The sequence below is a fragment of the Podarcis melisellensis genome (assembly GCF_964234715.1).
Source record: "Podarcis melisellensis genome assembly, chromosome: 2".
Lineage (NCBI taxonomy): Eukaryota > Metazoa > Chordata > Lepidosauria > Squamata > Lacertidae > Podarcis > Podarcis melisellensis.
Window position 1 is genome coordinate 30,421,662 of NC_138529.1, and position 57,478 is coordinate 30,479,139.

Sequence of the window (57,478 nt, forward strand, 5' to 3'; positions counted from 1 at the left end):
CCGGCCGCACCAGGCACAACATTTAGGGGGGGCGCTCCCACTCGAAGCTCTCTGCCCCTACTAAAATCCATGGGTTAGGGGGCGCAAATTACTTGCCTTACCCCGGGTGCTGACAACCCACGCTACGCCACTGTCTGCTGTACTCCTGATTCTCTTCTCGTTGCAGTTGTTATTTTTGATCAAATAAAAATACGAATTTAACAAGTTTAAAAAGCAGGGGGAGAGATAGGAGATCCAGGGCCTAGTGCAAAAGACCAGAACTTGGGCCATACCTAAGAATGCCAGTGAGAGACAGTGACTGGTCCAGGGCCACATAGTTGAACGGCTCTGTGCTATGCTGCAAGTCAAGCACTGGAGAAATAACTGAATGTTGAATTTGAGAGAAATGCTGTTAACATAAAACTTCACCTGGTTTGCAAATGAGATGCCACTAATTGGCATCTAGCTTTGCAGGGCGAAATGAACCCTTAGGCTGTAAGCTAACCAGGCGTGCAAGATTCCTGCGTCACCATTGTGCAGTGCAAATAGATGCACTTCAGTCAGTTTTTCATTCTCCTTTATTTAACGGTATTAGTACTCCTTTGAAAAAAAGGAGGGGGGAGTGAGGGGAAGCAGTTCCCTTCTACCTATATAAACAGCAGTTTCCATTGTGATGCAAATGTATATGCGTTGGAAAGGAGGCCAAGAAGTTTCAAAAGTAAAATGCCACAAGAGTCCTGAGCTAGTGGGCGCCTTGAAATCAGTAGAGCAGAAGCTGCTTCGCGTCATCGCGTTTCTTTGGCGAGAGGTAATTTGCCGCCGCTTGAATACCAACGCTGTTCTTCAGCGGCCTCTGGCGGCTACCTAGGAAACAACAGTGTTTATACAAAGACTGGCGTGACTTTTACTGTCCTGTTGCTAGTAAGGAGAACCAAACGGACTGTGTTTGTCGTAGGGCTTTTAAGGAGTAGCAACTGGCCTAGGATTTAGCATGTAAGTTTGATCTTCTCATCCACAACCACTACACACATACTAGAACACTGCTACAAACTTGGTTCATTAGCATCTGTGAACAAAATTGTTCTATGGAGAAGCACTGAATAATTAAATCGTGATGTAGTCCTTTGCTTCTCCTTTCAAGCATAAATATATGGTTATATGAGCTAAGTCCTTGCTGCTGCCCCGATACAGTCAAGGAGCACAAGTCTCAGGCTTTCCTACATTTAAAATGACTGTGTGATACTGAATGTTCATATATACACCTTGCCCCCACTCACTGCAACATTAGCTCAATTCCTATCAAAGAATTTCACATGCAGCAAGATTGATCAAGGGGACAAGGCTGCTCCATGGAAAAGGGAATACGGTATATAGCAGAAAACCAATTGAAAATGATTAGATGACCAGGCTATCAAATCAGTCTGGGCACTTCTGTGACTGTTAGGAAGCTGAGGCGTGTTAGTCCAAGACACCACAACTTTTTGGTTGGTGTTGAAACACACCAGAATACAGAGAACTTAAAAATACAAACATAAAAAAGAGTACAGATGATTCCATCATGAGACAAGGTAAAGAGAAAACATTATATTTGGGAAAATAACGTTCAGGTATGGAAAAGGAAAAAAGTAAAATAAGTTTTTAAAAGGCTCAGTTTGGAGCAAAAGTGACAAATGTTTGAGTGAAAACAAAAAACTGTTGTATTATTGTCATAATGGTGTCAAAATGGAACTGTATTTTGATGGAATGCGCCAGCTATGCGATTGTCCTGCCACATGTCAGAAACAGCCACTAAACAGCAGCAAAATCCTGCAGGTCAGTGTCACCCCAGTAACGCACAAATGATGGGTTAATTGTTCAGAAATGGTGATACATAAAACCTTTTGGAACAAACTATCCCAATAAAAAGTAGAAACATTCTTCCATCTTGGGATATAACCAAGTGGACAGCAACCAAGAAACAAACCACCAAGAGTTTACAAGTAATATAAGTGTTTTTGTTAACAAATGTTTACAAAAGAATAGCTTTGGATCTAGTGACACCTCTCATCCCATCATGAGGCCTATTTCCCTTATAGACATAGTGGCATTTCCACCACATGTGCCAGTAAGTCCTCTTTTGGATACTGCCATGCCCATAAAAGAGTGGTGATTGCTTGTGTTATGCAGGCCAGGCCAGACAGACTGGGATCAAAACATACTGGTGGACCTCTTTCTGAGTTTTCTCGTAACACAAAAGGTCTGAAGGACACAAAATTGGCACCATTCGAAAAGATTCACTTTTTGTCTTTAAGAACTGACTCCAACCCATTTCAAATTTTCAAAGGGGCAAATCAGAGTCAAGAAATAAAGTATGCATTACTAAGACTAGGTCTCTGGCGTTACCCAGGGATGCCTATTTTCTCTTCCAAGAGAACTGCTGTGTGTTCTAAACCTAGAGAGTTCTCTCCTGCATTGTTTCTTTGTTCTTCCACCTGTCAATTGGATGATTCATCAAAGAACACTATGGACCTGTTTAATCAGCAAGAGTTGAGAGCAAATACACTATGTGCATTACAACATGGGAACAGAACTTGAGCAGTGGGCTTGCTATCTGTAGGCAACTCTACCTGGCTGCTTCCACAGGATCGTGAAGTCAAGTACTGATCGAGGTTCCAGTAAACAGGGTCCCTGCTGGGCCAGACCAAGTGACCACCCATTGCACCATCTTGATTCCAAGAAATTGGTAATGTAGGAACCCATATTATACAATTAGGAAACTGACCCAACTAGCTCAGTATTTTCTACGTTGGTAGTATACCCAGCCAGATGGGTGGGGTATCAACATCATAATCTCTCCAGGATTTCAGATGGGAATCTTTCCCATGGCTACCTGGAGATTCCAGGGCTTTGAACCTGGCACTTTCTGCATGTGACGGAGATGCTCTCCCACTAAACCACATTCATTCCCCTAATGCTAGACATAGGAAGCTGTGTTATACAGAGTGGCCCATCTAGCTCATACAGACGGACTTTCAGATGTCTCTGAGAAAACTGCAAGCAGGGAATGTTGGAAACCTGTTTTCCTCAGTGTGTCCAGCACCTGGCATTCATGGAAGACAAATGTCCACAGGCACCACAGGTCAGGTTCAGAGGCAGTAAAACAGCTGCTAGGAGGCAAAAAGCAGGGTAGTCCGCTCCATTAATGGCCTACTTGTAGACTTCTGCAGAGACAGCAACTTCTGGGTAAGGCTCAGTGGAGCTTCAGTCTGATCAAGAATTCATTTGTGAGCGCCCAATAATGGCAATGCCTCCAGCACCACCCTTACTTTTTAGTCCCCTTGTGTTGTACAGAGACAGCATTTGTGTTTACATATTCCAGCTTTCTCTTAAAGGTTGCTGCTTTGCCTGAACTGACCCCTTTCCCCATCCATACACCAGCTCCAGGACTTGAAAACAGTCTCCACATCGCAGCCATGAAGTGAACAACAGATCAGGCTACCTTCTTTAGGCTGAAAGGCTACATTCACTCGCAGTCCACCCTCCAGGTCCTGCATGCCAGCAGTGGCTATGGCCACCCCACATGCACAACACACAGCCACCCACCCACTGGATTTGAGAAGTTTGGATTTGATATCCCGTCTTTCACTCCCTTTAAGGAGTCTCAAAGCGGCTAACATTCTCCTTTCCCTTCCTCCCCCACAACAAACACTCTGTGAGGTGAGTGGGGCTGAGAGACTTCACAGAAGTGTGACTGGCCCAAGGTTACCCAGCAGCTGCATGTGGAGGAGCGGAGACGCGAACCCGGTTCCCCAGATTAGGAGTCTACCGCTCTTAACCACTACACCACACTGGCTCACATACACTACACTGGCTCACCATTTGGCCATTTGCATCATTACACGGTAGCAAAACTCAGCAGAGACCCCCTGTATGGCATGGAAAATCAGCAGCTTCTACACTAGCAGCAAAAGGGATGCGGGTGGCGCTGTGGGTTAAGCCAGAGAGCCTAGGACTTGCCGATCAGAAGGTCGGCGGTTCGAATCCCTGCAACGAGGTGAGCTCCCATTGTTTGGTCCCTGCTCCTGCCAACCTAGCAGTTTGAAAGTGCTAGTAGATAAATAGGTACCGCTCCGGCGGGAAAGTAAACGGCATTTCCGTGCACTGCTCTGGTTCGCCAGAAGCGGCTTAGTCATGCTGGCCACATGACCCGGAAGCTGTACGCCGGCCAATAAAGCGATATGAGCTCCGCAACCCCAGAGTCGGTTACGACTGGACCTAATGTTCAGGGGTCCAGTAGGGGTCCTTACACTAGCAGCAGGTATTCCTGGCATCAGATGGTGATGGCATGAATGCTCACAGGTCAAGCTGCAAGGAGCTGTTCCAATCAGTCTCCTTACAGATGGTTCTAACAGCGATCCTCAGTCTCAAAAAGTGTCAAGGGTGGGAATCAGAGAGAAATCCCTTTGGCATATAAGGTATTCATCCATGGATTGTTGGGAAAGAGTCCCAAGTGAAATGTAGATTCCCAAGACATTTCCCCATCACACGTTTGAGAATGTGCTATCAATAAATGGTATCACTGCAAAAGCTGAATTTCCTAAGCCACCACTTGGCAATTCTTCCCTGTTGAGTCGGGGACAGGATGCTAGCGGCCCTTAAATGTTGTTGAACTCCCTGCTCCCATCAGTCCAGCCAGCATTAAGCAAGGGTCAGGGACGGATGGGTGTTGTAGTCCAGCAACATCTGGAGGCCTTGGATGTTTGAGCCCCATTTCCCCCTCCCACACACCCACTGCTCACAGCAAGCTTGGAAGAACTTCGATGAGGAGGCAAAAACCATGTCAGTTCCAAGATTTTATTTTACCGTCAGAAAAGGGGAAGCTGATGATTCCAAATCTGTTACTCCAGATCTTTAGATTTACAGACAAAAACGCATCAAATCAATTTAACCCAAAAAAAAAAAAATTCCTGCAAGGGACGGAGTGGGGAAGAGGAGTCGGGGGCAGAGACGTAGCTATGAAAGAGAACCGTGCACACACACGCTTGGTCCCAGTTCTAACACAAGTTTGGGACTCGCAATAGCCCCGCTGAGTTGGGCTGCTGAGCTGGAACATGCCCACCTGACAAAACAGAGAGCAGGCCCTGCGAGGCCTCCTCTTTCCACGCCAGTGGGGTTTCTACTGGGGGGGGGCAGGGCTGTCCGGGCATCATGAAGGAGAAGCATCTAATCAAGGCAATAATAAATACTGACAGGCCAGGCACATGATTTCAAAGGCAGAACAGATACATAAGGCATTCACTGCTCTCAAATATTTGTCCATAGCAAGCTCTTTTGTTCGGATCAGGTGAGGAGCAGCTGAGCTGGGCCAATCCTTCTTCCAGCCCTGAAACCCAGGGACTGCCCTGGGACTGCAGGGCTTTGCAGCCAGTTTAGGTGTGGCAGAACTAAGATGGAGATGACAGTGGCACTCGTAACTTCCACGCCCACCAACAGGCCCCACCTCCCTAGCTGGAAGCAAGCGCTTCTCTGGCCACAGGGAGCCTGTAAGGGGTAGCAGCTTAAGCCCTTGAGACATCAGCCTCAGCAGGGGGATGGTCTGGCCAGGAGATGCAAAATCAGGAGGAGGGATGGGTATGTGTTGGGGGACAGGAGCACATATAAAAAGTGTAACAAGGTCGGGGGGGGGCCTCCCTGGAGGATGTATGTTACACACATTAAGGCATCATGGTTACAGGAAACCATCACAAATGGAAAGCCGACCCATGTCTCCGGAGGAGAAGGGGCAGGCCATGAACATGATTGAGCCTGGAAACAATTGGGGAGGGACGGGGGGGCAGCAGGCAGTTCCCAGCTCTGCATGGAATCGATTCCTCAGCACCTTGCCCATCACCCAGAGACAGGAGTGCCTCCGAATCCTCTCCCCTGCAGGCAGGAATATTGCTTCCCCTTCAGCACCTGCCTGAAATGTATTCAAAGTGGGTCAGAAGCAGCAGACCTCGTAATCGGGAGGCCAGAGAAAGGAGAGGGAGCACTTCCACCTCTGCGCTTGGGCCAGACACTGCAGGTTTGGTCAATTTCTTTCAGTGATTCTTGGGAGGAAATATGTGGGACGCTGAGCCAAAAGGTCTTCCTGATGAGCTTAAGAATGGGGAAGGGGGAAGGGTATCCAATGCCAGCACTTTGGTACAGGGTGGGGGGGTTTTCTACTGTAGCCGCTGTCTGAGCAACTCTCAGGATTTGGCTAGGGAAGGGCTAATCCTTCCACTCCTTCTTGATGTTCAGGTTCCACTCCCAGGAAAGGTGGTCTGTCTTGTCGTCGTCTGTAAATTTGGATCGGATGTTGTAGCTGCCCCGAGCCAGCATGCCCTTGGGGGCTTCCTCCATGGGGGTCAGGAACTCGTAGTCCTCGGCACGTGGCCCGTAGCTCCCAACCATGTAGTCAGTCTTGTCAACTAGAAGGAGAAAAAACACAGACACAATACGTGAACCGGAATATCTGAAATACGCCCATGACTCTCCAAAGAGTTTTTATGGGGAGAGGGAAGAGCCAGCTTTCCAAAGCCATTGGAATCACTCGCTGCTGCCGTCTGCATGGTTGGCATTTAAGCGGAAGCAACACATCCCCTGTATCAGCTCAAACACCAAGTTCCAGTTTTATTGAGGTAAATGTTTCAAACTAAAAGTTGACAGAACGCTTCTGAAAAACCATTGTGAACCCCCCCCCCTTTTTTTTGCTCCGTAAAAAGCAAGTGAAAGGTATGGGATCCACTGCACATGACCCCGCCCCACGCCTTGACACTTACTTTTTACTCCTTTCCTGAATGTGTGCTGAATATACTTCAACCCCGAAACAATCTCTTTGTGCACCTAAATAGACAGAGAATTCCATCAGCCAACATGCACTTTTCTCTGACACACAAAATCCTAAAGGCCAGAGCAATGTGCTTAGCGAACCGAAGGCTGACCAATAGGACAAAAGACCTCACCCGAAAGGAGATTTTTAGCTGGTATTCAACACCTTCCTTCAGCACAAAGCACTGCTTCTTGAAACTCTCCAAGTCACCTGAACAGCAAGGAGAAGGCAGGAATCAAAGACAGGCAAACTTTCCACTGAGAGTTTTAAAGCAAAGAGCAGCAGATTGATTTCTATGTACTATTAGCATATAAAGCCCTTAACAACTTGGGACCAGTTTACCTACGAGATCCTTTTCCTCCACATGTGTCCATTTGATTACTTAGGATTGGCACCAGTTCTGCAAACTGCACTCTCTCCTAGCCAAAGTCTGGCAGACCTTTCCCAGAATGCAAAGGTGCAGATGTGAAATGAGGCATGTGCCTTTGCTGGGAGACTGCTCTACCACTGGACCGGTAGGCTGTCTGAACAGCGAAATATGAATTTGGCTGCTCTGAAACTAAGACTTAGTCTATCTCATGGATCAATGCTGAGCCCTAAGATGACTTTAACACAAGCCTATTCTGTAATAGGCAAGACGAGCCTTAAACCACATCACAGCAGCAACTGTGCAGGGAAAACTCTCTTCAAATGGCTCTCAGATCTGGCAATGACCTCTTCTCTACAAAACTGGGTGCAAAGCAAATGCTATAGGGCGAAACTCTGTGTAGTAGTAGATGTTTGTATAGGGCTGGCTATCTGCAGTGAGAATGCAATGTATTGAGATTGAAAGATCCTATGGTGAGCCAGACTAGCCTAGCTGTACAGGACTGATCATATATTCTGACCTAACCCACTCACCTGTGAGGTCCAACTCCAAGGGTCCAGGAGCAGTAGCGCAGACCAAAGTCAGTTTTGTTACCACCACGTTTGGAGTGCTGGGATCTGAAAGAGAAGTTGAGGCATAAATACCAGAGGGTAAGCAGACCTGCCCTTAAGTATCTCATTTGATAGCTGCAGGCATGGGCTGCAGAGCAGAGAAGCAAAAAAGCATGGCAAGTATGGATCCACCAATGTACTGCGCAGCAGTCAACAAACCTGCAACCTGGTGAGCCTTTGGGTTGTATCCAATTCAATTCTCCCATTAAGGACCTCTGCCTGTGCAATTGGGCTTGTTCTCCCTCCTTTCTCCCCATCCACCTCCATTCTGGGTTTTCCACCACCACCACCTCTGCTGAGCAAATTTGGGGAGAGTGAAGGGAAGTCTTATCGTGCAGGCCAAAGTCCTTGTGCTAACAGGTCAACTTCATTGGATACAACCCTTTATGTCTTCACTTTAAGATAAGTTTACTTAATGTTCTCTTCACAATTGGACTGTACTGAAAGCCACAAGTGGATCCCAAAACTGAGATTAAGAGGAAAGCTTTGTGCCTTTAACTCTTCCGGTTCCCTGGTCCTTATAGTTTCTCACCCCCTACTCACCTACCAGTACTTATTCCCCATCATCTCAGGTGCTCCCAAAAAAGTAATTAGCAGTGTGTGTGTTAGAGAGAGAGACAGACAGAGAGAGAGAGAGACAAGAGAAGGCTTACACAAGTTTACTCCTGACTTAGTTCTGCTTACAAACCTGTAGAGTTTATTCAAAGTCTAAAGTTCCAGTTTGCAGAGACAATTCCCCCCTCCAAGACCATGGATTTCAGAACTGGGCAACTCCCAAGCTTCTTTCCTCAGGACCTCAGCTCTTGGCTTAAACCAGATGGTTTCCACACCACATCCAAATGGAAGAGGGCCAAATACTTTTGGAGAAGCATGCATGTGTGAGAAAACAGGGCAGGTTTCAGAAGGCCTGCTTCCCTCACACAGTAGGCCCAAGTACGTCCTCCAGGGACTCACCGACAGCGATGGCAACATTTCCCAACAGGGCCTCCTTGTACTTGCGTAAACTCTCATCATCCTTGTCCAGTTCCTGAATCTCCTGGATGCTCTTCTGGGCAGGGGGCTTGTAGTTGACAGAGTGCTCGTCCTCCTCATTTTCAGCTGCAATCTGGGCCAGCTGTTCGGGGGTAGGCTCTTGTTCGGCCATTTCTGCAACTATGACCTATGGGGGTGGGGGAGAGGAGAGAAGGAAGGGACACAAACAAGCACATTAGCTACGGCAACTTGGCTGGAAACGGCAATGTCTGCAAGGGGAAAACCCTTGCCAAAGCTCAAGGAAATTCCCCAGGTGCTGTAATCCTTTAACTTTCTGAGATTTTTGTCTTTGTGCACAGAATTCCTGAAGGAATTAAAGGAGCAGAGACTGAGGTTCCTAGCTGATATGCTCCCCTCCTCCTCCTCCTCAAAAGAGGCACCACAGGATGTGAACCTTTGCACTTTGCCCCCTGCTGCTGAAGTTAAAGAGCTTCATTGCCAGATAGATGTTCTGTTCCACCTCACTCAGGAGCTGGAAGGAAGGGAATCAACCGAGTGACAAGCTTGCTGCTCCACCCTAGTCTTTATCACTGCATGCTAGCTCCATTAGCCAAATTCTGCCCCATATAAGCCAATGGCCCCCCCAACTCACACAGCAGGCAGGCTAGGGTTGGCCGCACCTGCTGCCCGTCTGAAAGAGAAATGAATGCTAAACAAAGCCCGCGAAGGTGGCTGCTGCTATTGGCTGTGGTGGGCAGGCAGAGGGAGCAGTCATGGAGTGAGGTGGGGTAAGCTTTCTCCAGGCTCTCTCAGGACAGCGAATAGGAAGCTATTACGGTAACCATGGTTAAAGGAGCCTGCTCTCATTATAAAACCCGGTTCAGACACTCCCAACTCCTCCGCAGGCTACAAAAAGCCCTTTGAAGTTGCAACTCATCCCAGGGGGCTCCCTGGAAAGGTTAGAAATGATCTGAGGTGGTGTTCTCAAGCAACAGGGTTTCAAAGGCCTTGGAATTTTCCTTTTGTGCTGTTGGCAACCAGCAAGCTCGGGCCGCTTGTCTTTTTTAAATTAAAAAAAATAAATGGTGGTTCAGGGGAAGTAGCTGCTCCGCTGCCACCAATTTTCTTCCTCTTGTGCCTCTCCTCTCCTCGGATTCACTTTGCATAAATATGCAGAGGTCAGAACAAGGGCTAAAATCACGCCAACAGCCACTACGCAGATGCTAAAAGGACCCAATGAGGGGAAAGTGGAGCGCACTTGAAACCTGGAACAAACTCCACACTAAACTGATTAGTTGTGGACAGCCTGTTGCTTCCAAAGTACAATCTCATTTGAATAGCGTGAAGGGGGAGCAAGACCAGGCTCTGAGGAGCTGTGACAAACAATAAGTTGAAGTGCGGCCAGGTCTTTTGTCTCAAAGCATCACAAACGGGAAAAGAGCATCAGGATGCCAGATGAATCCTGCTAAACACTTAAAAAAAACAAAAAAACTTTGGCACTTTATTATGAAATCTTATTGGGTAACAAGGCAGAAAACAATATACTCCCCCTCCCCAAACCAGTGAGCTTTCAAAGGTCTTCTCTGCTCATAAAAAGCTGCCTTATAATGCAGCGGACACTGGGCCTATCTAGTTCAGGGCAGCCTACACTGACTGGAAGCAGCTCTGCAGGGTTTTTAAGCCTGCGGTCTTCCCCAGCTCTGCTATGGAGATGTGTCAGGGACTTTTTGCATGTTCTCCACCACTGAGATATGGCTCTCGAGTCTAGCCCAGCCCCCAACTGTGCTCTGGGGTCTAAAGTTTGTGTACCTCCAAATTTCAGGACCACTAAAAGACCAGACACCTGGCTGTAGGAACTGCCTCAACAACAGCAGCTTTTGCTACTTAGTCCTCTTTGAGTCATTGCCTTACTTAGTCCTTGCCCGCACCTGCAGGGCTTGGATGAAGCAGCAAATCTCAAACTGGGCAAAAGTATGCCAAAGTCAATCAAAACTGTACAGTCATACCTTGGATCCCAAACGCTTTGGTACTCGGACGTTTTGGCTCCCGAACACCACAAACCCAAAGGGAGTGTTCCGGTTTGCGAACGTTCTTTGGAACCCAAACGTCCAGTACAGCTTCCTGCAGCCAAACAGAAGCCACGCTTTGGTTCCCAACGTTTTTGAAATCAACTTCCAGAACAGATTTTGTTCAACTTCCAAGGTACGACTGTATTTCAATTTTCAGGAAGCTTTCTCTGCCCTTGTATTTGATGGAGAACAAATGAAAACGGGGACAGAAATGTTTTGTCACTAATTATTCAATCAGGTAACGGACAGCAGTTCTGGAAGGGATTTGTTCATGTGGCTTACAATGTATCTGATGTTTTATGATGTCATAATACGATGTCATATTTTTTCTAAACTTGGCACAAGCAGTGTTAGAAACTAAAATATATAAGCCAGGTGCCATACGGCTCCTTAAACCAAGGTTACAGTTGCCAAAACGGAATGTCTAGTTGACATTTTGGGGGCAAGACAGCTCTAAAGTCTTATTTTTCAAACGACAGACTGACTGTGATTGATTATTAGTTAAACATCTGGCTAGTTCGGATTACATTCTTGAGCTAGGTTAGGAGCTTTGTGAACTTACAAGAAGAAAAACACTTTATTTAGAGACAGTCCAGATATATATTGGCGTAATCCTACCTCTTTTTCTTAATGGTGACATGGACCATTCATAACATATGAACATTATTCACAACTGTGAGCAGGGTAAGTGAAGACAATCTATAACAAATTAACTATAATGTCGTTCACTGCTCCTGTTCACGTTGTAGAGAAAACATTTCGGTTCCTGAAATTCATTCTGATTCTGCAGATAAAATATAACCAATAGAATTGTACAGGATGGGGTATTAGTATGTGAAAACAGTCAGGATCCAAGGATCCCCAGGCGTGCACCTCCAGATGGTGATGTCAAGCGCCATCCTGTCACTCAGGCATCTTCACTTGGTTGCAAGTGGCCGACAATCAGATGCAAAATGCACCTGGCAAATTTTGTACAATAGCCACAAGTCTCCTTGCTTATCCTGCTGAAACAGATATTAACACAGCTGCCTCTCTAGTCTAGAAAATGAAGCTTATGGGTTGTTGTTGTTTTTAACAATTAAGAGTAGAAATGCCAGGATTTCAATCAACTAACAAGGACTCAGCACAGCTGGAACAACTTTTTATTGGAAGGAAGAACTCCACAAAGATGGCTCAATGTGCAAAACTGTATCCTCTATCAACTGGGAAAGTACAACACATCACATAGGATGATCTGTGGCTTCCATCCGCAAGCATGCACAACTCTCAAAGGGAAAGGCAGACGTGGAAGGAACACTCCAAAGGGCAAACTGCATCCATCAGAAAACTCCAACTATGTTTGTAACATAGGCCACTTCTGCACCAGACATATAAAGTATGATTACACCACCTTAACATTTGGTCCTTCCTACAAAGGGCTCTGGGAACTGCAGTTTGTTTAGGATGCTAAGAGCTGCTTTCCTCCTTTGCAGAGGTATAATACTCACAACTTCCTGAGAAGAGGGACTGGCTGTTAAACCACTCTGGGAATTGTAACTCTGGTTCCCAGGATTCTTTGGAAGAAGCCACATAAAAGAGGTTTAGTATGGTGCAGATGTGGCCTCCGTGACTATCTCTATGTCTTCAGTATAAAGAAACGCTTGCTTCTCCATAGCAAGTCTCCTCGATTTAAGCTTCTTTCAAAGAGACTGATGTGGTTGTTCTACCTGAGTCCTTGAAAAGGCGCAAGTACTGATTTAGGGAGGCTAGGTATTACATGGACACAAACAAGTGCTCCAGACTTCTCATAAACACTGACATTTGCTGAGGTACATGTGTTGTGAAAGGGCAGGGCTTCAATCTTTTTACTAGAGCAGTCTTTACTACTACGATTTAAAGTTGACTGAACAAACACACTGTCCCCTCACCTTTCACAGGGGAGAGAGAGAGTCAAAAGGCAGAGATTTCCAAGATACCAGGCAGCCAATACAAACAGCCTTCTTCATAAATATTCAGCAGCAAGGCATCGGCCAGCATGTTCCTAAGCCAAGACAACTATGTTGAAATGAGCAACTAAGCACCCCCCACTTCAGAAGCTGTGTTAGAAATTCAGATATATAAGCTAGGCACCAAATGGCTCCTTAATCCAAGGTTGCTAAATTCACCCGGAGCCTGTCTAATTTTGAACACTGTTCACAAAACCAAGGATAAGGAATGGGAAATGACCTGGGGCAGTTACCTTCCAGAGGAGGAACACCAACCCAAATTGCCCCTGTCCCTCCTTGCATCATAGAACTGCAAAACATACTTCAGCACTCTTCAAAAAAATTCCAGGAACTGAGGGAGACCTTCCTTGGAATAAAAGGTGTAGGAAAAACTACAGTGGTACCTCAGGTTACATATGCTTCAGGTTACATACGCTTCAGGTTACAGACTCCACTAACCCAGAAATATTACCTCGGGTTAAGAACTTTGCTTCAGGATGAGAACAGAAATCGTGCTCCAGCGGCGTGGCGGCAGCAGGAGGCCCCATTAGCTAAAGTGGTGCTTCAGGTTAAGAACAGTTTCAGTTTAAGAACGGACCTCCAAAACGAATTAAGTTCTTAACCTGAGGTACCACTGTATACCGGGGAAGGGGAGTTGTGTGTAATCTGAAGGCTACACAGAAAAAAGCAATTGTCTGCCCCCACCTTGGGAGTTGTTTTCTTGTGTGCACACAGGGTCCTCAAGGGGGGAAGCTGTTGGCGAGAAGCATTTTCCTCGCTCCAGCTGGAGTGCCCCTTTAAGGCACAGCGGCTGTCTGTCAGGACTGGAAGTATAAAATGATGAAGCCCTGCCCCACCACTGGAAAGCAGAAATGCCCCTCCCCTTCCAATCAGGAAGCTGGCACGCTCCCCAAGGGTGTGACCACATGCCTTAGACGTTACTGAAGAGCTGCTGCCACTGGCACAGCTCAGCTGCTTTCCTATGTGGGTTAGGCCCACTTACAGGCTTCTGCCTACATCCCACTTCTTTTCCCCTAAAGGCAGCCAAGAAGCAATTTATTTGGGGGGGGGGGAGAGAGAGACTATCAGAAGTACCTATTATACCACCCACGCTAGCATCATGCAGTCCCAAGTTGTGCTGCTAGGCTCACTGTTGTCCCTGCTTCCACCCCAACCCCGTTAAAAGCAGCTAGTAGGATTCATGTGCTGTCTCATGAAAAATTCCCTGCCATACACAAACACAGCCACACACCACCTCCAATCCTGGAACCGACATCCACATTACAAGTATTGCTGCAGAGCGAGAACCTTGCCATCTTTTATGCACCCCAGAAAACTAAGTGAGGTACACAGCAATAGCAGTAATTATGAAATACAGGGATCGGGGCAATACACACTGAAGTAACCTTGTTAATAAACCCACAAGCCTACAAAAAATGTTAATAGCGTGTGGGTGTCTTTCCTCCTCTGGTAGTCCAAGGGGCTTTTGTGATGGGCACAGAAGAGGGGATGTTGTGACTCTCCCATTCACTTGCCTGCATGCAATTCCTTGTTGCCTATGACTACCCAATTAATGCAAGGCTGCACTACAGAAAAGAGTCAGGCAGACAATGGGTCCACTTGGAGAGAGACACCATCGAAAACATCCCCACAACAGCATACCCATTTCTCCAAAACAAACTGAAGAAAATCCCCACAACACAGGTTCACACAGAAGAAAAAAGTAGGCAAACTATCCCAGTCCCCCTTAACCCCCCCGGCCCATCACCCACATATTACAACACGCAGCACAAAACCTCCAGATAAAATAATAATAATAATAATAATAATAATAATTTATTATTTGTACCCCGCCCATCTGGCTGGGTTTCCCCAGCCACTCTGGGCGGCTTCCAACAGAAATGAAAAATACACTAAAATGTCACATGTTAAAAACTTCCCTGAACAGGGCTGCCTTCAGATGTCTTCTGAATGTCAGATAAAAACCTGGCACTGTCTAAAAGACTTCTATGAAAATGACAAATCCATACCAAAACAAGAAATACAAGCCAAACTAGGGGATACAGAAATACCTTGGCTACCACACCATCAACTACATGCCTTCTTAAACAATCCAGCAGTAAAATCAGCAGCGACTAGGCCCTTGATCACCTTCGAAAACCTTCTCCTGGCAGCAGAGGGACATGGCAAAGGGATGGTATCCACAATATACAAAATACTGCTCCAAAATCCCACAAACTCCCTTAACGCTTAACAGAGCTTATATCTGAACCTACTCTCAGCAGCCAGAAGCCTCATAGCCAGACACTGGAGAGACCTGTCTGGAGTAAACATGGACCAATGGTATCAAATTGTATGAGAAAAGGCCTTCCTAGAAAAGCTAACCCAAAAACTGAAACTGACACAGGGACAAATAGAAGAGGATGCCTTCACCCCAGTATGGCTCCCCTTTATCACATACACAGCCCAACAAGACAAGAAGAACCCACTGACAGAATGCGAATCAGTCTGCCTTACCTGACTCAACAAGCCCTCTCCCCACCTCACAAATGCAAACAAACCCCACTGCAGCCAACCATAGCCACTAACCACACCCTGCCCCCCAATACCTCTCACTAACAAGGAAATGTAATAAACTAATAGAAAAAGAACCTACCCAGTTGATTCTGACACAAAACCCCACACATACACTGTATAAAAGAATATAAGCCTCACCACCCCACCCCTCTTCTTCTCCAACCTTATACTGTACTCAACGCAATTGTCTCACAACAAATGTAACTGATTTGTAAGAAAGGCAAATCTTTAATAAAAATAAATTTAAATGGAAAGGGGGAGAGAAAAGAGTCAGACAGGAGCTGTCAGAACTGGACTGCATGATTCACCATTCACAAAGCAGTGCAAGCCCAGCAGCGGCACAGAATATGACAATACTTTGCCACCCCTGTCTCCCCGCCCCAGGCCAGAATGTTAATCCTCTAAAGACTTCTGTCCATATGAGGCTGGAAAGCCATTTCAACTGCCAGGACTTCCAGGGAAGGCAGACACCACAGCCTGGCCCCACCACACACAAGGGACTATGCAGTCCTAGAAAGCAGACTTCGCTACCAGTACATGCAGATTTGCTGCAGGCGAAGGGGCCATGCAATTGTAATATAACAGAGAAGGCTTTGAGGGGGGAGGGCAAGCTCATAGGCCCTTGCCAGGGTGCAGCTTCCCTTCACATCAGGTCACAAAATCCCTGCCTGCATTAAGAGGAGCAGCTTCCAATCAAAGAGGAAGGCCACTTTCTAACCAGCCTCTTAAGCCCCTTCCTTGGAGGAAGGGAGCAGTTTTCTAAGGGTCAGCAGGATAAAGACCGCCTAGAGGGAACAAAGGCCCTTTATCGCCATTTCCAGGTGGCAGTCAAAGCAACACCAGCAGATTTGCTTTTAATCATGCTCTCAGGCCCTCTGCTCATGAAATCTGCCGCAATGGCTGTGCCCAATACCAGAAATAGCCATTCAAGTTAGACTTTCCAGTTTTTCCAAGCACAGCAGAGGGGGAAAAGTGGCACAAACTCTTGCAAGATTGGCGCCACAGTATCTTAAGCAGCAGAGAGAACGAATTTTGGGTGGGTGGGGGAGACTCCCATGGAAATCACGCAGCGTTGTTCAAAGTCACAGTAAAGTAACTTGTGCTCCAAAGGACTGCCAGGCTTAGGCTGGTACAGCAAGGCCAAGAGTTTTGTACCATTCTAAAGCAGGACTAGGGAACCTGTGGTCCTCAAGACATTGGTGGACAACAACTCCCATCACGTTTAACCACTGAGCATGTTGCCTGGGGCTAATGGGTGTTGGCATCCTACAAGACTTGAAGGACCATCAATTCCTCACTACTGCTTTATGGTGCCATGACGCCTTTTGATTCCAGCAAATAGCTAGGTGCAAGTCACATGAGCGAAAAGCCACATACATAAACTGAAATGCGAGCATCTATGTTTAACTACAGCAAGCTTTGTTTAGCTTCCCCTGTATTCACCCTGTCTATACTACTAGATCTTTCCATTATCAAACCACAGAATCATATGCAACAAGCTTAGTATTAGAACCTTTTGTACAACCTTAAATCTTCTACAGCAGAGAGCATGGGCAGGGCGATGCCTGTAAGCTTGCAGATACATGCAAATCATGGAATTTGGCATGAAAGCAAAAGCCAAAATGAATTCATTAGTGTTTAAAGCACCAAAAGGTTTTGCTTTTGCTTAAACACAGATTAAACAAACTCAGTTACCCCTCTTGTTGGGCATTCCATTGTTTTAACAGTCATATCAGCACATTAAAAATGTTAAGGATCACCAACAGACCACAATAATATTTAGATACATTGGAGCAATTTGTTCATACATGCATGCATAGCCTACATTAGACCATGTAGTGCTAACAGAGTTTAGGTCAAAGTTATGAGTGCATCATTTCAAAATTAGTTCATGTTTTCCACATGAACTACATACACTTATTTTTGGAAAATTATTCTATGCCATCTAGAAGGAACAGGAAATTAAAGATGAAAAGAGCAAAAAAAAGAAGAAGAAGAAGGGGGGGTTATTTTAACGCTATATTTGTGTCCTATCTGAACTGGAAAGTGTGCAAACCTAGGAAGAGAAGATGGGTCAGGAAAACGGGAATTAACTAGCACTGCAGCTTCAAGGACTATTTAGAGCACTTCCCGTACTAATATAGAACTGACAAATTATCTAGGAACTGGAGCACCTCTAGACCTAAATATAGCTCTAGAGCAAGCTGGCATCCTCAAGCACCTGAATTTGAGAGCCACTATCATGTTGACATGATTAACTCAGAGGGGTATAATAATCTGAGCCAATTTTGCATCTGAAGATTTCAGGCAACACCTAAAAGTATCTGAGATTAAAAACAGCCAATTAGTAACACAGAAAAGCTTGCCTGCCCTCAAGTGATTAGGGTACTTAACTACATCCGTACGGTCCAATTCCCAATTGCTCTCACAGCAAATGGCTCTAGATATTCTCTGCAGCATTAAAATGACCATCTCATTCCTTGGTCAGCACAGACTGACCAATACAACACTGGCTATATCAGTCTGTTACATGCCACCCACTGGTCAGACAATGGGTCAATACAATGGTTCAGGGAGGGGAAACCTGCTTCACACACACTTTCATTCATGGGATAAATCACTATACTGTACAGAGGAAAGTAAATGTGTAAGCAATCTTTAGTATGAAAGGGTCAAAACTAATGCATTGGGCTCTATTATACAGCTAACATCTTTCAGGAGCAGCAGGGCAGCTTGTTTGCAACTGCCCAGCCGTACTGCTTGCCGGCACTGCTCCCAGTTTCTTTTACTGACAGACCCTCACTACTCATCCAGCCTTTTCACCCTTTGGAGGTTTCTAAAGGGAAGAAGGGGGGGCCCAGAGAAGCAAAGACTCAAGGTCTTCCAAGAAAGCACAATCCACATCATTAATCAGGCTGCCAGACAGACAGAGGAACATTCAGCACTGCAGGGAAGACACAGGGTTTTGCCACCAGGGAAATTTGCTGCTGATGAGAGGCAAGAACAGAAGCTCCTCACACGAATGGTCCCCAAGGCTGAGCCACTAATTCACTTTGGCAGAAGGTTCCATCTGAACGAACTGGAGATCCCATTAGCCTTAGAGCTAATGCACTCTGCTGCAGTGAGGGAGAAAGGGATCAGTGGGGAGTTTGGATTTATCCTTTTTACATGCACAATTGAGCCAGGGGATGCAGGAAGCCATTGATTGCCAGATCATGTAACTCTTGCTGGTTTTGACCACATCTGTTAACATTTTGTACAGAATTGAAAAGACTTTGTTGCTAAAACATTCGCAGCCTTTAAATCCTGATACAGAACTCTTTCACAAACTAGCATTTCATAACCTCCAAGCATTGGTGAGCTTTGCTTGAGTGCTCTGAAGTCCTCATACTGGTGGAGAATTAGGCACATTTACCCGCTGTGCAACGTTCATTTGCCGCGATGTGTTAGCTGATAGTACAAGTTTGCTAAGCTGCAGCATACACAAGCACTCACCATGGAAACAGAGCAGCAAATATTGACCAGAGTAAAGGCATGACAGGAGTCCTGGCTTTTACTGGTACTGCTACAGTGCCAACCTAAAACATTTGGAAGCCCAAAGCCAGTAGATCACTGGTGCTGAAAGGTCAGAGTTGTGTGTTAGCTGAGCTCTGAGTGCTGGAACTGAGAAAGTGAATACCAAGCTAGCAGGACCCCTTACTGAATAGCGCCACAAGATTTGCAAAGCAGCTGAAGCAATCCAGAATAAAGTAAGTAGATAGACTGGATAACCTGTAGCACACTGGCAGCTAGATCACTTATCAAAGATCCATTAATCACTGCTTGACTGTAGTCACTGACATCCTTAATTACAATTCCTTTATTTCACCCACAGCCTGCCAATGGGGGGGGGGGGAAGGTACCTTCCCTAAAGCAGAAGAGAGTCATCTTCCTTGCTGAGTTTTTTCATACAGAATGGCTACATCAAGGATAATGCTTCCAGTATATTCCTGATGTGATTCACTGAGCATCAAGACTGACCAGATTTCAGTCCCCCGGGACCCTCTGACCCAGGGGCCAATCTTGGCATTCTGGACTTCCCCATTTGGACAGTGAGGCCACCTTGGGCAAGGCACTCTTATCTACCTTACCCCACATGAGTAGGGACAGGGCTTAGCCAAAAGGGAGAGGTCTTGTCATAGCCTGCTTAAGCAGCTTCCGAAGTGCCCAACAACCAGCTGGTTGTCAGGAATTGGAACCCCTGCACAAAGCAGGATCATCTTCCAAAATTGGTTTGCGGTGAAATAAGCTGCTGAAATGAAGTAGGAAGGGAACCTTGCTCTTAGCATCACCTTGCTGCCTGCTAGTTCTTCGGACATCATTTGTGACTGTGAAATGTGGCCTGTAGAGCCAAAAAGGTCCCCACCCTAAACCAAATCTTGGCTGATTAGTTGCAGCCTATAAGAGGAAGCCTACTGTGCAACCAGGCTGATTCAGGAAATGTAGCTCAGATTTAGTGCACTCTCAGAAAGGATGCAGACAAAATACATGTTGCATCTAAGCCATTACAGACATAGAATTACTGTTAGAAGGAATATTGTTTTATAGCCTTTTTTGTAATTTATATTCTTATAACTGTTTGCAGGACTGAGAAGTTGGCACTAGATTTACACACACACCTTACAGATAAGGTATGACTAACTTGTGCAGATAACATTGTGTCTCCCGCTCTCAACACTTCTGTTACTAGTGGACGCTTAGACAACAGAACACTCCGTAACAACAGAGTCCAGGTCTGTGGGTGCCCACCCAGCATCTCTAGGTCTTTCCAAAAGACTGCTAGAAGAATAGATCAGCCATTTTACCCCGAAAACATTTTATCAGTGTCATTAATCCAATGCCAAAAAAGTGCTACAGCCCTACCTATGGCAACAAAGCCCCACAAATGTATAGTGGTCAAATTAATCCTCTGCATCCAGTGAGTTTTAGCCACAAATATGATCATGCTGCCATAAATATGTACCCTATTATCAATCACATTTTGCTATGGAATTAACATTAGCTGCATAGCATGCTGTTGGTCCATAGGATAGGTATTTCATCCACATCTCAATTTGCAGGCAATTAGTCCCAATGTTTCAATCCAACCCTTTGTAAGGTTCTATAATCAGAGCCAACATGAAGCATATACCGTGGAGAGAACAGGCCCAAATAAAGGTTTTGTTAATAAAACAGTTTGAGTAGTGACCTTCTTTAGTGATTGCAGTATGAATGATCACCCACACCAGGGCTTAATATAAAAAGGAGAGATGCTCTTCAAGCCTGTAGAGTGTTCACATTAAGACTGCTGAGCTAGAACTCCCATCAGCCCTAAGCAGAATGGTCAGGGATGACAGGAGTCCAACAACACCTGGATAGCACCACACTGGCTTCCTCTGTGCTAAACCTAGAAACAGAAATATATCAACTCAGTCATGGATGAAATGGTACTCTCTGTACAACACTGAGCCCCCCTTACTCCAGGGGGGAAACCAGTGTCAAAATGCCAAGTTTTAGCTCAAATAAAGCCTTGAGCCATACTCAAGCTCAACCATACTCTCTCATACAGCAACTTTCTCAAAGGCCTTGTGTGAAATTTCATGTCATGATACACTGAGCAGGCACTTAGAAAAATAACATTAACACACACTTGCTGCAGGCTTGACTTGAAGGAAATTGCTGAGGAAAAAATAAGAGCTCCTATGGGGGAAAGACCAGGAAGTTGTGAAGGCCAGCAACGCCTACCCAAGCAGCTATAGAGCAGGTAGAGATACACTTTACGCCTATTCCAAGAAAACAGTCAAAGAAACAAAAGCAGTTTATAATGGGAACTGGTCACTTATTATAAAGGAAGGCAGGAACAAGAAATCTGGGTATGAACAGAGTAAAAAAAGATCCAGGATTAGCAATCAGAAAGGGAGGTTTATTCCCTCCCGCACCCTATGCCAGCAGGTGCCTTCATGGCAGCACTAACAGGCACGGGAGACTATTAAGCGATGGAAATAAATTTAACTTGATCTAAGTGATAGCAGAATAAGGAGGAGAGGAAGTCAGCTGCAGAGCTCAATGGACGGCACGCCAACCGAGATATTAACGGGAGCGCGCAGAGGTCGCCCATTCATAACGCAAACCGGCCCTGAGGGGTGCGACTCCCACTAGGGCGGAAGGGAAACCATAAAACCGCCCCGGAGAGGCGACGGCGAGCAGAAACGGCGGGCAACCATCATCGCCAAAGCGAAAGGAGGGTGGGATGAAGAAGCCGGATGGGGCGGGGGGGGAATTCGGGAGAAAAGGAGGCTCCCATGCACTGCAGCAGCAGCCCGTCAACAACCCCAGAGGTCCCGACCTCAGCCGCAGCCCCCTTGCCCAGTGCCGGCCTCTACCTTGCGCCGGTGCCGCTGCTCCTGCTATTTCTGCCGCCACCGGTGACAAACGCCGCCCGCCACCGCCCAGATCCACCCCGCGCGCGCGCCCCCGCCCCCACACTTCCGCGATGCTCCCTTGGCGTCACTTCCTTCCACCGGCAGGCAGGCTATCCCGACTGCCACCCGCCCTCCGCGGAGACGTCACGTCCGGTGAGCGGGCCTCGCATTGGTTCTAAAGCGGAGGCGGGAAAAGGGAGCCGAGCCCGATCATAGAGAGTGCGCCCCAACTCCTAGAGTATCTACCTATAAAAAGATAGGGAGACGGGAAAAGAGGGCGGGGGGAAATTCCCCTTTTCCCCGCCCCGCGGCCATCTTGGGGTGGGAATGGCAGACTTTTGTCTCCTGTGCGCCGGGCGGGTGTCGCTCTTCCATTGTGTGGAGAGAAGGAAGTAGAGGCTCTAGGGTCTGAGTCCTTTTCTTCTAGCGCTGGAGGAAGGCAGAGGAGGAACGGGTCGGTGGCGAGGGGACTATGAGCGGAAGGCTCCCTCCTCTTCACTGCCATCAGGTTTTTGCAGCAGCGGCAAACGTTGAGAGTTCCCTCATCCGCACCACGTTAAGTGACCATGGCACCCTTCCATTGTTCCTCCTATACATTTTCAGCTAACAGGAATTGTTTTTGCTACCACCCCACAGCCTGGCTTTTAAATATTGCCCCCACCCCATTGCTTCCCCCGTCCTTGTTTCGCGAGCCTCGTTTCCTCATAAACGTAAGTATACTTAGGATTTTAGCGGTAAACACAGGTCATCACAGGCAGCAGAGGATTACTTCTCACCGCCATCAAATAAAAACTTTTTTAAAAATTAATGCCGAATTGACGTGCAAGAATACGAGACACACATTTGGAAACGCCGTTCAGCTTTTTGGGTAAACACATAAGAGCGAACCACTGAACAGTTAGGAACTATTAGGCGTAAGCAACTCCTAACGCTTTCTTAAATACAGCCTGCATTTATGAAGGCATGATCCATCCCAGCGAGTGCTGGACACACATAGAGAACACTGAGAACTGCTGCCTGATTAAACTATGCCAATAGATTTTTATTAATTTGCACTACATGAACTGTGTGCCCACTCATGAACAAGTCCATATCAAGCAATAGCCCACCACCTCATAAAATTTGTTTTTCAAGGAACAACAAACTGAATCCCTATGGTATTTAAAATACTGTAACCCTAACAAACAAAATGCAGTTCTTGCAACTACTAAAACGTAGTGTAGCACAGTGGTGTTTTATAGATGTTTAGCTGCAACTTTAAAATGTACCTGGAAAGGGCAGTAACTCTTTGCTAAGTATGCACATGTGTAGCATGTATTAAAACAACTGTTAAGTACCGTATATTCCCTATTAATTTGGTAGTGTGGGGCTTTCCTCCATTGCCCTTTAGTAGCTCAGCATATTGCTAAACAGAACCAAAATGGAGTTAAGGGTTAAGAATCTCAAAAAAGCTGGTACTATTCTGAAATGAGAAACTAGTCTTTTATAAAATGACTATCATTTTAAGCAAACATTCTACTATACACACACAACAGTCCTCATTAAATGGGATGCAGGGAACTGATGTATACAAAGTTTTTTGTATATAAAGTTCTTTTTTAAAAAAAATAGCCTCGTTGCAATTGAGCATTAATGTTCTAGGCAGGGTATAATTTCAACTCGCTATGAATACAAAACATAATGCACCCAAGTATCTGGAAATAAGTTGAAAATTTGTTCTTAAAAATATAATTACAGTAACACAACCTTCTATGACTATCTTAATTTTGTACAGAAAAGTTATTTTTTCCTCATTACCTTAAATCAGGAAAGGCTAACTATGACTACTAGTCATGTTGGTTCTGGTTAGATAAGGAGCTGAGAGTTCAAAATCGGGAAGGTTACTAGTCTTCCCCCCCCCCCTTCCAGTCATATTTTCTACACCAGTGGAGTTAACACATCCATCATCACTGCATGCCTTAACTTAGCCAATGTCAGGTTTTCCCAACTGAAATTTTTACCCAGTATTTATTATCATAATAGGTATTTATGGAGATTTGTTTGATCTTGACAATTTGTCGCACATAATTAATGACAGATCACAATGTCTAGCAAGTATCTACACTTCTTGCATGCAAAGCTTTCCCCCTTTTGGTTTTGTTAAACGTTTTTCCTAGAAATGCAAAGATCAAAGATACTTATGTAATTTTAGTACCATTTCAGATTGATGCATTCCTACTCTCACCTTCAGCATTAGGAAGCTGTGGTGCTGAAGTGAATGTGTGCCAAAAACCATGAAGACACCAATTCTTTCATATCCGAAGCTGATAACTGGTGGGGAGAGAGAAACCTGTATCCTTGGGTGGTGGTACTGGCACAATGTCTCTATGAATGGCTTGAAGTTAATGCCCACCAAACATAGAAGATAAAGATCCCCTTCACCCCACCACAATATTACAGTATGTACTCTGCCTTCCGATCTCGCAAGACCTGGAAATGACTACAGTATATTATAGCCCACTATATCAGTAGTGAAAAAAGACCATAATAAATGCCACCAAACAGATGTACTTGAAATAAAAATTCAATAGGGAATTGCAAGTTGAAAGACTAAATCTTTACTTGGCATGTTGGAGTCACTGAGTTTTCACAGCAACTTATTTTACAGTAAAAATACTGAGGTGGGACCAGCACTGAACTTTGGAATCAAGTGTTAAATACAAAAACGACTTTAACAAGAAATTTACTCCCTCTCATGACCACTAAGGGTGGAGCTTTTTCACTGGAGACCACCATCCTCTCCTTGCGAAAGCAGTCACACCAGTTGGCTTTAGCACAGACGAAGAGTCAGCACACAGGAGATGGGGAATATACAGTTTACAAGCCCATACGGGGGCAGAGGGTAGGAGAGAGACCTGAGAGAACAGAATCCCTCCCCTTAGGAAGGGCAATCAGCACCAACTCTTTTGCTAGGAGCCTGCAGCCAGACACCTGCTCCTCTACCTGTCTTGGCTTCTGCAGCCCCAAGACTAGGTTCCAGCTGCAACAGGAAGCAGACATTTACAGCTCTAGACACATTTCTATTTTATTACTGCCAAGGTGAAAAAGCCATCTTGGCCCAACAGGCAACCAGTAAAATTTTTCCCAAAAATAACTCGGTACAAAACAGATCTGTCTCAGAATTTTAAAAAAAAGAGAGAAAGAAAACTTTACATGAGTTTGAAACCTATTCCAGAACATAAAAGTAAAACAAATTCCATTCTTGATATTAGTAGCCACTGCCGCCATCCACCCTTCTTCTCCCACTGGGGAACATGGAATGAGATGTCTGCAGTCCTTCCCATGCACAAGATGCGCCAACAGCTTTAACTGGTGTCCATCTAAGAGAAAGAAAACAGTTTTAGTTGGCTGCCACCAGCTAAGTACCAAGACAAGAAATCCAGATAGTCACGGGCACTTCCCCAAGCAGCACAGTACAACCAGAACCTGTGCAGTACCTGTTTAACCATAACAAAATGCTTTTAGATAGCTTTTCGCTGCATCATTTATTTCTGTGCATGTAGGCAAAGTTATTTAGCCAAGAAAGCAATCTGCACTTTCCCCAATATATCTCATACCTTTATAATGTCATACATCTTTATACCTCAGTGCTGAGGAAAATAATTCTCGTAACACATTTTCACTAACAGCAGAAAGTGAATAGAGTTCACAAGAGCCTTTCCCAACTGGTTCCCTCCAGATGTTTTGGACTACAACTACCAGCAGCCCCAGCCAACAATCAAGGATGATGAGACACTTAGTCCAGCAACATGTTTAGTGCAGCAGTTTGGGAAAGGCTCCAAACATGGCAGGTTACATAAATCTCCACTCAAAACTGCAAGCAGTTACAGAATACTAGAGAAAGCTTAAAATCTGCATCCAAGTTGTATTTTGTACTCAGGAAACAGATGGCAGAATCACAATTAGCTGGCCTCTTCTATTAACTAGCATGTACTTTACAGTCCTGCATATTTAAATTTAGGTTTGGTTCTTGGATTTCAGTTCCAAGTAATGACTCATGAAGGTCGCAGGAAGATGGTATGCAGCAAAGTCTACCCAGATTGACTTCTTTACAGGGCAGACGTGTTAATAAAGAACACCATCCATCGCTGAGTTGAATCAGAGTAGCTGTGATAATAGGATTGTGCAGCATGACTATGAAACATGCCTAGAGCATGACAGCTGATATAGCACAGCAGAACGTGATACACTCCACAACCACAGGCTGTGTTCTATCAAAGATACCAAATCTAGTGAGTCACCAAATTCACCAGACTGAGTAGCACTCCACAAGAATCATAGTTTGCTACACTGTAGGAACTGACTCCACAGTTACGCAGCTAATTATTGCGCACACAGTAGGGAACACATGGAAATCACTTGGAAACTAAACAAAAAAACTACAGACTGCTCTGCTTTAGTGCTGTGCTATCTCCAAATGTCTTACTTTATGTGATGTTGCACTTTTTCTCACAGATGACTAATGCATGTATGCCAGGCTCTGCCACCAGGCTCACCTCCCTTTCCCCACCGCCATCCACCATCCCTCAACTATTACTTACCCTGGCATTGTAAGCATCCAACTGTGCATCCAATTCTTCTGCAGAGAGCTGCTGTTTGGAACTCCTGCCAGCACCTCTACCTCTGCCCCTGTTGCCACGGCTGCCTCGTCTGCTGCCACCGCCAAAGCCACCCGAACCACCACGGTTTCTGGTCATGCCTCCTCTATTTACACTAAAAGCAAGAGATAAGACTGAATTACAGCAACCTACAAATAGAAACTGCATTACAGTTACCCACTGAAATAAATTGCAATCTACACCCTTCACAAAAAACTTCGTAGAGAAGCCAAGTATGGTAATGTTAACATAACTACAATTTAAAAATCATGCTCCATGTTGTAAAATGACAGTGGGAAGTATATCTATTATTTAATCTCTAGGAATCAAAAATACAAATGAACAGGGTCTGCACTAAAATATAGTTTATTAATCAATGTGAAACATCAAAAGACAAATCTCCTACCTCTGTATTGGTCTCCTCTGTGTATCTATCTGTGATGTAACCAGCTGGATGTTCATGGGACGACCTAGGAAAAATACAAAGAACAAGTGTTTGTGGCAACCTTGTAAGCAAGTTCATAAAAATTGCTGACCTGCAAAAAATATATTGGTCTGCTGACCCGAGAGTGAGGCAGGATAGAATTTTTCATCCTTCCTTCACCTGCCTGCTCGCTTACCAGCATGAAATTCCATGCACTTGGTCAGCGTGTTACTGTCGCCTATGTGTATGAGCAGAGTTCTCATTCATACCTTCTCCCACCCACTGAGTAAATACCTAGGTGAACATAAAATACATACCATCCAGGGGAACTCCGTTGTACTGTTTCATAGCCTTCAGTGCATCTGCCTTTCTCTCAAAATGGACATCTGCTGTACCTAGACTACGCCCAGAACGGTCATAGTGCACTGCTGCCTTCTTCAATGTCCCAAATTCTGCAAAAAGCTCCTAGAAAGCGAGAAAGCAAGATCTCACATATGCTAGGACACAGTAAGAGGTTCTTGCAAAATATTAATAGATGGGCCAAAGAATAGAACAGCAGACCTTTCTGTTCTCTATGACATTTTGCTTTTTAATTTTAGCCTCATCAGAAGCAATAATGAAGTCTAAACTGCATTTAATTCCTTAGTTTATAATTACATTTATATTCCACCTTTCCACTGAGGACAAAGGGAGCACATGTATTTCTCTTCCTCCCCGTTTTATCATCACACATCAACTTATGAGGTAGGTTAGGCTGAGATAGTGACTGGTCCAAAGTCATCCAGTACGCTCCGTAGCAGAGTGGTCCCCCAGGCCCTTGCCCAACACCCAGGTCCTTGTCCAAACACTACACCTACACTGGCCATATCTGTGCACTATATCTCAGCTAATACATTAGAATATTCTTAGTTCAAATATAAAATAAAGTACAAAAACATTAAAGAAAATTTCCTATACTATCTCCAAATTTCCTATAAAGAAGAAAATAGTTTTGCACCAGTAACTCTGATAGGAAGCGAAGGAAATTTGAAAGACAGCATACAGTCCTGGATAATATGGCTAAAACAAATGCCACGAGATAAACTTTTTAAAAGGCTTATTGGATTGAGGTCTCCTGTCAATCAAGAATTTCAAGAGGCACCTTTCTCTTCTTAAGACAGTGCCCACGTGACTTCACTTTCATAAATGCTTTTATATGTACTCAAAACAGGAAACCAGAATATGCTAACTGAAGCTGCATGCCATCCCAAACTATGGGGGGGGGCGGTTTAAGGGCAGTTACTTATTGTCCCATAACTGCTCTTTTCTGGAAACTTACTGTTGAAAAAGAATGGGGAAATGGATCAGGGAGAAGTTAATACATTACACAAGGGAAATCTAGAACAGCAATAGGAAACTGCAACGTGAGTAAAATAACTAAACGACCAGCTACAACTATCCACTCCTGTTGGCTCCCTCTTATTAAAGACAAAGGAGAAAGTACCTGTATATCTGCATCCGATACTCCAAAATCCAGATTAGAGACGAGCAGCTTCCCGCCTGTCTCGACACCAGCCCCAGCACCGAAGCCACTCTCGAAGAGATCGTGTTGCCACTTTTCTGGGAGTTGCTTTGGCTGCGACGAGAGAGAAAACCCGATCAGCGTCCCACATAAACGGCGGCCCCATTGTTCTGCATTTCTACTCAACCCGGAGGCGGAGCGGGGAAAACCCCTTCATTTCCTCGCCCCGGTTGCCGTCAACAAGCGCTCCGAACTGGGCCTAGGCGCGCCGGGACCCCGAAGCAACTCCGCCGCCGCCGCCTCCTCCCGCCCAACCCTCTTATCTCCGCGTGGGGGAGACCCCCCTCGGCGCTCCCCCAAAGAGACGGAACAAGTCCCGAGCCGCCCGGTTCCCCAAGAAAGTTCACTAAACAAGCGGCCGGAGCCCAGTTCCACCCCGGGTAAAGGGGGGGCTCCGTCCGCGTCCGCTCGCCCAGGGACCTACCCGGCTGTAGGGCGCAGGCCTGTTCCTGCCGCCTCCCCGGGACAGCGCGCCTCTGTTCCGGACGGGGCCGCCCCCGCCTGCCCGCCCAGCTCCGCCTCGCCCGGCTCCGCCGCCTCGACCCGCAGCTCCCCTTCCGCGGCCTCGGCCGCCGCCGGCTCGGCCGCCGCCGCCCCGCTGGCTCCGGTTCAGCTTGATAATGTCGTCCAGAGACATATCCATTTTGTCGCCCATGATGGCGGCTCCCTCCGGCTCCCGGGGCCTACACTTCCGGCCGCGCTACACCGGGGACCGGATGCGGATAAGGCGGGGAGGACGCGAAAGCCGAGCGAGAGGAGGAGGAAGAGGAGGGTGGGGCGGGGAGAGAGAAAGAGCGCGCACGTGCAGTCTCGGCTGGGCGAAAGAAAGAAGAGGTAGCAGCAGGCGCCGTTGCCGCGCGAGGCTTTATGGGAGCTGGGCCCCGCAAGGAAACATGGGAAGTCCCGTCAAGGGGCGGGACTTCCGGTACGAGGGGAGGTGAGCTTGGGCGCGGCGGGTGGAGTGCGACGGAGGGTTGCGTTGAGTTTTTATCCTTGCTGCCCCAGAGTCTGGCTGTTCTCCTCGTACCGCTCTGCAGAGGGTTGGACTAGATGACCTTTGGGGTTCCCCACCTATCAGTGCTCCCTTGCTGCCCATTAATTGGTTCCCAGGCCTTCTAAATACTCCTCTTCTGTGAGCTCGACCCCTTAGTCTGCACCCCCAACTGAACCGAAACTTGTGTGTTTGCATTTGCTCGCATTCATACTTTGCTTCCATCTCTACTTTCTGGTCTTTCTGTCGTTTCCCTGACTGCTGAAAGTTAAGGCGGTATTCTCTTTAGAGCGGGTACTTTTATATGTCTTGTTCCTCTCTCGCTTTAGAACCTCATAAAATGATACAGAAGTGACAGTGGTGCAATATTTTTATTTAGACTGTTATAAGAATTCTGAGAATAAATCTTCATAAATGCACACGGTAAACACACATATAAGTATATAAACCACATGTCTGAAATAGTACAGGAGAGCAATTCCTGAGGCTATCTTGACTCTTAATAACCCCAACTATTTCCTCTGCAGAAGGAAATAGATTGGAGAAGCGTTTGCCAGGAGTTCTTTTTGCTTACAAACCCTGTATTGACGGCACATTTGTGTATGAATAGGGTGGGCCTGTGAACTAGATGCAAAAACCAAAGTACTAACCATTTCAAAAGAATGGCAAGATTGCCCAGGTAATGCAATCAGTAAAACATCAGATATCCTGGCAATCAGTAAAATATCACATATCCTGGAGAGAAGCCACACCCTCAAATTTCTGTGGTAGACAACCTCTTTCTTTGATGTGTGTTTGATGCTTTTAGGGTAGTCTTTGGCTAAGAGATTGGGCAGTGTCTATTTAAAGGGGCTTGCATACCTTTGTTCTGGGCCTCACCTCCTTGAAAGGAGAGGGGAATTAGTGCAACAGAAAAATCAATATCTGCCAACCCCCAAATTTTTCTACAACAGAACTAAAGACAATGCCACAAAACTATTTGCTACAGATTGGATGTTAAGAGAAAGGGAGAGGGGACCAAAAATATATTCAGGGGCATATTTTACTGGCCTGTTAGTTGTAGTACCTAAGGTAAAGTGAGGTAAGTAAAGGAAAATGTAGTCCTTTTAACAGTGCTGGAGATGTTATGTTTTTCTCTTTGCCTTTCAAAGAACTCTGGTGCTCCCTTTATTTATTTCTATTGTTTAATATCCTTAACTAATTAAGTTAAAATAACTTCTTTTCCTCTCCCCATTTTGTTAGCTTAATATCTAGCTTCAGAAAGAGTAATGGTGAACTCAAAAGCTCCCTTTCATTATTTGATGTTTTAGAATGTACTAGTAAGGATACTACTGCTGCTTTTGGACAAACACATTTACCTGCAAATTTTGTTTGCTATAAAGCAGTGACAAAATATCAGATCCAAACGTCTGCAGTCACCTGAACTGCTGCTCCCAAATCCTATGCCTAATAGACCTGTCTTAGTTTGGGACTTCTATAGTTTGGGACTTCACTATAGGGAAATGGCAAGTAACATTTATGTAGCCATCTGCATTGTTGTGCTCATATCTGTAATAGCTCAGCCTTTCCTATAGTGGAGTTTTAAGATAACAGTACAGCATAGAACTGATAAGGCGGGACACCTAAGAATTGTCCTAGCACTCTTGTAAACTGAGAAAGTGGCCAAATGTTCTTATCTTGCTGTTCCCTATCTATAAATTTGACATACTCTCGAGTCTTCTTCATAGTGTGAGGTGGTGTTGTTGTTGTTTAGTCATTTAGTCGTGTCCAACTCTTCGTGACCCCCTGGACCAGAGCACGCCAGGCACTTCTGTCTTCCACTGCCTCCCGCAGTTTGGTCAAACTCATGCTGGTAGCTTCGAGAACAGTGTGAGAATAGTATGAGGTAGTCAAGGTATTTGAGAGAAATTGTGCAAAAACTCTTAACATCTTTAGAGAAATGTGAAGAATGTACAGTTCTGAAGATCGCAGTCTTTTTAACATAGAAGATCTGCAGAAACAGAAAATGTCTTACTCAAGCTTTTACTTCTTCCCTCAGGTGCTATCTTAAGCTTTGTACGTAGTCTGGACACAATGAAAGTGAAAATCAAGAGCTGGCATGGCGTTGCCTCTTGGCTCTGGGTTGCCAATGATGAGAACTGTGGCATTTGCCGGATGGCCTTTAATGGCTGCTGCCCAGACTGTGAGTATTGTATCAGTTCACTGGGATTTTCCTTAACCTTTGTGCACTGTCTTCTCCCAACTTTGCTCTAATGGAACCTATGTTTTGCAGGTAAAGTGCCTGGAGATGACTGTCCCCTAGTGTGGGGCCAGTGTTCCCACTGCTTCCACATGCATTGCATTCTCAAATGGCTTAACTCCCAGCAAGTCCAGCAACACTGTCCAATGTGTCGACAGGAATGGAAGTTCAAAGAGTGACACTGGCAAGATTTCTTCCTCTCCCCAACACCTCTTTGGCTTTTGTGGACTGATTTATTCCCCACTCCCTTCCCCAAGCTTGGCGAGCTTGCTACTTTAGAATGCCACACTTACCTTCATCCTTCCCAGAGCTGCTGAAGAGAGAGGTGGATGTGGGAACACAGCTACTGCATGTTACAATATCCTATGTTTTTGCCTTTGTTTGTGCTGTGATCACAAAGTCTCTATGAAGTATAGAGTATATGAAGTATAAGGCTATGTTGGTTGGAAGGTTAGAATATTAGACAGGCAAATGTCATGAGAGATTTGTTCTATTTTACAACATCTGAACCACCTCGTTAATGTTTATGTCTGCGTCTTGGTGAATTGCCTTGGTAATGCACATGAGGTGCTTGCAAATGAGGCCTGGTTTCAAGGAGCTGCTTTGCTCAAATGCACGAAAGGTTAAGAAAGCTGTTCTAAATCTTGTTAAACTTATACCCCAACTATTGTAGTATCTTTAAAATTATTTGTAATTTATTTTTAATTATTGTTTAACAATAAGAACAGCAAACATCACCAGCTATTGCATTCTGAGGCATGAAGCAGCTAAACCTCTTTTCTGTTTCTTACGAGTAGCACTTACATATGAACAAGGTTTCTTGGTTTCCTATTGCTGTGTATCCCCACCGATAGCAGTATAATTTGGTTCAGGATCTAAGCTTTTGAGTGTAAATAGTGTTAGAGATTGGGGGATGCTCTAGGCTTGTGTCCTCGTCTTACTACACATTTGGCCTGCAGTACAATAATATGTTTGTTCCCAAAAGGCTGTAATACCAGATCTTTCTGATTGCCAAGTGCTTGCCCACAGTGAGTTACCATTTGTACATGGGATGGTTCCAGTAAATTTTGTGAGTCATTCCTTTAATGTTCCTGCATCTTTCTTTCATCTACATGGGGGTTCTTCAAGAGAGCAGTTTTCTTATCTGTGGCCAGTGCAGCGAGGTGATAGGATGTGACCTGTGGGGAAGGGGGATGTCCTCGTTCTTCTTAAAAGCTTAACTAAAATTACTTTTAATGGGAAAAATATTCTTGCACTAGCTTAGCTGTGTAGCCACACAGCCTACAGACCAGCTGTTTGTGATGCTTCATCCTGGTTGTTGGGTGCCCAGTCCTTTCTGCTGTGTATGCTACCCCCGCCTGCAATGTGTAATTGGCGCCCCTTTATGGCACCCAAATGAGAAGGTGGTGTTAGCAAACGGTTCCAATCTGTGACCTTTTGAACACAGAGCATGGTATTGCTAACAAAATGGTAAGCTTATTCTCCTAAAGGGAAAATTTCCAGAGTCAAAAAGGCTACCTCTCAGCACCCCCAAAGCCCTCCCCAGCTTTGAGAGATGTGTCCTTTCAAAGCAACCCCTCTCCAAAGCAGTGATAGACTCTTAACAACTAAAAAAGGCCACAGAATTTCACTTCAGTTAACCTATGTTCTACCTCAGTGTTTCTAAAATACAATGAGGTCCCACTTTTACACCCAAAAAAGTTTATTCTAGGGTGCGAAAGGGTGAGAAGTGCCTGCCTGAAGTACAGCCTGCCCTTTGTGTTTTCTCATGAGTCATTGTTTTGTATCTGTTTTGCAGATACGCCTGCAATTTATGCGGGGGTTATGTTCTGGAGATCTCTCCTAAAGGCAAAATCCTGTAGTCTCAATGTTCAGTGGCAGGTGGAATTGCCAGATATTTTTCTTGAGAGATATTTACCGCTTTTTGTTTTTATTATTGCCAAGCGCGTAGAGCTGAATGGAAACAAGTTAAATGTGTGTAAGTTGCGGGCTTACTCTGTTAGATGAGGGCTAGCGCACAGCTGCAACTCATGCAGAGGCACAGTGGGCAACAGAATCCTCTGAGAATTCTCCCATATGTGAGGGAATGATCCAGCTACATCCAAATGCAGAGATGTTGCAGAATTTCCCATCGCCAGCAGTGGCTGGAAGGAGGCAATGCAAAAGCAGAGACGCCACTGTCACCCTCCTGTTTATTATTTAGACTCGGGGATATTTTAATTTATTCCTTATTATATCAAATTTGGTGATTACCGTTCAACCTGTTTATATAGTTACTACAAAAGCAAGAGTTACAGGATTATTGTGTCTAAAATTCTTCACCTTGTTCTCGGTCCCCCAAGAGTTCTGCAATGGTGCTGGTTGACTCCTTAGCTCCAGCTAATCTCTGATGATCAGAGTTGTAGTCCAGTGATACCTGGAGGACTACAATCTGTTTACCTGTTCTAAAGTATTTCACACTTAATGCTTTGTTGCAGGAAAGCCTTGGTAACTTGAAATTTGCTCTTTGTCCAATATATCAACTGAGGTGCCAAGTATGGTTCATGCTATTATTTCAATCTGCAGAAAGTGTTGGCGTTGTTACAAAGTATGAGTCGGAACCCAAATGCATGTCCAGCACTCACATGTATACACAAGAGGTTTAGGGTCTTTTGCTAGAATTATGACATGTGTCTGTTATGAATATGTGTTTTCTCCTAACCCCTTGCCCACAAAAAAGTTCTTACACAAAAGGCTTAAAGAAAACTCAGTTTATTGTTATATGAAATAAAAGTGACAGAAAATATATAGATGTTGCTTCAGAGAGCAAAATTACAAATTAAGCAGGCAGCAAATTCTACAATACATACACACCTAGATCTAAAGAGTGAAAGAATCCCCAGCGTTTCTCAAAATCCTTCAGAAAGTGAGCTTGACAGTTTTCCCACAGAACCCACACTAGTAGTCAAGAAATGGAGGAGGAAGGATATGCCTGTCCTTAAGGGAAAGTGAGTGTGGGTTCCTTGAGAGTACTAAGTTCCTTGTCTGAGCTTGGAGAGCTAACCATTTAAGACCCAAGATATTCGTACTAATTTTAGCCTATGCATTCTAATGAAGAAGGGAGAAAGGCTTTGAGATGAGTGATTCCTGTACTTCCAATTGTTCTATTATTTCTTCCCAGATTTTCCTGCTTCTTTCTCATTTTGTTTATACTGCTTAATGTAACACTGGAAGACTATAATCCTAGTGAGCAATGACTAAACTAGTTACCCTTGTTTGCTTCCTGTCTTACAGTTAATCTTATCATTTTATCTGTGCCACACCCATCCTTTAGCAGGTGTTGATTAGATTTTACTGGGGTGGCCTCTGTGGGTTAAACGGCAGTCCAATTAGAATTTAGATAGCACCATGGTTCTCACCTTTTCAAACCAATCTGTAAAAAAATAATAATCTGAAAAGGGCACTTTCCAAATTAGTCAATTTAACTCTTATAAGGGATCATTCCTGCTAAATCAAGGCATATATACCTTCGTGTATCTGGTGTTTTCATGGATCCTGAAGGTTCTCCTTGGTAAAATGAGTTTTAACACATTTTAAAATGGGTAGGGAAGGTTGGTAGAGTGCAGAGTGCCAGGTGGGACAAGGAAATGTGGTCATAAATTGATCTAATCTAAATATTGGACTACGCAATAGCCTGATCTATTAGAAAACATAAAATGCATGAGAATCCTCCATTGGGGTGTAAGCAATAAGACACTATACATTAAAAATAAAAACAATTACACACAAAAATTGGGTCACCTTTGGAAAGAGATTGCTGTGGCCACTTTGAAAACTCTGGTGTCTGTTGTTGTTGCAGGTAATAAATAGTCTTGTGGTCACGAGGAATTGGGCTGAGGGTTTTCCATCTTTGGCTCTGCATTAACCTCTGTAGAAGGGATATCCTGTATGGGGCAGGGTTTGGGGGACTTAAAAACAATGAGAATATCCTTGAGTTTTCTTGGGAAGCTGCAAACAATTAAAAAAATCTTAGAGTTAAGCATTTTAGAGTTTGAAGAGTTTGGATTTGATATCCCGCTTTATCACTACCCGAAGGAGTCTCAAAGCGGCTAACATTCTCCTTTCCCTTCCTCCCCCACAACAAACACTCTGTGAGGTGAGTGGGGCTGAGAGACTTCAGAGAAGTGTGACTGGCCCAAGGTCACCCAGCAGCTGCATGTGGAGGAGCGGGGAATCGAACCCGGTTCACCAGATTACGAGTCCACCGCTCTTAACCACCACACTGACTATTACTATCACCTTTTCATATAATTACTACTGTTATTTTCTCCTCTGTTTACTTCACTTAGTTTGGCTGTGGAAGAAACAAAGGGACAAAACCTTTGTTAATTTGGACACAATTGACAAGTTATTAAACATTTTCCTTATGTGGGTTTGAGTCTTAGGGGTTCACGTATCCTGTTTGAAAGGGAAAATTATTTCATGTGAAAATCTCTGTCAGGAAATGCTGCTCCTAAAATGCATAGGTATATACACACAAAACAAAACCTATTATAAAGTTCATTAAAACCCTTTTCTTCTTTTTATAAGTAAAAACTACTCAAGAGACAAACTTATAGCAGGGCTACTCTGATATTTATACTTGTGGAAAGAATTTGGCATGTTAGATTTGGAACATGGCAACCTCTTGACTTTTGACGGTCCAGTACTTAACCCCTTTTGTTTTTCCTTAAGTAGTCCCTGAAGCAGAGGACACTTAAGGGTGATTTCCCTCAATGGTTCCAAGTTTACATAAATAAATTTGAATAAATTTCTCCTTGTAGTCAGCTGTCTCTCCAAACCTCCTTTTTTCTTTTCCCTCTCTCTCCCTCCTCCTCTCTTTTAAGCTGACATAGCCTCTGTGCATGTGCAGAGTCCATGTTTCAGCAAATCTTTTATACCATTAAAAGTGTTATATCTTTTGGCTAATTACCATTTGAATAAAGGAAGGGAAGGGTAAGGAATACATTTTAAAATAGGGTTAGATTTAAAACAAAAAGAGAAACCCAGCAATTCAACTTTTCACCAAAACCAGCAATAGAAGTTGGTCAAATTAAATTTGTTAACTCAGTTCTAAGGAATCATGTTTCCTGCAGCTCAGGCAAAGGGAATTGGAAGTATCTGCCTCTTTTATGTACAGGAAATTAGAGTGCAGGTCTCTATAAAAAATGTGGGCTATCATTTTGTGTGCCCCCCCCCCGATCATTCATGGAACAATCACTCATTCCCTTATGTATGGGTAAAAATGGCTAGAGTGTCAGAATTCATAAGATCTTTAACATTCTCAGTCATTTCAGCCTTACCATTTGCAGACAAAATTTTCTGCCCTTTATTTAGAGGGGTGGTCAAGGCTCATTCTACTTGATTATGAATTTGTATGTGCTTAAACTCTGAATAGACTTTGAAGTCTGATTTTAAATAATAGACAAAATGGTAAAAACGGTAGAGAATGACTCAAATGCTTGCTATCACCAGCTCTGCTTCAAAACATCATGGCTTTCGCATCTCACCCTTTAAAACTCTCTACTGTATTCTAAACTCTGAAAACCAGTCTTTCCATCTTTCTGTACCAGAAAGCAAAGGTGGGCTGAATTTCAACCCATCACCATACACCAGAACTTAAGAATTACCCTCCAATGCTTGCAGACACATTGCACATAGCCATAAATTGGGAGTTGGAAGGGAGCCTGGGGTCACCTAGTCCAACCCTTTAAAATACAGGGTTCATAGCAAGATTTGCACTACAGCAACCTTCCTGCCTCTTACAATCTGAATTCAGAGTTCCTACTGAACGCTTGGGGTCAATTTGTTCAGGACTTTTTTCTGTAGGGTTTCAGACATGTGGTTTATATATTTATGTATGTGTTTGCTTGGTACATTTATTATGTATCTAAGACCTTTAAATATTTCTCTGCAAGGTCAAAGTGGGAAACATCCCCATTGTCTCTTTCCTCACAAATCCTTTCTTAAGGGCACATTTAAGATATGAATAGGGTGTGAGCATGTGACCTGGCCCAGGAACTAACTATTTATCATTACAAAAGACTGGCCAGTCTCCCCAGGGTATCCAATCAAGTAAGCATTAACAGGTAACCTGCCAGACAGGAGATAAACAACGACAGGAGATAATGCACTCAGATTTATTTTGATTGAGGTATGATGTGTCTGCGGGGTGGTCTTGAGCTACGCCCCTTCTGTGATGTATGTATGATGTTTCTGGGGGTGGTCTTGAACTCCAGGGCGGGCAATTTAAAATGTATATCTAAGGGCGGACACACCTGCGTGTGCGGGGAGCACCCTGTTGCAACAGTTCAATAAAGATCAGGCTTACTAGCTGCTTTGCTTCTCAGTATTCTCTGGTTGGCCTCTGGTATTTTTCTCCAACCGATGGAGAACCTGCAAAGGACTCTACAAGGGCTCTTGTGTACCCCATAATGGAATAAGGGCAGATTTCCATTTATTACAGTAAACAGTTCCACCAGTGGGGCACTGCCACAGAGTGGGATCTGCCTTGCTGCTGCCCAATTGGCCATATCTATTTGTGGTATCTGCTAGGATATAGTTCTATTCCACCTTAAAAGGGTAAAGGCATGACTGTTGTGTGTCACATGCCTGTTTACTTCCAGCGCTTGCTGGGAACTTCCGTTTGTATATAGCTTTTGTATTGCTGCTGTTTTGCTGGACACGAAGGGAAGCAGACATGTTTTTTCCTTTGTTCCTGCTGCTGAATAAAATGCTGTGATATACTGCTTACATATGACTCTGTCCGCCTCTTCTGCTGTGAGAAGATTTACACACTCTGCTGACAGAGCGTGCACGGGTCTCTAAAGGTATCCAAGGCTCATGTCGCTGATTGATGCTGTTACAAGGGAGACCGGTGATCGTCCGGCTGCCGGCCGGTGGCTGAAGCCAGCTGGGGGCCTGCCTGATGCCCCCGTCTCCCTGGCAATATCCCAACGGTATCACCAGCAGGGCCTCCCTGCTGATCTTAAAGCACAGGTTGGTCAGTGTTGAGAGAGATGATCTCAAGCCTATAGGACTTTGTACTTGTTGAATTGGGTCTGAAACTCACAGGCAGGCCATGCAATGCTTTCAAAACTACGGTCCTACCACATTTAATATCTGGCAGCTGCATTGATCCTCTGTTTGACCATGGTTTTGCCAGGCGATTGCTCTGTGGACTGGCAAAAGGAAATAAGTCTTTTCCATTCTACACTTCCTTTGAGAAGCCTTGAACAGCTTGAGTGGTGATGATTCTATGTGGAAATTCAGGGTTAGCACGACATTTAGATAAATGGGAAGGGTCTTGTGTTTTCAGGCTCGCTGAAGGTCAGTACAGAAATCTCTGCTTCATCATTCTCCAATCATGTATTTTCTGTATAACTAGCACCGCAAGAGCACCAAAAGGTTGAAAACTTGTATTTGTTTCCTAAACAAAAAGTAACTCAAGAGAATTAGTTCTTTTGCAAAAAAAAATTTACATGCAGCCACTAAGGATGTGGTTTGAAGTGGAAGGATCCTGGTACTTTTTTTCTCAACATGGATAAAAGTGACTCAACAAGTGTTGATGTTTAGTTGGAATAGGACAGAACAGAGAAAGCTGCCTTGTCCTATACTAGGTAAAGGTAAAGGGACCTCTGACCATTAGGTCCAGTTGTGACCGACTCTGGGGTTGTGGCGCTCATCTCGCTTTATTGGCCAAGGGAGCCGGCGTTTGTCCGCAGACAGCTTCCGGGTCATGTGGCCAGCATAACTAAGCCACTTCTGACGAACCAGAGCAGCGCACGGAAACGCTGTTTACCTTCCCGCCATAGCGGTACCTATTTATCTACTTGCACTTTGACGTGCTTTCAAACTGCTAGGTTGGCAGGAACAGGGACCGAGCAACGGGAGCTCACCCCATTGCAGGGATTCGAACCGCCAACCTTTTGATCGGCAAGTCCTGGGCTCTGTGGTTTAACCCACAGCGCCACCCGTGTCCCCTTCAACCTTATCAACTGCATAATTTCTAGGAAAAAATAACAATCAAGCCTAAACAATGATCCCAGTCAAGTATGCTTTAAGATTGCAACTCAAGGATCCAATATGAAATCAATGGTACATCTATCTATCTAAGTCGTTTTGAACTGTAGCACCACAAATTCGACCTGGTACTGTATCCCTGGGCAAGGGTATTTGTCCTATAAACTAATAGTGGTCAGAAACTGCCTCTCTTCAAATGAGCTGGTACCATAGCTGCCTGCCTGTGCAAATGAAAAAACACCACAAGAGGGCATTAGAAAACATGACACCTTTTATTCATCATACGGTATAAAAGCTCTGTACTTTTAGTCCTCTATAAAGAGAATTTTGTTTGATAGCACCTTCAGAAAACTTTAAATAAGCTTTTAATTCCAAATTTGACAAGCGACCAGGATTCTCCCGCACAGCGGTGGAGCCACACGTAAATAAAAGCCTACTTCCTAATTCTACTCAAGTTAAAGCATATTTCAGCAGCATCTGCTTCAGCAAAGGGACAGCTCCCTCGACCAGAAAACAGGCGACTGGAGCAGAGAAAAGGAAGTGTACGTGTGAGCGAGGCAAGGAAACGGGAGAGCACATCTCATTCCAGAAAAGAGAGAAATTCCAGGGAACATTCAGCTCTTTTTCCTGATTAATTAACCTGGAATAGATACTTAAAATCAAAGCAAATGATAGCATCCCGCAAATGGATGGGAAGGGACTGCCATTGCTTTAGTCCTCTGCGTATGGGTCCTCTTAAGTGAACGGTTATTCATCCCAAGGCAGGTGCAAGACTTTAGGGTCAGCTTTAGACACAGAGGGAAAAAACCCTCCTTTAAAAAAAAAGAAACCACGACTTTTAAATGCCCTATTATAGTAAATTATCCACAAAACTTTATGGAAAGCAGAGATATCTCACTCCTCCCCCTCTTATGTCTAGGGGGGAGATCTTCCGCAATTGCCTGCCTGGCAATTCCTCCTTCTGTGGTCTCCTAACCCACAACGCTTTCAAGGTACAGTAGTACCTCGGGTTAAGTACTTAATTCGTTCCGGAGGTCCGTACTTAACCTGAAACTGTTCTTAACCTGAAGCACCACTTTAGCTAATGGGGCCTCCTGCTGCCGCTGCGCTGCCGGAGCACAATTTCTATTCTCATCCTGAAGCAAAGTTCTTAACCTGAAGCACTATTTCTGGTTACAGATAGGTAGCCGTGTTGGTCTGCCATAGGCAAAACAAACAAACAACAACAACAAAATCCTTCCAGTAGCACCTTAAAGACCAACTAAGTTAGTTCTTGGTATGAGCTTTCGTGGTATCTGAAGAAGTGTGCATGCACACGAAAGCTCATACCAAGAACTAACTTAGTTGGTCTTTAAGGTGCCACTATTTCTGGGTTAGCGGAGTCTGTAACCTGAAGCGTATGTAACCCGAGGTACCACTGTAGTTAGAAGTTTCTTGAGCGCGGGGGAGAAAGGAAGCCAGCCCCTGCGTTGCCTTCCTTGCTAGCCAGCAGCGAGCTCCGAGCTCGGGCTGCGCCAGCTGGAAGGAGCTGGCTGAGAAAGCGATACAGGGAGCAGGACATCCGAAGCGGCGTCCGCGACGGGAGGCTGCTCGTTGGCAACCCCCTGCCCTGCCCGACCCTCCGGTTCTCAGTCCTGAGCTAGCGACGTGAAGCTCAAGGGACACGTCTAAAGACCAAGGGAAGGGCCGTCGAGCCTCCAGGGCAGAGCAACTACTTTGCTCGCAGGGGGCGCCCCAGACAGTCCTCAGCAGCGTCCTTAAAGGCGAGCTTGTGAACCTAAGGTTAACTACGAGGTTGGTGATTCGAGCCCACCCATCGACGGCTGTGGGCTTTGCAGGGGGGGTTGGACTAAATGACCCTCGAGATCCCTTCCAACTCTACCATTCTGAGTGCGCCAGAACCACAGAAGGGCATCCTTCCGAATAAGGCTCAGGATCAGGCCGCCTCCTTCTCTCGACGCAGCCTCGACGCCCCCACACCGCTCCTCTCCCCCCGCCCGTCAGCTCTCCCGCAGCTTTGGGGGGCTCCGGGAGGAGGCTGGGCCGCCCCGCCTCCGCTCTCGCCTCCCCGATATAAGGAGCCGCCGACGGCGCCGCCTGCCCAAAGAAGACGCCGTCGTGGCCGAGCGCACCATGCCGGGAGCCGGGACTTCGACGCTGCTCTGCCTCGCCCTGGCCGCGCTGCTCAGCCCGCCCGCCGACGCCTGGTACAAGCAGACGGCCGGACCCAGCTACTACTCGGTGGGCAGGGCGTCGGGGCTGCTGTCCGGCATCCGCCGCTCGCCTTACATGCGCCGCTCCGACGACACCGACAGCAGCAGCACCAGCGCCGAGAGCGGCCCCGCCGCCGCCTCCTTCTTGATGTCCGAGCCGCGCCCGAACCCCAGCGGGCTGCGCAACATGGTGAGCTGCGAGGGGGCGTCCGGACGGTAGTGGGCAGCGCAAGTCGCGCCCCCTGGAAGAGAGGGGGGTCCCGGGTGGAGAAGGCAGCTGGGGGGGAGAGTTTCTTTTATATGCATTGTGATTTATTTCAATGCATTGCATTGTATATTTATTATTATTGAGTTAGAGCGTACATTAGCCACGCCCGAAAAGTTGTATTCATCAGATAATTATAGTAATAGTATCAATCAGCACTTTCTAACTTTTTAAATTAAAAAAGCCTATATGGTTTTATACCTATATTTTTTTACCTATAAAAATCTGAGAGGAAATATCTATTTTAATTGTTTTAATGTTGCATTTTAATCTTGTTTTTAAGTTGTATTCATGCAACTGGTTTTTATTATTGGTTGTTAGCCGCCCTGAGCCCGGCCTTGGCTGAGGAGGGCGGGGTATAAATACAATTTATTATTATTTGCTGCTTTTTAGCCAAACAGGCCGTCGGCTCGCGCTGTATCAAGGAGGTAAAGATATTGCAATGATTGAAGGGCTCGGGAGATGCTCAGCTCTATCCTGGGCACATTGAAAGGCTCTTCTGCTCCACGGGGCTTCCTCCGAAGTGCTTTAGGATCGCAGTCGAGCAAGCCCGGGAGGGAGGGAAGCCTGAGGCTGGTGCCGCCGCCTTGCCCTCTCACTTTCCCCTTTCCCTTTGCAGGCGGTGTGTGTGAAGGAGGTGGCCCCGGAGCTGCAGAGCTGCCAGCTGCTGCCTGGCTTGCCCAGCGTCATCCAGTGCAAAGCCGATGTCACCGTCTCGCTGGACCCCGCGGACTGCGCCAGCGCTTGAGCCCCGACGGGGCGTCCTTCCCCCTGGAGCCCGGAGAGGGGCATCCGGACGGGGCGAGGAGAGGGAGGGAGGCGGAGGCAGCGGAGCGGGTTGCTCTCTTGCCAAAGCGACTGACTCCGTCCGGGAGTGTGTGTTTTTTCCCCTCCTGCATCTCATAATAAAGGCGCTTTAAACGGCTCTTGTGCTTGCCTGGGTTTCTTGATAGAACAGGTTGAACAAAGTTATTGGCTCCACAGAAGGAGACACCGGGAAGAGAAAGATAACGCTTCTTTGGTCAAAATCTGAGTAAACATAATTACAGTGGTACCTTGGGTTACACACGCTTCAGGTTACATACGCTTCAGGTTACAGACTCCGCTAACCCAGAAATATTACCTCAGCTTAAGAACTTTGCTTCAGGATGAGAACAGAAATTGTGCTCTGGTGGCAGCAGGAGGCCCCATTAGCTAAAGTGGTGTCTCAGGTTAAGAACAGTTTCAGGTTAAGAAGGAACCTCCGGAACGAATTAAGTACTTAACCCGAGGTACCACTGTAACGTGAACTCAGTGAGGCTCCATTCTGACCAGGCATATATCCGGAACATGCTTTAGGGGTGCTCAGAGGTGCTGCTAGCACCGCCCAGGGGATTTCACATTTGGAGGACAAAGATTTCTCAGCTCCATCCCTCCTGCCGCTGTTGCAATGGGAGAAGCTGCCGCCAAGCCCAGAAAAGGGAAGAGGGTGCCTTTATCTAGGTCAGGGGTAGGCAAACTAAGACCCGGGGCCGGATCCGGCCCAATCGCCTTCAAAATCTGGCCCTCAGACGGTCTGGGAATCAGCGTGTTTTTACAAGAGTGGAATGTGTCCTTTTATTTAAAAAGCATCTCTGGGTTATTTGTGGGGCATAGGAATTCGTTCATCCCCCCCAAAAAAATATAGTCCGGCCCCCCACAAGGTCTGAGGGACAGTGGACCGGCCCCCTGCTGAAAAAGTTTGCTGACCCCTGATCTAGGCACTTTCAGAGAAACAGTGGGTTTTCACGCTGCTAAAATGGTCCCCAGGTTTCTCCCCTCCTGTTCCCAGGATTCAAAGGCAATCAAGGCTAACCAGGAAGATCAAGTATTTCTAAAAGACTGGAGTAAATTTTTAATATATTTAAAAGACCACTGTAAACAGTTAAAATCATTGGCGGGGATGTAATGACACTTGTAATGTGGAATCAACTATGGTAACTATAGATATATAACAGATGAATAATGTTACAGATAGATGAATAATGGTAAAAGATGCAGAATACTTTATTTCAAATATGGAACCCATGGAGAGAGGGCAGGAGGTCCACAGGTTTGAAAGAACCTTTTATTTTAATGTTTGAAATGGTTAAAGTTAAAATGTATAAAACTATGTAAAACCAATTGCTTGCATTTATCTGGGAGAAAGTCCCACAGAACAGAGTGTAATGCATTTCCACAGAAACGTGCACTGGATCGCACTGCCTGGCTGCAAGCCAAAGCTTGTTTAGGTAAAGGTAAAGGGACCTCTGACTATTAGGTCCAGTCGTGACCGACTCTGAGGTTGTGGCGCTCATCTCGCTTTATTGGCCGAGGGAGCCGGCATACAGCTTCTGAGTCATGTGGCCAGCATGACTAAGCTGCTTCTGGCAAACCAGAGCAGCGCACAGAAACGCCGTTTACCTTCGCTGTTTACCTTGCCACCGGAGTGGTACCTATTTATCTACTTGCACTTTGACATGCTTTTGAACTGCTAGGTTGGCAGGAACAGGGACTGAGCAACGGGCGCTCACCCCATCGCGGGGATTCAAACCGCCGACCTTCTGATTGGCAAGTCCTAGGCTCTGTGGTTTAACCCACAGCACCACCCACGTCCCTAAAGCTTGTTTACATGTAAGCAAATGTACGGGGATCGGTCATTAGTGTTGAGTAAGCAGGGACAAGTCAGGCTGCAACTTATTTTTCTGCAGCAAGGCTGATCCACAAATATAGGCACCATATAGCTTTCCCTATAGTACCTGCCCAACTTAATCACCCTAATAAAAAATAATTAGGGAAATGGTAATTTGCATTTTTAATAGAAATGCCTTTTTATCTGTGTCGAAAACAATTCCATGTCACAACGGGGACAGGGTGGTGGTACTAGAACCAATTTACGGTAATTCTTTATTTGGAAATTTTCTTAATTGCTTTTTTTTTAAAGTAATCTCAAAGAATACAAAACAGAAGTCAAATGCAATATATTAGTAAATTAAAATAGCACTGTACTATTCAGTCAGTACCACAAAGACACAGCCACCCCAGATCCCTCTATCCAAAATCCTAGCAGGTCACTTTAGAGAACAAAGACAGCTGACCAGAAAAAAAAATATAATGGCCATGATGGCTGAGAGTGATGGGAGTTGGAGTCCAGCCACATTTCAAGAAAGCCACAAGTAATCTAATAGGCCATAAAAAGGTAAAGGTACCCCTGCCCGTACGGGCCAGTCTTGACAGACTCTGGGGTTGTGCGCCCATCTCACTCAAGAGGCCAGGGGCCAGCGCTGTCCGGAGACACTTCCGGGTCACGTGGCCAGCGTGACATCACTGCTCTGGCGAGCCAGAGCCGCACACGGAAACGCCGTTTACCTTCCCGCTGGTAAGCGGTCCCTATTTATCTACTTGCACCCGGGGGTGCTTTCGAACTGCTAGGTTGGCAGGCGCTGGGACCAAACAGTGGGAGCGCACCCCGCCGCAGGGATTCGAACCGCCGACCTTTCGATCGGCAAGTCCTAGGCGCTGAGGCTTTAACCCACAGCGCCACCTGCGTCCCTTCTAATAGGCCATATTCAAAGGTAAAAGCAAGGTGTAACTGTGGCTCAGTCACATGAGAGAGCTATGAAGATCCTAGAAGGAATGTAGATAGAATGTAGGATCTGCTCTGAACCCATCTTTTATTGGTTCACTTTATTCCTGATGGCAGTGGGAGGAGAAGAAGAAGAGGAGGAGGAGGAGGAGGAGGAGGAGGAGGAGGAGTTTGGATTTGATATCCCGCTTTATCACTACCCGAAGGAGTCTCAAAGCGGCTAACAATCTCCTTTCCCTTCTTCCCCCACGACAAACACTCTGTGAGGTGAGTGGGGCTGAGAGACTTCAAAGAAGTATGACTGGCCCAAGGTCACCCAGCAGCTGCATGTGGAGGAGCGGAGGCGTGAACCTGGTTCCCCAGATTACAAGACTACCGATCTTAACTGGAGAACTTTGTTCTTGGCTAAAGTTTGAATAGTCTTGTCCAGGGCTTTTGCCATTGTAAGTCAAGTCAGGAACTGTGGACTATTTCATACTTATTATTAATAGAGGTTAAACCCATGTCTGTTATGGAGTGGACACTCAGAAATTATATTTATTAATTTCCTAAAATTTACACGTATAAAATTGACTGGAAAAATCTCAAAGCAATTCAAAAAAGATAAAACAGTAAAATCAAGAAAGAAATCACAACCCTACTTTAAGACATACAGAAGTTAAAATATTAAAACAGATTAAAATCGCCACAACTTTCTAAGCAACAGGGTAGGCTTGTCTAAACAGGAACGCTTTTTTGCAGGCGCTGAAAAGAGCACAGCGAAGGTGCCTGCTTGCTTTCAATAGGCAGGGAGTTCCAAAGTGTAGTGCTGCCACACTAAAAAACCGAGATCTTACAAACGTGGAACGGGCATTACTGTATGTGGCACCTGTAGTAGTGCCAATTCTGCTGATCGAAGCAGTCAGCTGGTGATCTCTGAGCTGAAGCAATTGTAGTTATCTTAACACTGTACTTGTAAAAAATACATTTGCAAACGTGACTTTTACATTTGTGGCACAGCTCCGAGCTCTATGTGGCGAACACAATTGTTGCATGTACTTCAGTGTTTACACTGTGTACCCTGCCTGCTTCAGAGCTTCTGCATGTGTACACAGTTATTTCAAAACATCTATGTACATAATAATAAATGCACTTTGGAACTTCCAGCCAGTTGAGATCAAGCAGGCATATTTTGGTGCTTGCTTATAAAACCCTTTTTTGTTTAGGCAAGCCTTGCCAGCCATGTAGATGCTCTCATGTTTTTATCTTTTCCGTCTGTTGGTTTTTCTCGTTTTTAAATATTTTTAACTGTTTCATTGAAAAATAATATTTCTTGTAAACGGCTTAGAGGTTTGGTGGCAATCAATCTGTATATAAATGTTATAAATAAATGAATAATCTATACTTTGTGCCTGCTGTGCAATACACACACCCTGGTTCTATTTGTCACACAAAGTGGAGCTGCCCACCCTCTTACATCTTTAGACGTGCCCTTACTTAGAGGTGAGATTCCAGATCCTCCTTTGACTATCTGGGACAATCTAAATCCTCAGAGCGTGGAGGGAAACGGGTTGATGTATCAATCCTGGATCCCCTAGTTTGTGGGAATATCTAATTCCATCACTATCTCTCTGTCTCTCTCAAACACACACACACACACACACACACACACACACACACACACACACACAAATATTGGAGCTTCAGGAATTACAGGCCCATAAGGCAGATGTCCTCATTTAATCATCTCATCTGCAGAAATTAACGAACTAATTAGGGAGAGGAATAAGTTCCGCAGCCTAATGTTAACTAATACTGTCAAGCAGAACCAGTCACCTTTCCTCAGAGACAGCAGCAGCTGCAGCTTAATTACAAGTGACAGCACTGCTCACAGACAGAGGAAAGAAATCCCCACCTCCAGGAAGGGGAGATGAGCGCTGTTAGCAGCAGCTTGTTTACTCAGCAAGAAGTTGATTTTGGGGTACATTAGCACATGGGCATAGGTAGGATATTGGGGGGGGACCTTTTGTGGGTGGGCAGAACCTCACTTTGCTATGTATTTTTACTAATTTATATTTATTTGGGCAGTAGCTACCCCTTCTTGCCTCCCCCTTGGCTATGGGCATGCATTAGCATGGTGCAGGGGGGAGATATGATGGCCCCCTTGTAGCCGCTATTGAGAGGAGGACTTGGAACATCCTGCAGGAGAAGGCAAAATGTGTGTGTGTGTGTGTGTGTGTGTGTGTGAGAGAGAGAGAGAGAGAGAGAGAGAGAGAGAGAGAGAGACTAGACACATATAAAAAACGTTATGGAAAAAATATTGAATCTGCCATAGCTCACCATTGCCATCTAGTGACACATTTGTATAATTCACTTTAGTAAAGGTAAAGGGACCCCCTGAACTTTAGGTCCAGTTGCGGACGACTCTGGGGTTGCGGCACTCATCTCGCTTTATTGGCCAAGGGAGCCGGTGTACAGCTTCCGGGTCAGGTGGCCAGCATGACCCGGAAAAACTGTCTGTGGAAGTGGACAAGCGCCAGCTCTCTGCCTGTTAAGCGAGATGAGCGCTGCAACCCCAGAGTCATCCACGACTGGACCTAATAGTCAGGGGTCCCTTTACCTTTACCTGTAGCTGAGTCCAGAGAGAGAGAAATTGCTGAAACAACGCACATAGAAGCCAGTGTAGCATTGTGGTTAGAGTGTTGCACTAAGACCTGAGAGATCAGTTCAAACGCCCAGTCTGCCATAAAGCTCACCACTCACTGTATTTTACCCCAACCTACCTCCTGGGTTTGTTATGAGGATAAATGGGCGGAAGTAGAACTGTTGTGTGGTTCCTTGAGAAACACTGTGTTTTCATGTGTTCCACCCCCAAACCAGCTGTGATCCGATTTGAAAATGTAAGCCACATGGAGACATCCATGTCCCCACTCTGCCCACTGGTCTGGACAGACAGCAGGAGATGTGGAAACACATTTAACCCTATTGATGTGTACAACAACCAGCAAATGTGCTTTGAAACATGGATGGGTGGGTGTGATCTCATTGCATTTTAAGCCAGCAATGTGTACACAGCCAAGGAGTGGAAGGGAGATCATCAATGAGTAGAAGCAGGTTCAAGAAGAAAATCAAGTCTAGCTCAATAGTGTCTGCTACACAGATTGGCAGCAACTGTCCAGGGTTTCAGCCAGAGATCTCTCCCAGGTGCTGTGGCTCAAACCTTGGAGTTTTTATGTGCAAGGTGTGTATTCTGCCACTGAGCCAGGGCAGGACATAAGTAGAATTGGCAGCTCCTTGCCTTCTCCACAAGCGTTAACATCTTTGGAAGAGGAACATGCAGTTAAGAAGCACTGCCATCCACCCATTTGCTGCAGTCATCTATTCTCTCAGCCACAGAGCATTGCTGGAGTTGTTCTTGCAAAATCAAGAGAAAAAGAGGATGGACCAGTAGAGTGGTGTACCACCTAAGTGGGAGAAACCATTCCTGAATGTTCTGATGCTGTTTTAAGAGTAGCAGTTGTCATATCTGGGTCCACAGCAAGCAAATCGACATGTGAAAGCACAGCCCTCACTCTTCGGTTTGGGAATCCCTTAACCAAATTACTCTTCCCTGTGTAAATGTGTAGAATTATGGGGTGGAAGAAAGTGGTAATGGGGAACATCTAAAAGGGATGGGGAGGTTTCTTCTCCCCCTGGGTCATTCCAGGCGGGAGCTTAATTTGCATATGGGCCCATTAGATATTGCAAAGGGATTGTTAGCCTCAGGGTTTTTGTTACATATCTGAAATATACTCAGAGTCGAGAGTGGATTTCATGCTCCTTATTCAGCTCATAGTGGTGAGGAGGAATGGAACTTCCCCCAGAATGTCTGCTTTATATACATTATTTACACAATGGGCCCCACGTGATTGGCTACTTCCGGGATTCACCTGTGGGCCAATCAGGTTGCGGATTCACTTCCAACTGGAGCTGGATTGGGTGGCTCCTGTGGACCAATCAGGCTGCTGCATTTTGGATCCTATTCAACTCAGTATATAACAATATCATTTCCACCCCCCACCCACCTAGAAAGGGTGCATCTGGATTAAATGGGAGGCAAGGGAATAGAGGTCATTATTTGGATGGCAATGATGTTGTTTGCAAAAAAAAACTTGTACGCAGGAGCAGGAACACTGATCCCACAAAAACTACAACAACAACCATCTGGAGTATCACCTTTCAGAAATTAGACAAGTCCAGTTTCAAAACCAGCAAAGTTATTCATTCCCATAGCAATTCCCCTCTGTAACATCCGCCATTTGTCAAGCAGAACTTTTTCTTCTGTACTTACTGACAAGGAAGTGGCTCCATGGCCTCCTGGGCCCCATCAGGCCTGTGACAAGCATGAGTTTATAGGATCCCGCCAAGTGCCACCGCTGCTCAGCCAGTGGAAAATTACTGGCTGGAAGCGACTGACAAATTGGTGCTCATAAACTATGTGCTATGTCCTCCTCCTGAGCCCTGGCACTCATGGTTGCAGCAATGGCTGAAGGGACATGGAGCAAGGAGGAGAAAGAGATGGCACACATGGAGGAATCAGAGAACTGGGGATCAGGAGACAGAGTGAGGTATGGGTGCCACACAGGAAAATCCAGCACAGTGGTACCTCTGGTTGCAAACGGGATCCATTCTGGAGGCCTGCTTGCAACATGAAAAGCCCGCAACCTGAAGCGCTGTATCTGCGCAGGTGCATGGCACAATTTGGTGTTTGTGCGCATGCGCGAAGCACAATTTAGCGCTTCTGTGCTTGCGCGAGCGGCAAAACCTGGAAGTAACCCTTTCCTGTACTTCCAGATCACCGCAGGACACAACCTGAAAAAACGTAACATGAAGCAAACGTAACATGAGGTATTATTGTACTTTTTTCAGCCGGAACTCACCGGAACTCAGTTCTGGCATCTCTCAGGTGGGAACCATGGCCATTATAAGAGAACAAGGGAGGTATGCATGGTGAGTTCCAGCACCTCTTTTTCGGGGGGGGGGGGAGCACAGGGAAAAATCCATAGACAACTGCAGGGATGGGGAACCCATGGCTCTCTGGATGTTGCTAGACTACAACCCCCATCATTCCTCAGTGGAGCTTTGGCCATGCTGGCTGGGGCTGATGGGAAGAGGAGTTTAACAAACACAGCCTGGGTTAATGGCCCCATTGCATCCAGTAGCTCCTTAGACTGTTAAGGAAGTTTTCACCTTCACTGCTCTTTCATACTATATCCATGCTAGCCTGCCCCTCCACTTCCCCAAAACCTGCAACAGCTTTGAGTTTCCCCCCACAAACATCTGGTATATAAACTTTATGAAATAAATAAGTAAACAAACAAACAAACACACACACACTGAACTCTGATATTCTCTCTCTCTCTCTCTCTCTCTCTCTCTCTCTCTCTCTCTCTCTCTCTGTGTGTGTGTGTTACACACACTCACATTCACACACACACACACAGATCAGCTCTCCACCCAGACCTCATAAGGTAACATAAAAAGGTAAAGGGACCCCTGACCATTAGGTCCAGTCATGACCGACTCTGGAGTTGCGGCACACATCTCGCTTTATTGGCCAAGGGAGCCGGCATACAGCTTCCGGGTCATATGGCCAGCATGACTAAGCTGCTTCTGGTGAACCAGAGCAACGCACGGAAACGCCGTTTACATTCCCGCCGGAGCAGTACCTATTTATCTACTTGCACTTTGACGTACTTTCAAACTGCTAGGTTGGCAGGAGCAGGGACCGAGCAACGGGAGCTCACCCCGTCGCGGGGATTCAAACTGCCAACCTTCTGATCAGCAATACCTAGGCTCTGTGGTTTAGACCACAGTGCCACCCTCACTTATTTTCTCTCACTGCCTTACTCTGCCTGTTGGTGGGAACCAGGTTAGCATCTCTTGTTTCCATCTTTTCCCCAACTACAGGACAGCCACACATACTTGGAACTTACCCTGCACTGAAAGTGATGCTCCCTCCAGAGCAAAGCTTAAATGCATCCTGAATTGGGTGCCTATATTGGGGATGGGCAGAGGTGAGAGGCATTTAATCTCATGTGACAAGCCGTTTGAAATGGAAACAAGGTGTTTCCCAGCCTGGCGCACCTAAATCTGAAGGACTGCTAGTTCCTTCCCTTTCTCTCCTCCAGTCAAAATTATTGGGGATTAGAGAAATGTCATGACTGCCCATGAAGAGGGGGCTGGGGCTAATTGCACGACCAGTGCACATCCCACATGGTATTAAGAAATCAATGGGTTTTATCCTACAACTAGCCTACTCTCCGGATTCAACTCGGTCAATAATATATTGGAAAAGTGTCCATCCCATATCTCGACTGCTCCTGTTCTCTCAGTGGTTGTGTAATTAAAAAGTCCATCAGGTTCTGGAGATCCCTTCATCCATCTCTGCAAGTACTGGTCCAATGTAATCATGCTGCAATGTTGGGGGCAGGTTTTGGTTTTTTTAAGGGTGACTGCAGGCAGTCACACTGACACTTCAATTCCCTCAATAATATCATCCTATACTGAACACCTTACCCCATATCTTATCTGATAAGCATTTGCTGTTACTGTACAAGGTGAGACACCCCCATTTCATGAATATAAGTTGAAAAGAAGATCACAGCATATATAAGCATAAGCTAAGGTGACCACAGTGTATAGTGGACGCGGGTGGTACTGTGGTCTAAACCACTGGGCCTCTTGGGCTTGTCGATCAGAAGGTTGGCGGTTTGAATCCCTGCTACGGAGTGAGCTCCCGTTACTCTGTCCCAACTTCTGCCAATCCAGCAGTTCGAAAGTATGCCAGTGCAAGTAGATAAATAGACACCGCTGTGGTGGAAAGGTAAACAGTGTTTCCATGCGCTTTGGTTTCCATCACGGTGTTACGTCGTGCCAGAAGCGGTTTGGTCATGCTGGCCACATGACCCAGAAAGCTGTCTGTGAACAAATGCCAGCTCCTCTAGATGTTAGATCCTGCCTGAGATCCTGTACCTGTACTTGCCTGGTTTCCTGCCTCGTGTCCTGCCTTGGCCCTGTCAGACTGACTCCTAGCGGAACCTTCGGATTCTGGACCAGTCCTGGACTGCGTTTCATGGGTTACCCCTGGGCCCAGCACCCAGAGGTCCTTTACCTACCTTTTTACATCCACATAAGCTGAGAGGAACACCACAATGAACTAGTCTCAATTGCTATGTTCTGCCTCCCTTCTCTGCCTCCATCCATCTTGGGAGACAATGCAGTTGTCCCACTTTGGGATAAGGACAGGAGTGTAAACATACTCGGAATGTGGCCTTGGGAGTAGTATGAAAAAATGATCCTTTCTCTGCTTCCCCCCCCCAAAAAAAACCCATTCCCTCCCTTTTTTCTGTTTTCAGTTTAATCTTGGAAATATCCAAGAACTTTGCTGTAAACGTTCCCACTCCCCAAACTTCTTGGCCCCAGGGGACGGTTTTTTTTCATGATTCCAAAAGCACAGCCATCTCAGACAGGCAGTGCCAGTTGCCCACCTACACATGGATTGGGTTCCTCTGTCTCCTTTAGGCTGCTCCATCATCCCACCAGTTAGCAGTTAATTCCACTGACATTTATTGACATTTGGAAGGTTGGGCGGAGCGGGGGGGGGGACCCTGGCTCTGTGGAGGCTGCCAGACACAGCACGCACCCTGCGGTAGCAATAACAAGCTAGCTCTACGCATCCTCCCATTTCCATACTAATCACCTCCCCAACCCCAAACCACCTGCACGCCCAGACAGAAGCCCCAGGCCCTGGAAAGAGCCAGTGCCAAGGAGCAGTCGCTGCCACCCGTGCTATAGAGCAGCAGGCAGGACAAGAAGTGCTCAGAGAATTCCACTGGCGACACTCAAAGATGAAAGAGTGATGCAGAGCCCCACATGGAGCCCAGTAACAAAGGGGTTGGGGGAGAGTACAAAGAAACACTCTGTGACACTGTGCTCACTCTGGCGCTAGAGAGGGAATATCTTTTTGTGGGCTTCTTTTCTACAGTTCAGGAATGTGCCCCCACCCCCCAATATGGCTCGACTACAACTTCCACCTTTCTTTGACCATTGGCTTCATCTAACAGAATCTAGAGAGCCACAGATTCTCCATCCCTGCACTGGCTCCCCTCCATAAAAGACAAGTGAAGTTCAGGGAGCATAAAGACCATGGAAAGTACCCCGAAATTCCTAATTTTGAGGACAAGCTCCCTCCTTGTCCTGGTTCTCATGTGCAGCTATCACTCCACAGCTCTTAAACGGCCACTGGGTTAAGCAATTTACACAGCATTGTGTGAATTATCCAAGTCAATCATCATCCCATTTATTGCAAAGCTATAATTGCATCTGTACTGCCTTCCATTTGTGATGGCTTCAGGTGAGAGTAGAAAACCCAAATGATGAGTCAAGTTAGAAAGCAACAAGCAGTGCCTTCTCAAAGGACCTTGCAGACCCTTTGATATCAGAACGGGAGCTATGAGCTTCACACACTAGCACTTTCCACACAAATTGGGAGAGGGAGGGAACAGAGACACGACTGCAGCTCCGGTTTCAGAGTACCAGGTGAGGTGGCACTCTCAAAGAAAACAGAACAAGCAGCAGTAGTTGCCTGGGAGGAGAGAAGGACTCCTTCCCAACCACTGAGTTCCTCCCCAAAAAGAACAAAGCCAGAGTGCTAACAAATTGGAAGAGAGGAAGTAGCTGTCAATTCCGCCTTATCAAAAGCATTCAGTATGTAATTTGGGGTGGCCAGTGGTCTGGGGTGATGGGGATTGTGGTTCATTCCAGCAACACTTGGAGGGCCCTATCCCCGAACTGTAAGAGGCAAGGAGCCCTCTCAAGTGCTTGATGGACAGGATGTTCAAGAGGATGAGGTGTCAGATATGTTCCTTTGTACAGGGTGAGTCCTTTAAAAGAGGCCCCGTGGAAGCAGAGTACACATGTTCCACAGGGCCTCTTTTAAAAGACTCACCCTGTATATAGACCCCTTCTGACACAAAGGGTGCTGTCACAAGCAGGCTAAGGATATTGACTTCCTCTAAAGGTAAAGAAAGGGTAAAGGACACAAGTCCAGTCAAAGGCAACTACGGGGTTGCGGCACTCATCTCACTTTCAGGCCAAGGGAACAGGCGTTTGTCCACAGACAGCTTTCCGGGTCATGTGACCAGCATGACTAAACCGCTTCTGGCACAACGGAACACCATGACGGAAACCAGAGTGCATGGAAATGCCATTTACCTTCCTGCCATAGTGGTCCTATTTATCTACTTGCACTGGTTTGTTTTCAAACTGCTAAGTTGGCAGGAGCTGGGACAGAGCAATGGGAGCTCACTGTGTCTCAGGGATTTGATCTGCCGACCTTTTGATCAGCAAGCCCAAGAGGCTCAGTGGTTTTTAGACCACAGCACCACCTGCATCCCCATAGTCACCTTTGACTGTACCTAACCATCCAGGGGTCCTTTACCTTTTACCTTGACTTCCTCTAAGACACAGTCACTCAGATAACACCAGTCCCAACTGAATTAATCAAACTAAATCTGAGGAGGAGGACAGAAGGCCCCTTTTGCAGTAGAAACTATTCTAAGGAACATTATACTCAGAGGACAGCAGCTGTACCACAGCTAACAGAAACTTCCACAATACCTTTTCTCCAAGGAGCTCAGCTCTCTTCTTCTCATCTTATATAACTTCCACTGTATCTGACACAAATGCATCCTTTGAATCTTGTTTATGTGTTCCCACAGACACACAAAGTTAGGTACACCCAGAATAATGGAAGGGGTGAGGGGAAACCAGCTACCAACAAAGCGCTACTGGAGAGGTGACCATAGATCACAATCACCTGAGTGGTTATTGAAGAGCGCTTGCTCTCTCACCATCACTTGTACTAACCCCTCCAGCTACTGTTGTGCCACTGGGGTACTTCTAGATTCTTCCTGTGACATAAAATCAATTTCTTTGTAGCAGCGTTCTTCAAGCCCAAGCCTTGCTGGCTCCTGAAAGATACCAGACGATAAATAAAATACCCAAGTAGAGCATTCAGAAATAAGATTTCACATTTAGTTCTAGCAACCAGGGCCAGAGCTCCATGGTGGAGTGTCTGCTTTGCATGCAGAAGGTACCAGTTGCCATCCTTGGTGTCTCCAGTACAAAGACACCTGCCTGAAACTTGTCTATAAAGCAACAACCAATCAGTATAGACAATACTGAGCCAGGCTTACCAATGGCCTCATTCAATATAAGGCACCTCCCTATGTAATGTATTGAAATACCTTTCCCAAGAATTCGACAACGTGCCATTGTCATAACATATAATTTGTCACACAATGTGCTTTATATTAACAGGCATTGGTGTGCAGCACATCTATTACAGTGGTAGGTACCTTGGTTGTCGAACTTAATCCTTTCTGGAGTCCGTTTGACTCCAGGAGTGGTTCAAAAATCAAAGCACTCAACTGGAAGCAGTGTTGGATGTTCAGCTTCCAAAAAAGTTGGCAAACCAAAACACGCACTTCCAGGTTTGCTGTGTTCGGGAGCCAAAATGTCCAAGTACCAAGGCATTTGACAACCAAGGTTTGACTGTATAGCAAGTATCCCATACTGTCAAAATGTTTTGGACTACTGTAGCACCCTGCTTGTGGTTAACGCTTAGCTGGAATGAAATATTCAACGCAGCAACAGAGAAATTAAAATAATAATTTATTTGTCAGACAAATAAATGAGAGGCTCAGTGGTATATGGTTACCAAGCTCTGGCCTGCCTCCTGCCATTATGGCCAGCACTTATATTCCCTTAATCCAGCCCCCTTTGCTCCTCCTTGGGCTGCCTCTGTTCAATCAGCCTGGTTGGATTTCCTATTGGCTGATTGCTATAACTAATCACAAAAAGATACACCCATATCCTCCTATCCTTATAAGGGAGACAAAGAGCTATATATTTGACATATAAGTAATAATATATCTTACATGGAATCTTAATTACCAGCTCACCTCTTGCCCTATTGCCTTCTAAAACAAATGTTTAATCTTACATTTTTATGTTCAACAGATGTCAAGGATCTTGAGTTCACATCAACATTGAAAGATTTCCTTCATTTAAGGTTTCTAAACAAATGCCTGACAACTATATATCAGAAGTGTTCGATGGCGTCTCCTGTCTGGCAAGGGGGGCTAGGCTCATTTGCCCCTCTGGTCTCCTATTGCAATATGACTCTATGAATCTAGCATTTCTTAAATCCTTTGCATAATTACATTTAAGCCAATATATTTAAGCTATTATATTTCATACATTATCATAGGTAGCCTTTTAAAAGAATAAAGCTTCTCAAAGTAAAAAGGAAGGAACTCAGTAAAAAACAGCTTTTAAAAAGAAACCTCTTCTGTGTACACCCCTCCTTTCACCCCCCTTTCCAGCCTAAAAATAAAGTAAAAAGAAGCTTCTTCTCCAGCCAAGTCAGTTGTCTTTTTCACTGCTCTTGGCCTTTCAACCTTAGGAAGAAGATATGGCTCATTTTACTGGGAGGCACATTAGTATTATTTTACTATTTACCCATTCTTAATTGTGTTTTTTCAGCCTTGGGGCAGCATATGTAATTTCCCCTTTTTTTTATAACTTTGAGAATTGTTTTTCTACTATAAATCAATGGGGCCCTCTTGTCTTAGGAGAAAACCTCTTGCCAAGGTTTTTTTCTGCCTGGCATGAAACCTTTGAAAATCTAA

General features: G+C 45.6%; 4 protein-coding genes and 1 long non-coding RNA gene across 8 annotated transcripts; 3 read left to right on the forward strand and 2 right to left on the reverse strand.

Annotated features, from left to right (window-relative positions):
* Positions 1 to 4,798: 4,798 nt before the first annotated feature.
* ARHGDIA (Rho GDP dissociation inhibitor alpha) lies at positions 4,799 to 21,903 on the reverse strand. Its single transcript, XM_081899929.1, has 6 exons — positions 21,773 to 21,903; positions 8,744 to 8,948; positions 7,712 to 7,795; positions 6,945 to 7,021; positions 6,762 to 6,825; positions 4,799 to 6,410 (listed from the first exon to the last, which is right to left on the reverse strand). The coding sequence occupies exons 2-6, from the start codon at positions 8,931 to 8,933 to the stop codon at positions 6,211 to 6,213; spliced, it is 615 nt and encodes a 204-aa protein (XP_081756055.1). The 5' UTR covers positions 8,934 to 8,948; positions 21,773 to 21,903; the 3' UTR covers positions 4,799 to 6,210.
* A 110-nt stretch (positions 21,904 to 22,013) lies between these two features.
* LOC309363597 lies at positions 22,014 to 24,997 on the forward strand. The gene is made up of 2 exons (XR_014165456.1): positions 22,014 to 22,521; positions 24,014 to 24,997. It is a non-coding gene; the product is annotated as an uncharacterized lncRNA (long non-coding RNA).
* Positions 24,858 to 29,098, reverse strand: ALYREF (Aly/REF export factor). Of its 3 annotated transcripts, none has more exons than XM_081899904.1 (6): positions 28,858 to 29,098; positions 28,356 to 28,487; positions 27,190 to 27,337; positions 26,855 to 26,918; positions 26,392 to 26,563; positions 24,858 to 25,170 (listed from the first exon to the last, which is right to left on the reverse strand). In XM_081899904.1, the coding sequence occupies exons 1-6, from the start codon at positions 29,086 to 29,088 to the stop codon at positions 25,156 to 25,158; spliced, it is 762 nt and encodes a 253-aa protein (XP_081756030.1). In that variant the 5' UTR covers positions 29,089 to 29,098; the 3' UTR covers positions 24,858 to 25,155. The 3 variants fall into 3 exon arrangements, 2 of the variants coding, with proteins under 2 accessions (XP_081756030.1, XP_081756031.1); XR_014165370.1 differs by having other exon boundaries at positions 25,116 to 26,061; positions 26,114 to 26,563; XM_081899905.1 differs by having other exon boundaries at positions 25,116 to 26,563.
* Positions 29,099 to 29,240: 142 nt separating this feature from the next.
* ANAPC11 (anaphase promoting complex subunit 11) lies at positions 29,241 to 32,749 on the forward strand. Of its 2 annotated transcripts, none has more exons than XM_081899962.1 (3): positions 29,241 to 29,370; positions 31,463 to 31,606; positions 31,697 to 32,749. In XM_081899962.1, the coding sequence occupies exons 1-3, from the start codon at positions 29,301 to 29,303 to the stop codon at positions 31,840 to 31,842; spliced, it is 360 nt and encodes a 119-aa protein (XP_081756088.1). In that variant the 5' UTR covers positions 29,241 to 29,300; the 3' UTR covers positions 31,843 to 32,749. The 2 variants fall into 2 exon arrangements, with proteins under 2 accessions (XP_081756088.1, XP_081756089.1); XM_081899963.1 differs by lacking the exon at positions 29,241 to 29,370 and adding an exon at positions 29,722 to 29,847.
* Positions 32,750 to 41,820: 9,071 nt separating this feature from the next.
* NPB (neuropeptide B) lies at positions 41,821 to 43,106 on the forward strand. The gene is made up of 2 exons (XM_081898088.1): positions 41,821 to 42,106; positions 42,801 to 43,106. The coding sequence occupies exons 1-2, from the start codon at positions 41,837 to 41,839 to the stop codon at positions 42,927 to 42,929; spliced, it is 399 nt and encodes a 132-aa protein (XP_081754214.1). The 5' UTR covers positions 41,821 to 41,836; the 3' UTR covers positions 42,930 to 43,106.
* The last annotated feature ends 14,372 nt before the right edge of the window (positions 43,107 to 57,478 follow it).

Excerpts from the sequence above, each read along its gene's own strand:
- ARHGDIA (XM_081899929.1), bottom strand. The coding sequence starts at position 8,933 with ATGGCCGAACAAGAGCCTACCCCCGAACAGCTGGCCCAGATTGCAGCT. Across the intron at positions 6,826-6,944 it reads AGCTAAAAATCTCCTTTCGG|GTGCACAAAGAGATTGTTTC; the intron begins GTGAGGTCTTTT and ends CTGTCTATTTAG. Across the intron at positions 6,411-6,761 it reads ATTCAGGAAAGGAGTAAAAA|TTGACAAGACTGACTACATG; the intron begins GTAAGTGTCAAG and ends TTCTCCTTCTAG.
- ALYREF (XM_081899904.1), bottom strand. The coding sequence starts at position 29,088 with ATGGGCGACAAAATGGATATGTCTCTGGACGACATTATCAAGCTGAAC. Across the intron at positions 27,338-28,355 it reads TATCGGATGCAGATATACAG|GAGCTTTTTGCAGAATTTGG; the intron begins GTACTTTCTCCT and ends CTCGCTTTCTAG. Across the intron at positions 26,919-27,189 it reads CAACGGAGTTCCCCTGGATG|GTCGTCCCATGAACATCCAG; the intron begins GTATGTATTTTA and ends TATTTTTCCTAG.
- ANAPC11 (XM_081899962.1), top strand. The coding sequence starts at position 29,301 with ATGGGAGCTGGGCCCCGCAAGGAAACATGGGAAGTCCCGTCAAGGGGC. Across the intron at positions 29,371-31,462 it reads GACTTCCGGTACGAGGGGAG|GTGCTATCTTAAGCTTTGTA; the intron begins GTGAGCTTGGGC and ends TTCTTCCCTCAG. Across the intron at positions 31,607-31,696 it reads TAATGGCTGCTGCCCAGACT|GTAAAGTGCCTGGAGATGAC; the intron begins GTGAGTATTGTA and ends TATGTTTTGCAG.
- NPB (XM_081898088.1), top strand. The coding sequence starts at position 41,837 with ATGCCGGGAGCCGGGACTTCGACGCTGCTCTGCCTCGCCCTGGCCGCG. Across the intron at positions 42,107-42,800 it reads CCAGCGGGCTGCGCAACATG|GCGGTGTGTGTGAAGGAGGT; the intron begins GTGAGCTGCGAG and ends TTCCCTTTGCAG.